Genomic DNA, 72089 nt, shown 5'->3' with positions numbered 1-72089 from the left:
ACAGAAATTGGCTATGCAGCTTAAAAGTGATGGGCCCCATACTAATTTTCCTTGGCTAAATGCAGAAACTGTCCTTGGGGCTGTTGGAGACAGTCAAGGTCATTAAACTTTGCTACAGATCAGACCCATCACAAGGATGTGACCTTTCCTTATCTCTGCCCCTCTTGGAGTCTTTCCATGACCTTCCTAGCGAGTTAATATTGCTAGAAGATTGTCCCGTTCCAAAAATCCTGACACTAGACCTCTGGAATCAGGCCTGGAAAGTTTGTGAACAACCAAAGGCCACACAGGACCACTCTGAGGCAGGGAAAAAGCTGTTCATTGGAGCTTGAGTTGCCAGGCTGTCTCACGGAAGAGAGCGAGAATATTTGGAGTGACTATGGATAGTCTGGGTTTTTACAGTCTCTTTCCTTTGGGGACTAGTAATGCAGGGGAGAGCAGGGACCAACGGAGAAACTAATTAGTCAAGAGATCAAATGGAGGTGTCATCAGGAGAGGAGAGGAGCCAGGGTGTCTCTAAGAAAAGATTGGCAGCAAACTATGGATAAGGGCGTTGTTAAGCCAAGGGAATTGGGGTTAGGCAATACAAACATCTAAAGTTGTGTCAGTCAGTCAGCTGTCCTTCTCTTCCTTCATTTTGACTTCATCTTGGGACTCTTGTTATACTTAACAAGGACTAAACTGGCTAAACTACACATGGGGCTCATAAAAGCCTATAAACCTGGTGTTCCTAATGTGGCCACACCCCATAGAACAGACAACAACAGCAACAAAACTAACCCAGACTTGTGGCTCAAGTGGGCTTCTTGAATACCCTTTGCTCCTCTGGGAAAGTGCTCTACCTTCTTTCATGGGTCTTCTCAAAACCACTCTTCCCTCCCTGAGCAAGAGAGCTCTTCCTCAATATTTTTATTATTTATTTTTATTATTTATTTGTGAGAGAGAGAGAAAATGGGTGTATCAGGGCCTTCAGCTACTGGAACAAACTCCAGTTGGTGCATCTGTAATGGGGATGTTGGTGTTCTGGGGTGCTTCCTGGAACCCTCAGCCCTGAGTTTATATCTGCAAACTAACCAAAGAATTGTCAATTCCAGATTCAAGAGAATGAATTTTGAAATACCACATTTTATTCAGATTTTACAAAGGAGTGCAGCAAGGGGCAGGCTGGTAGGTAAGGGGAGATAAAGTGGGAAGAAGAGAGGTACATCACTGTGGAGCCCAAAAGCCCATGTAGGCCACATGTAGCTCAGGAACCCATGTGATCAGATACTGATCTCAGAAAAAAGTGTGAGAGGGAATTTTAAAAATAAAGTGCACTTTCACGAAGGACCAAAAGTGAAAATGGTAACAAAAGAAAAAAGGTGTCTCTTCCTACCCTGGCAGCAAGAGCTCTTACCCCTCAGAAGATTGGAAAACTATTGCTGCCAGCTCCAGATTAAGAAAAATCTGGGACCCTCTCTCCCTAGATCCAGGAGGATATAGGATTTGTGCCATCCCAACTGGACACATCTATACCAGGTGTCCCAGCCAATCGGCCTGGCCTTAGAGGAGAAATCCACCCATACCTAGACAGGGTGCATACTTGAGAGGGAGTTAATTGGGTGGGATGGATAAACATCAAATCCCAGGACTGGTGTATTTGGGGCAAGCTGAGATAGTTCTGTCATTCTAAGGCCCCTTCCTTTATGGGCAGGGGCTTAGAATGGAAGTCCAGATTCTGCTTTACAAGCAAATGCCTTAACTTCTAAGCCATCTCTCCAGCCCCCATTAAATTTTTTTGAACTTGATCCATTCATCGGTTGATTTAATTTTTTAATTTCATAAGACAAGGATCTGGGAACCCTACGTTGTACACATCACTGTGTTGGTGTACAAAGAACCCACAAATTCCCGTATCATTATTTTTCCCTCAGTCTTAGTTTAGAAGCCTATTGTGACATTACTGGATCTTCAGCTGATGCTGAAATGAATGTGGAGACCAGAGAGATGGGAAAGTCACAGCCAGAGACATTTACAGAACCAAGTTCCCTAAGTTGCAAGACTCATAATTCTCCTCTTACTACTGATGTGGAATTTTTTAACTCCTGAGAGAGGGGAAGGTTAAATGTCCATAAAGACAGAGAAGATCCAAGTCCTGTGCACTCCAACTTTGGGTCCTTATGCATGTCAGCAAAGAATTATAAATGAGGACTCAGAGAAGGGCATATCATGAATTATGAGATTAATTTTAGGTAGAGTTAGGCTCCAGAGGGAAGGGTTAGGGAAACCCAAGCCAAAAGAAGTTCCCTCCATCATTTCTCTGGAAAGACACACACAGGCACACATGGAAAACAAAGCAGGAGAGTCCAAGCCAAAAGATCCTTGCCTATGTAGGTTCAGAGAAGATTGGAGAGAGTAGGGCACTCAGAGGTTGAAGAGAGATCACACGCATAGCAAAGGAAGAAAGCATCCAAAAACAAAACAGGAAAGTGGCAAGACAAAGAAAAATTCTCCTCCTTCTCAGTAACTGGGAAGTGGGAGGGGAAATAGGAGACATCCCTCACACTGGGAAAGAGACAGAGAATTTACCAAAAGAACTAAGAAGCTAGGCCAGGTCCATTATATGGATGAAACATCCAATAAGATGTGCCTCATCATCACTCAGGCATAGAAGGGAGACACCTGATTGGTTGGTGAGCTGAAGAAGCTGACTGGGGAAGGGATGGCCCACAGCTGTCCTAAGCTCAGGAAAACTTGAAGCAGCTGAGCAGTTATAGCAAGGAATCCCAACACTCCCATTACAAAGCTATACTAGTGTTCAAGTGTACAAGGTACTTTTTTTACATTAGAGTGGTGTGAATTCTCCTGATATTATGGAGCAGTTTTCTCAGAATTGAAGCATTGAATTGAAATATGGAAGCTCTGGAGGTAAACAAGTCTGAGAAAGCTAAAACTTATAAGGTCAGGAGACCCATTACAGGCTATGGAAGCAGTAATCAATTACTGGGCTTGAGCAGGAATCTCCAAATAGCCAAGCTGACTGCAAGTTATACAGTGAGCGCCAGAGGTACAACTTACCCCCGCTTGGACCAGGCTGCAGTGGAATTTTTGTTGATGCAGCTGCTTTGGAGTCATCTAGGCTCCTGTCGCTAGCCCCTTACCGTACTTTGTAATGCGAAATAAAATTCCCAGAAAAGTGCTGCATCTGCTGCACCTATTTTCTCCTGAATGAACTGATAAATCTCTTGTGATTACAGAAGGATGGAATGTTGCAAATCAGAGCCAAATTACCTTAGGCTGTGGTTATTCCCTTAACAGCCATTTATTGCCTTCCTTTTTGACTTGCCTAATATCCTGGTGACTATCAGTGGATCTGGTGTGACCTTTGTAGAATGTATCAACAGACTCTCAGTTTCCACCAAACCAAGGTCCAATATAATGTCATCAGCATCATCTGAAGCCTAGTAGAAATTTCTTGCTTCTTCATAACCCACCTGATATAACTGATGTTCAGCCAATGTAGTTGAAAAGTGTCTTGATTTATGAAGTTTGCTCTGTTCCTATAAAAAATTTATGAAATTGTTGACATATGGAAACATGGAATTTGTGTAACCTAATTCAGTGTTCACACATATTTGGCTCCAGAATAAACTCGCTTATCCCCCTTTGATTTGAGAGGTATGTCTTTTTGCCTTGACAGCAAGTAACTCCAATAAACTCATTTGTTCACCAAAACTGGTTTGGGCACAATCATTCTTGTTATGTTGTCTGTGCCCTATCTGGGGTAAACAGATGTGTTTTCACGTCTTGCCAGGCAAAATGTTTCTTGCAACACAGAATTTGGACCTTTACATTGTTACTAATAATGAGATTAGGAATGCTATCACAGATTTTTCATCAAATATTCAAGTAAATTCTTATTCTTTGGTTTTAAAATATTTAAAAGTTTGCCAACCTGCCCATAATTTTGCATCAGAAGAGGAAAATCACACAATAAAAGACAGGTTTAGGTATGCAACTCATTCTAATTGTTTTTGATTAGTCCAGAAGACTCCCAGTTATGAGTTTGAGCTCACATTTCACAGCAAGGTTTTCTTATACCATGTGTGCCTTCCCATACTCCTATGCCTGTAGCTTACTCAATAGCAGCAAACTAATGCAGATAAAGAGTTCTGTCTCCATTTATCATATTAAGTAGCAAGGATTTCTAAATAAGTCATACTTTGGGAGAAAGATAATCTTCTTTTAGGCTGTTTGGTTAGGGACAGAAGCCCAAAACTGGAACCAGACAGTGCCACCCCAAAGGCCACCCTGCCTTGGCAGGAATGGAACTCAGGAGTAGGACTTGTGTCTGATCTAGATTCACCCCAATAGCTGTAGTGCCCCCTACGGCTGACAGTCTACCACATGTGGTAGATTCAGAGGCCAGAGGAAAATCACACATGTTATTAAAGGGTGAAGTTTCCCCAAAGTATAAAGTGGAGGCAAACAGAAAATTACCTAGGCCAAGAACCAGTACTCTGATCTACCCCACCCCCATACCCAGGCATGTTTGGAGGGGGGAAGCCAGACTTATCTGTTTCCAGTAGAGGTCACAGGGCAGAAAAAGGAGGGGCAGAGAGGGCAAAAGGAGCTAGAAACAGCACAAACAAGCCTGTATAGCCTATTGAAACTGGAATCTGACATTGGTTTCTGCTGTGTAAGGCAAAGACCCACTTGATTTGTAGGTTTAAAGGTCAGACCCCAGAGGCCAGCCCACTCTAGCCCAGGCTGACCTGGAGTTTACCATGTAGTCTCAGAGTGGCCTTGAACTCACAGCAATCCTCCTACCTCTGCCTCCTGAGTGCTGGGATTTAAAGGCATGTGCCACCATGCCCAGGGACACTTCCATTTTTATCCAAGGTGAAAGCTACTCATGTGGAGGGTCCTGTTACTCTTAAACCCCCTCAGTGCTGCAACAGCAACAACAAAAACAAAAGTAAATAAAAACCAAAACCCGGTCCAGTAGCGGTCACCCCATAGTTGTGGTGGATAAGAAGACCTAATCACAAAGAACTCTCTTATTGCTGAATAATTTTACTGGGGGAAGTAGAAGATGTGCTTACTGACACTACCACATGTTCACTGAATGTTTCATAGAAGCACCACTTCCAACCAAGAGTAGTGCTATCTACCCGAGTAGATATTTTCCCTTTATCCTTGCCTTGGCTTGTGAACTCACCAAATCCAGCCCTCAAAACTTTTGTATATCAAGGAACCCTGTGACAGGCTGACAGCATCTCCAGCAGGTCATCTCAGCCAGCAAGACAGAGACAACAGTGTTTGCAGTGAAGTTGGAGAGAAGTTGTCAGCTTCTTCACTTTATAAGAAATAGTTTAGATATGTCCTTTGCAAAGATAGACAGCCACTGAACTGTAACCAGTCAAGAAAGTATTATTTTTGAATTATGACACTGTTAATCTACCAAAAAAAGAACCGTGGCATTTGAAGCAGAAAGGCATTGAATGAATTTATAGCCAAAATTAAAGCAAATTTAAAAAAGAAAAAAATTTAAAAAAAACAAAAGATTATTGTAAAATTCATGAGTGAATAAATGCACTTTAAAGGGATATTATTTGCATCATTTTTAAAAATTTTCTTCTTAAAAAAGGGTCATTTTCTTTTAGTTATCTCATGCCAATTAATGTATTTAGTAATTTTTCTTTCAAACTTAAGATCAGCTATGACCATGTAATCTAGAAAACAATGTTTTTGCTTTGGAAAAGATGGAATTTTCATACTTGCCTTGTTTCGTGTCTTGTTTTATTTCCAGGTTTCATTGTGTAGTGTGCATGTGCAACGAATGTCACATGGTGAAGAAGTCTATACACCAGACATTGCATATGCTGAATTAAATAACCTTTACAGAATTCAGCAAAAAGTCTTTGTTTCTTAAAGTATATCAAACTCAAAGAGAAATTCTTTACGTATGTGCAATAATTTCATAAATATTACATAAAATGTCATAAAAGTAGCTGTGATATTTCTCTGGAATTGTTTCATATTATGGATTTTTAAGAAAGTCCTCATCTTGGAAGTACCATGACTGTTAGAAGTAGGTAGACCTTACATTCTATGCAATACTAATTGCATTAGAGTTCCTCACATTCTCAGGCTTTCTTCTAATGTCATTCTGTATATTCTTAAATTAAAGCTATATTTCTAAATATCAAAGTCATGTGAATCTCAGCGAATGAAATATGTATTGGATTCACTTGGGTTCTTAGCATCAACTGGATCATTCTCTTGTTGCTGTTACCTTTACTAATTAATGTATGATTCAATTCAGGATTGTAAAAAGTATTTTTGCAGAGCTGTGCACCTGACTTTAGATAATTTTCCTCATTACCCTCCCAAAAGACCTGTGAAATTAGCAGTCAACTCCTCACCTGCCTGTTCTTCCAAATTCACAGATGTATATTCTAGCCCTAGGAGATATTGATAAGCTTTTATCTCCATAAATACGCCCAACCTGTTCACTCCATATAGATGAGTGAGATGGTTTGATTGTGAACTTGAAAGGACCTAGGTTCACCTGTGAGAGATTTTCTTGGGTTAAGGTGAGAAGACCATCTTTAACTAGCCATCAACATCCCATGGCCTGAATAAAGAAAACTGGCCTAACAGGAGGGTGAAACATTATTCTGCATCTTCCCTGTGGACTGAATGTGACCATCTTCGATATCTACACCCTCCTGGCCTTAATAGACTAGTTCCTAGAACTTTAAGCTGAAATAAAGGTTTCTTCCCTTCAATTGATTTTTCTTTCAAGTATTTTGTTTCTGCATTGGGAATGCAACTAATACAATGAATTAAATTCCATATGATATTGATTTCTTTTTTTTTTTTTTGCTTTTCACACTTTATTTCAACATAACTATGCATAAGAAATACACTCATATTGGTTAATAGAATGCAATTAAGTTTAACTTACCCTACATAATCTTGACCAGAAACTTGGTACATGGTTTACGATTAAAAAACAAAAACTGCAATCTGGTTTATTTATTTATTTATTTATTTTTATCTATTACAAGTGTATAAAAGATCCTCCTTTCTGATGTCTTTCATTTAGAATAATGATCTCAATGTCTATGTATTTCACCACTTTCATCACAATGGTGCTTATTTTGGATCCAAGTCTTATCCCATTCTATGGATAGAGCATACCTTGTTTATCATTCAGCAGTTGTTTCTCCTTTTATTATTATGAATAATGCTGTTACAAATATCGGTATCAACTTTGTCCATGGTGTATGTTAAACTTTTATTAGAAAGAGATTGTTTAGTCATGATGTAACTAGTTAAAAGTTTTAATGACCTACCAGCTGTTATCCTAAGTTGCCATACTACTTATTACTCCCACAAGCAGTGTAAGATATGTATACTTTCTCCATTTTCATCCCAATATTCACTATATTTTTCTAATATTTTATGAGTTGTAGCATCCATTGTGTGTTTTCAAGTGATCTATTTTTAACTTACACAAAATACTATATATTTGTATTTTATACAATATGATGGCAAGCAGTGTATTGTATTGTGGATCAGTTAACTATTCACTTTCTTCTCATGGTTATCATTTGGTCATAGCATGTAAAATACAATTCTATTAACATTTATTCAGAAAAATTGCATAACCAAACCAAAAGTTTTCATCTGGCAGAGCAGATTCCTTGGGCTGTGTTTCTCCTATCAAACTGTATACAAATGCCTCATTACATATCTGAGTGGTAAATATTTTATCCCACTCTGATTTGTCTTTTCAAATTTTCAAAATGACAAATCTGCTCTTTAGGATACTTAGAGAATAAAAGAGTTTTAAACTTTAATAGTATTAGAAATAGGTTTTTGCTTTCTTTATGTGTCTTATACTTTTGGTGCCATATCTAAAAAACTAGTGCAAAGTCTAAACTCTTCATTGTGTGTGCAGTTTTGTCTTTTCCTATCTGTCGCACAAAGTTTAGTTAAGGACACAGTGTATAGCATTGTCATATTGACTTCCTTCACTTAGTAATATGCGTGTGGTAGTCATATGTGTTTGTGTACCTTGGAAGCTCATTATTTTATAACCACAGAATCCTATCACTTTGTAAGAAAGTGCCACCATATTTTATGTATTTATATTTGGAAGACTATTTAGATTATTTTCAGTATTAACTAATATAATTCATTATACAATTTTGTGTGTATACAAGCATTTAAGTCATTTGGATACATAATTTGGAATGTAGTAGCTTGGTCATGTGGTGAAACAATGCTTAGATTTTTAAAAAAATTTTTTTGGTTTATTTTATTTATTTACTTGAAAGTGACAGAGAAAGAAAGAGGCAGATAGAGAGAGAGAGAGAGAGAAAGAATGGACGTGCCAGGGCTTCCAGCCACTGTAAATGAACTCCAGACACGTGCGCCCCCTTGTGCATCTGGCTAATGTGGGTCCTGGGGAATCGAGCCTCAAACCGGGGTCCTTAGGCTTCATAGGCAAGTGCTTAACTGCTAAGCCATCTCTCTAGCCCCAATGCTTAGATTTTTAAGGGAGTATCATGCTGTCCAAAATTTCCCTTGTACCATTTTTATAATGTAAAAAAAAAAGTTCTTTATGCTATTTACCAGAAATTGATATTATTCAGAGATATTCATGTTTTAAAAACTCTGTAGTGTCTTTATCTAGGATATTTACTTTATTTCATTTTTTTTTTTGACATAGGGTCTAGCTCTAGCCAGTCTCAGGGTGGCCTCAAACTTGCGGCAAACTTCCTACCTCTGTCTCTTGAGTGCTGGGATTAAAGGTATGTGCCACCATGCCAGGCTTTATTACTATTTTAATAGTGGCAAGGTTGTATTCTGTAGAAGGAAGAGTGCTCACCTTCTATTTAGAAAGTTTTCAAACTGTTCTGGGTTTGTAAATGGTCATATCAGTGTAGGAAACATCTTACCATGGTGTTTTTCTTTATCAAATAAAATGTTAACCATAATAAATGTTTTGAAGATATTAATATTATTTTGTTAAATACTTGCACACAGAGTGGACTCATGCTAATCTTCACATAGTCATTGGCTCCTTCACCTTGATTATGGGATCTGCTTTTCATCATGCTTTTATTTTCTATGCATACTATGTTCATCCTCTTCAGTACTATCATATATTGCCCACTAATGTTATCAAATGTTAATAAAACATCCTTTTTTTACTTCCATTATTTTGTTTATACTGAACTACAACTTTCCCTAAGCTCATGAATAAATTGTGTATTTTTGCCAGGCATGGTGGCGCATGCCTTTAATCCCAGCACTTGGGAGGCAGAGGTAGGAGGATCGCCGTGAGTTTGAGGCCACCCTGAGACTACATAGTGAATTCCAGGTCAGCCAGGGCTACAGTGAGACCCTATCTCAAAAAATCAAAAAAATCAAAAACAAAAAGAAAATAAATTATGTATTTTCAACTTCATGCTGAACTTTTACCTCTTACCTAGAGTCAACAATTTTCACTCATTCATTATTGAAATTGTTCTGTCATTGTGGTTGCTATTGTTTTCATTTTCTTATATTAATATGTGCTCCAAAGACTGAAAGCTCAGCCAAACTCCAAAAGTGTCTGGCTTAGTTTCTATGGTGACTGCCTATTTTGGATACTAAAGTGTACTGAATGCCTTTGTAACTTGCTTCATCACTTAAGTACTGACTTCTAATGTGCCTTAGCAAACTGTTCATTTGTTACAGGTCTCCTGCTTCCCTGTAAGTTTTCTTTAATATGACTGGCTTCCTCTTTCTCCATAAACTCCCAAATGTTCTATGAAATCATCATTGGTTTAATAATTTATATTAATTATGTATGTGGTTCAATTGTTTTCATCAATCAGAGCAGGTATAAAACAGCAATGGCAGAGATCCTTAGTACAGATTTTCTCCCTTTCCTGTTCCTACATATGCCACAGGTCATTGGCCTGCCAGTCATATTAGACAAGCCTTGGCTTTAATAGGACAAATTATGTTTAATAAATAAAGTTAAAATTACTTTGGGAAAGAGTTAAAAGTAACTTTACTCATATTGTTAAGAGGAGATAGTTCAGTGACTAAAGCACTTGTTGGGTTAGGGTGAGTTCTGGAGTTCAGATACACAGCACTCAAGTAAATGTCAAGAGTATTTGGTGGCCCACCTGGTAGCCCTTACTAGACAAAGTTAGGGAAACTGGCTATCTTGAGCTGAATCAGTGTACTCTGGCTTGAAGCAAGAGACTATGTCTCCATAAATAAAAGTGCCCAAAAGACACCAGATATCAACCTCTGGCCTCTGTATGCACCCACACACATAAAAACACATTCATACTGTATGAACATGCAAAAAAAATTAGGATAGGAGGATTATCTTATAGGCCTTTGGTCTGTGGTTTAGAAAATATACTGAATAGAGTTACTGTGTTGCTATTGTTTACCTAACAAATAGGATTTAGGGTTAGGGTTATAATTTTTGGGTGGAATATTGAGCATAATTACATCTAAACTCAATAGGGAATCTTTGACAAAAATCACCAACTAGAATACAACTCTATTCATTTTGTATCTTGAGCCAAATCAAACAAGTACATTGCCAAATTCTCATTCTAAAGAAAACGTTCCCATCTGCTGTAATTATATAGAGTGAGAAAGATAGTGAATGTATTCCCATTTACGGAGCACAAAGGAAACTCTTTTATTTTAAGACCAATTACCGGCATTGTTGGCTCTGTTAATGGATATTTCACTGGAGCAGAGTAATGTGTACATTTCCTCAGCGTTACGTGTTAGGGAGCTAGCTTTACTCACATTTACTAAAACCTTGCAAGGGTTCTCTGGCCAGATGGAAAGTGCAATGGGACATTATTCTCTCTCTAATCAAATTACAAATATACAAACTGACAGGTCATTCAGATGAGCATTTACTTGGGGTTGAAACACGTCTCCCCTGAGTAGAATCACTCAACTTAAAATTTATGCTAAAACAACTTATAGTTAAAAGAAATATTGATGTTTTCCCCATTTCTTAAATTCTTTAGTGACATCTGATGTTTATTTCACAAGTTTTCCTGATATTTGTTTGATACACCACATCTACCTATAAAAACAAGAAGTAAAATATTGATCAAATTAAAATATCACACATCCATGATTAAGAGTTATATTTTCTTAGAGATTTTGCTAACAAAAGTTTACAACCTCCTTAGAGATAGCCTTTTGTTTATAAATGGTCTGTATCAAAATGAAGAATTCATCTTAGTATGTCTGCTCTATGTTGCTCTTGTGCACAAAGCATTTTTTAAATTTAATGTATTTACTTGCCAAAAGAGAGCGAGAGCGAGAGAGAGAGAGAGAGAGAGAGAGAGAGAGAGGAGATAGACAGAGAGAGAATAGGCATGCCAGGGCCTCTAGGCACTTGAAATGAACTACAGATGCACGTGCCATCTTGTGCATCTCGCTTACATTGGTGTTGGGGAATTAAGCCTAGGTCCTTCAGTTTCACAGTTAAATGCCTTAACAGCGAAGCCATCTCTCCAGCCCCACAAAGCATTTTTTAACAATTCTATTTATTTATTTGCCAGCAGAGAAAGATAGAGGAAAGACAGAGAGTGGGTGTTCCAGGGTCTCCTACCACTGCAAACAAACTTCTGATGCATGCATCACTCCGTGCATCTTGCTTTATTTGGGATCTGGGGAATCAGACTTGGGTCTTTAGGCTCGGCAAGGAAGTAAGTGCCTTAACCACTAATCCATCTCTCCAGACTACAAAGCATTTTTATAGCAATCTCAGCCACCATTTGTAAATTGTCATTTATACAACACATGCTTCTCACTTTGGTACTTCAAATGCAGTATTTATGTGTATATTTAATTTGTATATTGCACACAAGTCAATCTTTAGAGTTACTGATTTTAGTTTGTCACATGTTGTTTTCTTTTGTCAATAAACAAAAAGAGACATGAAAGGCAGACAAGAAAATATTTCTAGGTTACTTAAATTTTTACTAGTTTCATAAACGTGAAGAAAATGAAGTATAATGGCATGACCAAACGTTCCTCCTTCCAGCATGCTACAGCCAGAAACCCAACCACCTCGATGTTAAAGGCCACATGTGTGTACTTCAGCTTGCATTGATTTTATATCCCTTTGTTACAATTATTACTATGTGTTATTTCTGCTATACGATAACTTAAATAGTTCGTGAATGTGCTGCTGTACACTTAAAGGAGAGTATGCTATTCATTATTTATCAAGAGGACATTTCCATTATATAGCAAGTGAGTAAATTGTTTCAGTGCCTTGCTTAAATTGGATTGACTGCTCTTTGGGGAACGGTTTGTGTAGGAGTTCTTCCAGTGGCCCTCAATGTGGAAGGATTAGGAAAGTCCACACAGGGCCACGTGTGCAAAAAGCATGAAAAACAGCATAGACAGATCTGATCTAGATTGAGTAATAGATGAGACTAGCTTAATATAAGTGCTCTCATTCACTAGGCACATGGCAAACAACTTTCAACCATTAGAATCAGTCCAATTTCTAGTAATACAACAAAATACTAAGGGTGGACCCCTCATAGGGAAAATAAACTTAGTTCATAGGATTTGAAGTTCAAAAACAAGGCATTGGCATGCTGTCAAGGACTATTGATGACTGTTACAACATGACGAAGAGATGAAAGAATAATCACTGAAGAAGGAACTAGGTGCATGAGCTAGCTTTCCCCTTGTTAAAACCAATTATCTCCTATACACCAGCCTTAAATCTTATCAATTATCAATTCTCCATAATTTATTATCATCCTTCTCAATGTTGAACCCTCTATCTTTACCTAACTTCTCATGGTGGACCCTCCACTATTACCTTCCTTCTCAATGGTGTACCCTCCATCCTTACCTTCCTTCAATGGTGGACCCTCCATCACTTATTACCTCCCTTCTCAATGGTGGGCTCTCCATCATTACCTTCCTTCAATGGTGAACCCTCAATCATTTATTACCTTCCTCCTTTATGTTAGACAATCCATCATTTATTTACCTGCCTTCTATAAGGTAGACCCTCTGTCATTTAATACCATCCTTCTCTGGGGTGAACCCTACTACTTTTTGCCTTCCCTCTTAATAGTGGATCCTCCATAATTACCTTACTTCTACATGGTGGTCCCTTCATCACTTTCTACCTTCCTTCTCTGTGTTGGACAATCCATCATTCATTCACTATTCTTCTATCTGGTTTACAATCCATTTGTTAACTTCCTTCTCTGTGTTGGACACTCCATCATTTTTACATTCTTTATCATGATGGATACTCCCACATTTATTACCTTCCCTTTCTATGGTAGATAATCAATAATTTATTTACCTTATTTCTCAATTGTGGACACTCCGTCATTTATTACCTTCCTTCTCAAAGGTGGAATTTCCATCATTAGCTTCCTCCACCTTCCATTATTTATTTCCCTCCCTTCATCAATGGTGGATCTTCCATTATTACCTTCCTTATCAATGGTGGATCCTGCATCATTACAAACCTTTTCAATGGTCAACCCTCCATCCTTCCTTTTCTTTTCAATTGTGTGCCAACCATCATTTGTTTACCTTCCTTCTCAAGTGCAATATATGTTGAGGACATTTTATCACTGATCTGTTTTTTTTTTTTTTACACTGTCATGAAGAAGTGAAAAATTTTAAAACATCTTTAAGACATATTATATTTTATTGTATACAGAGTGTGAGTTCTTAATTTCTGTTACACAAAATATTTAACTTAAAAATATTTTTTATTTATTAGAGAGAGAGAGCAAAAAAGAGGCAGATAGAGATAGTGAGAGAATGGGCACATCAGGGCCTCTAGCCACTGCAAATGAACTGCAGACATATGTGCCATCTTGTGCATATGGCTTACATGGGTCCTGGGGAATAGAACCTGGTTCATTTGGCCTCACAGGCAATCACCTTAACTGCTAAAACCATCTCTCCAGCCCATGATCTTTAGTTTTTATAAGTACCACAAACTATCCATTTGCAAAACTGTAGGTCTTTAATTTTCAGAGCGGACAGTAAGATCAATTCAGGGAAATGGTAGGGGCTGCAAACTTCAAAACAAAAAATAAATAAATAAATGAAACATAAACAAGCCCAAACTTCCCCAAAATCAATTCTGCAGCAAAATAAAAAATAGATACTTCTGAGACTGGGGAGATGACTCAGTGAGACCGAGCACTTGCTGGGCAAACCCAGGACCTGAGCTTGGACTCTAGCTCCAATGTATAAAGCTGGGCATTGCCATGAGTGCCTGCTACCAAAGCCCTGAGGAGAGCAGGGAATGGTTAGTCACGGGGGTCACTGATCAAACAGGATAGGGTGGACAGTACCCTCCAGGTTAAGTGAGGGGCCCTGTATCTTGGAGACAAGGCAACAGAGAAGGACTCCCAATGTTCTCTGTCCTCCCCATGACTGTGCACATGGCACACACATCTATACATAAACATACACACACACACGTACACACACATAAATAAATAAAATAAAACAGGAAGCCTGGCGTGGCAGCACACACCTTTAATCTCAGCACTTGGGAGGCAGAGGTAGTAGGATTGCCAGGAGTTTGAGGCCACCCTGAGACTCCATACATAGTGAATTACAGGGAACCCTGAGTTAGAGTGAAAGCCTACCTCGAAAAAAAAAAAAAAAAAAGAGAGAGAGAGAAACTTCTACTAACTAATACTAAGGGAGTCTTGATTGGGTGAGTTTAAGCAAAGGCAGCTTTTACCAAAAGTAAGACTGTAATCAAGATTAAAATTTTTACTTGTTTCTGAGAGTAAGACTAGCCGAGACATATAAGAATTAACAATGTTTTATTATCTGGAGCTGACAATGGAAGCAGGAGTCATCTCCAAAACAAGACTGTCTGCCCAAGTGAAGGAAGCAGGGTAACATTTTTAGCAGGCCTATATGTTTTCACAGGGGGGTGCATCAATGTTTAAATATACTCAACTGGTGTCGTAATTTCTTTTTTTAATTGTAGACACCTTTTTTGTAAGTGCTTGATTCAGTCATGTGACATGTATGGAAAGACTAAATTGATGGGTAAAAATGGCCTTGAAGACCCTGCATACAGCTTAGAGTCTGTTATTTATATACAGGTGAATATTGTCATACACATATTGGTCCTAGGAACATGAACTTAATGAGTGTGATAAAATTTATGAACTACTGGTGTCTTGAGTGTGAGCTGTTTAAGTGTAGGGATTAAAATGCACTGATGGTGTCTATTTATTTATTAATTATTTAACTAAACAGACTACATGAAGAATCATGTTATCTAATACTGTGAAAATCTGGATCCAATTAAGAGTGAAGAGACAACTTACAAAATAGAAAAAATACTATCTTTGCAAATTACAGACCTGTTATGGATTAATATACAGGATATAAAAAACACAAAACATTAAATATTAAAATCAAATAACTCAATTAATAAATTGACTAATAAAATGAATAAACACTCTCAAAGGAAGAAGTACAAATGCTGGAGAAGATGTGGGGAAAAAGGAACTTTTATAAACTGTTTGTAGGGCAGCAATTTAGTATAGCAACTATTTAAATGTAGAGGCACACACATGCACACACATACATATCAAATCCTCATATTTTCAATTTATCTACAATTTTATTTTTTGAATATATCTCAAAGATTAGAAAAAAAAGTAATTAAAATGAACTATATATAATTTTTGAAATTAAAGCTATTTCATAGTGATACATTTATTTAGTAATGTATAATGTTCATATATATATATATATATCTGTCACCTATAAATTTGGAGGGTAATATTTTATCAGTTTTAAAAAAAATGAATCCTTAACTCTACATAATTTATAATCTATGTGGCATGATATGAGTATTGTTTTAACATTTAATGGTAATAATTATGTAAATGTTCAAAATACACTAATCTTTTCTATGGATGGTAAACAATGATACACACACATATATAAATACATACACACACAAACATACACACACACATACACACACACATACACACACACACACATACACACACTGCTGCTGCTCCATTATGTTAAATGTGGCTTAACAATTTTGTCAAAAGTAATGAGTTATTTAGTTGGTAACTTCATCATGATATATTTTCCCTCCATATCCTCATTTCAAAATACAGATAAAATTCTGTAATTACACATTCTTATTAACGATAATAATAATATAATAATTTTTAGTAAGATCAATACACTCTATTTTAAAAGTTTAATACTTTGAGTTAATAAAGGGAAATTGCAACACCATTTTACTTAATTTTTTAGTAAATTATCAAAAATTAATATCACCCTGTATTAAATGTGATTTAAATTGAGCAGAATATATCAATGTGTGTAAAAAGTATCCAGGCAATATTTGAACATGTCATTATTGTTATAAAAATAAAGCTTCTAAATAAACCTAAACCAAATTCAGTAAATGAAACATTTAAGATTTTATTCAAGTCTGCTTCTGGAATCTACCCTCATGTTCTTAAGTACTATCAGTCTTTCAAAAATACTTAATGTGACAATTTAGGTGCCAAGATTTCAGACAAACACTGATTCAAATGATTGAGTAAGGATCCACTGATAGCTTCAATTAACTCCTTCATTCAAGAATGTGCATTCTGAGCAAGGCGTGGTGGCACATGCACTCAGGAGGCAGGGTAGGAGGATCACCATGAGTTCCAGGCCACCTGAGACTACCAAGCGAATTCCAGGTCAGCCTGGGCTAGAGAGAGACCTTACCTTGAAAAACCAACCAAACAAACAAACAAACAAAAAAAAGAATGTGCATGTTCTAGTACAAAGTAAAATTGGTACTATCTCTGTCCTCAGTTATCTATGAAAGCAATTAAAATAATTCACCTAAAGGAAATATTTCATATAACAATATATTGCACAGGTTGTAAACGATTTTTAAATATCCTAAATGTGTGTTGAGTCAAATTACAATAACAGTTATTTTTATGATGAAACAAATGGTCTTTTGTACATTTTAATTAATAATTTCAATATTCATCATTAAATACAAATGCATTATAATGAACAAATACACTTGCTATATCTATGTATCACAGATAATATAAGTTTAATACAAAGTTGAAGAATTTTTTTTATTTTTTGAAGAATAAATAGATCAAGGCTTGATATATCTGAATCTTTTAAATATCCTTTATATAAAGGCATTTCATTATTATGAACTATCTAATTGTGTTCTAGATATTTGAAAAGCAGTCACTACCTTCCTTAGGGACTCCATCATACAGTTCTTGTGGTGCATTTGAAAAGTGCAATTAATTGTTAATATTACCATTGTTAATGCATATGTTTTTATAAAATATATCAGAATTGAAGCCGGGAGTGGTGGCGCACACCTTTGATCCCAGCACTTGGGAGGCAGAGGTAGGAGGATTGCCATGAGTTCAAGGCCACCCTGAGATGACAGAGTTAATTCCAGGTCAGCCTGGACCAGAGTGAGACCCTACCACTAACCCCCGCCCAAAATATATATATATATCAGAATTGAGAAAAACCTCATGGTGAACAGGAACCTTTATTTGTGTATATTCTTTATTTTGGTTCTTGAAGCAATAAAAAGTCTCTAAAATATTCTCCCTAAGCTTGATTTCAATATCCAATTTTTGCCTCACTTATTATATATATATATATATATATATATATATATATATATATATATATATATATATATGTATGTATGTATATATATATATTTACCTTCTTGTACATTTTACTTACAGAGTTTGGTACAGGATTTGGCACCAGGTTTGCTGTATACAAATAACTAACATTATTCCATATGAACAGACAAATTACTACACATAAAGCATTCAGTTGTAAGATTTTTGGAATAGCAATCATTTCCTATTCCTATGTATCTTTATACGAATGCACCTAATCTGATCTAACATGTGTGTTAGCAAGTAGAAGAGCATGATTTCCATGAAAGAGGTTAAATTGATTAATTTCAGTTTTTTGGAAGAAAAGCTTCCCATAAAATATACAACCTAAGCTGGGCATGGCAGCACATACTTTTAATCCTATCCCTGGGGAGGTAGAGTAAGGAGAATCACTGTGGATTTGAGGCTAGTTTGAGACTACAAAGTGAATTCCACGTCAGTCTGGAGACGGTACCAAGAAAAAGTAAAACAACAACAAAGCCCAACCTAAAGCAAGAACTTTTCTATGTAATTAGGAATTGGATGGCTTTTAAACTGTATGTATCTGGGGCTAAGTGCATGGATCATTGTTCAGAGGTGTTTGCTTGTGAAGTCCGCCAGCCCAAGTTCAATTCTTCAATCTCGCACATAAAGTTGAAAGCTATAAGTGGCACAAGTGGCCAGATTTATTTTGCAGTTAAACACTCAGCATTAAATGAGACAGCTCTATCAAGCTGGCCAAAGTGCAGGGCACCTTGTACCGGAGGTAAGCGGGAAGAATGACAGAGGCAGAGGGTGGGGAGGAGCGCTTTGGAATGGTGGATACAACTAGTGGCTGCACTCGTGACCTCAGGGCAGCTGTCCTGTCATTACCCGAACAACATTAGGCCCATCAACACATTGTCACTTATGATGAAGGAACGGCTAAGAAAAGAAAGACATCACAATACAGAGTGTTTAGATGAAGCAATAGGCCAGTAGAAGGGGTCATGAGGATAGGGAAAGAGTGGTGGGAGGAGATTTTGATAAAGAAAATGCACATATAAAAATATTGTCAATAAAATGTTTAAAACAGGAATGAAGTGTTTAAGTAAATAAATATTTTTAACCTGGATAAAATCTTATGACTGAATAACATTCATGTGCACTTCGAGATATCTTTCCTTTATAAATTTCATTTACACCACTGGTCTTTTTGTTCTATTTTTTTTTTTTTTTTTACTCTTAGTTCTTTTCAAACTTCTAGCAGACATCAATGTTTTAGTATCCAAGAAATAGAGAATCTTTTCCTTCAACTCACTGAATCTTATCTTGTTATCCAAAACTCCTCAGTTCAATAACATGACAGCTTTCTTTAAGAGTGCTTCCAAGCACCATTGTGACAGAGTACTTTAGTGAATTTATATGTTACTTGCTTTGAAGCACATTGCAGAAGATATTTCTTCTATAGTTATATATTTATGAGGCCAAAAAAATATTTTGGGTGAAAGTTCTTAAAATCTTTCTAGGAAGAGTAGCAAATATTTGCTAGATGTAAGCTGTCAAGTGTAGCTGAATTGACTGAATAAAATATTTAAAGGATTAAGTATTAATTAATCCCTCTAGAAAGAAAAAAAATCTATCTATCTATCTATCTATCTATCTATCTATCTATCTATCTATTCTTATGTGATTGTGAAACAAATTACTTTGTGCTGTTATTAGCATTGCTTAAGCATTTTTTTGCCAAGAAAGTATCACATAGCCCTGAATACTGTATTACAGTATTGAGAAGTCAGCTAGAGTTTTCCCATAAACTGTAAATAAATGCTGGATGGAGGGCTCTAATTAAAATATGCATGGACAATTAAAGGCCATAACTCATTGAAGAACCTCATTTAATTGTGGGTTCTATAACTACAATTCAGTGAATACATTCTCTTCATTTTTCCCTCTCTTTGTTTTTTGTGGGTAGTGTGTGCTCACAGAGGCTCTTGTGTGTTTGGATGCAGGTGCACGTGTGCACGGGGAGGCCAGAGAAGCGCATCAGATATCATTGCTTAGGCACCATCCATCAGAAATGGTCTTTCAGTAGCTTAGAAAGTGCCACACAGGCTATGATAGCTAGCCAGTGAGCCCCAGAAATCCACTGTGTCTTCTTTTCCAGGACTGGAATCTTGCCATGCTTGGCATTTTATGTTTTTAATGTTGGCTCTGTGGCTTAAATTCAAGGCCTCATCCTTGAAAGGCAAGCACTTTTCCAGCTTAGCTATCTACCAACTTTATTGCATTTATTTATAATTTCTTACAGTGTTTCGCTATGGAGCCCCAGGATGGTCTACGATGCTTTATGAGAACCATGCTGCCCTGTGCCTCCCGCTTCTGTCTCTGAAATGTCTGGAATTATAGACATCCATCGCTATGTCTGAATACCCTTTCTTCTTTTTCCAAATTTATTTATTTAATATACAATAATTGAGTTTAATCCATATTCAAAAATACTTTCTGGAAATTATTTCCCGCAGTTATAACGAGTGGTAGCGATGAACAACTAAGGATATTGATTATCTAGTTTGCACTGCTCACTTAAAAATCTCTCAGATCCACCTAGCTCATGAGGTAGTTGCTATAGAGATCGTAAAGAGTATACAAACACTTGAATTCTGGTTAGCAAGGTGACTCAAGTTTTAGATTTTTCATCCTGCTCTTTCACTGTTGAGGAAGAGATTTCTGATGCACTCTAACATACTGAGGCTTTGAAATTTGGTCTTTATGGTCCTCATGCATGCCATAGACTCACATTGATAGATAAAGATTATCAAATGTCAGGTGGAAATTTGTGCCAAACAACAAGTCCCAAAGTGAAAACATGTGAATTGGGTGGGTGGTAATCAGTGAGTATAGAAATATGCAGAACTTGTCAGGAATCTTAGTGTACAAGTGACAGATTGCTCAAAATGGTTATAACTTGAAGGGAGGAGATCTGAAACAATGGTGCATAATGAGTTCATATGACTGAAAGTCAGAGTGCCTGTGAGTAGAGGCCCAAAACAAATAAATAAGATAATAAATATTTGGTTTAATACTAGTGTATAAGTTTTATGTCAAGAAACATGTCTAATAATGGTAGGAAAAAAGAAAACAAATTAACCAAGTCAAATATAAGGATCAAATTTAGTAATCCACTTTAATATCCAAATACAAAACAAAAAGTACATATTTTAATTCATCTTTTATTGAATTAAATTAGGGAAAGCCTAAAAATCCATTTAAATTTTGTAATTCTTAAACAACAAAGAAAAACAATTTTAACAGTGGAAAAATGTGATTTTCCCCTTCAGTTAGTATATATTAAAATATTTAAACCTGTGTCAAGAAGATTCCATTTCTGGGAGTTTATGTGGGAGAATCAATATTTAAAAATTTACATTTCTTACTTTTTCTATTAAATATTGCAGATCATAGCTTCTGTGCATTTAAGGAGAAAGGAATGAATTCTTCAATATGAGCTAGATCTTCCTGTGAGTGTTGCATGAGAAAAGAAAGAAGAATAGATATAAAAGAATCAACATTAAGAAAAACACATCTAAGGACAGAAAAAGAATGAGAAAAATAGAGGAAGAAACAAAATCATAGGGCCAAATATAAAAGGGCATTTTTAATAGAACACTTCTTTTTTGTGTTTATCTAAGTGTCTATACTTTTAAAGAAATCACAAAGGGTAAACAACAAGATGAAATGTAGGAAATTAATTGTGGCTTTAAAAAATGTCCACTGAAAGGAAATAAATGTTAAAAATTAATCTTGCCTTGTGACTTTCTTTGTTTCCATGAAAATGTAGTCTGTTTTCATGCTTTTATAGAGAATGTTTTAAGCATCCCACTAATTGCAAATTGAATTATTCAAGCAAAAAGGTTCAGGGAAGCTAAAATAACCCCATCTGTGTAAAGATCTTATTTAAATGAATCTTTTTTTTTTCTTTTTACTTAGTAACTCTTTGATAATAAATTTATACCAAAAAATATTTTTCATTAACTTGAGCCCAATAGGGGTGAGAAAGACTGGCTGAGACAGTTGGGAACACCTAAGTTTGTTTGCTTGTTTGTTTTAAGCAGTGGTGGTTCGTAGAGCACTGCATTTGACCGAGCTGGGACCAGAATGGCCGGTACACAACAGTTTCGTTTGTCTGGGTTTCTGATTCCTGAATTCTGCTTCCCGCTGGAGGATTTTCTAGTTATAGGCATCTTGGCCCAGACATGATTCCTAGATTTTCTCTGTACCTAGGGAAACCTTTATCTACTAACCATTGCTAAGACAGAAAAATGTTGTGAGTTTTTATTTAGTTCATTAGAGCATTTTGTGTTTGGTGGAATGAAATATTCTGTTTTTGTTTTAGATATAGACTTGTGAGGTGTCATGAAGTCAAGGCATCTGATTTTGATTTAATCCAGTGAGCATGAGGTCCTTGGGGCTGGGTTAATTTTTCTAGAAATGGATTTATAATACAGCTTACAACCACTTGAATATAACTTTGTGTTTTGGATTTAAGAATGACAGAAATATAGGGACATATATGAATATTAAGAGAGTTGGGAGGTCCAGACGGGATGGGCTCACAAGAACAGAGAGACTTGTTGACAGTCATAAATGTTACCTGTCTTTTCTATGAAAGAAATCATTCACTTTAGATATGTACTGTTTATTTTCACTTACACCTCAGAATGGCAGGATATATGCTTCCTTTCCTTTATTGTCCTGTTGCTTCTACCTGTGACCTCATGGAAGTTTCTGCTTTGCCAGGGTTAAGAAATGGATTTCAGCTAATTTTCAATTTCACTCCTCTCATTAGCAGTGACAGTCAGCATCCTATTTGATGATTATATTTTCGTGTTTCTTCATGTATCTATGCTTCAAGGAGAAGAAACATGGATACAAGGAAATACATACAAATCTATATTTAAATAAAGAATAACATTAAAAACAGCAAAAGGTTTAGTCACAAATTTGACTGATGATCAATTAAACAAAATGAAGAAGGAAAGAATGAGAAAGTCAGCCTTCATCTGTGGATAGCCCCAAAATAGATCCTCTCAGTTCCTTAACAATCAGTCTTGACATTTGACACAAGCATTTAGTTTATATATGAAAATATGAAAAAAAAAACTAAGGCCCATTTAGAACAGTGTGCATTAACCATAATCAGTTTTGTTAGACAATTTTCTAATTTTGGTAAAACTGTTAAAAATGTAGAGTGTTCATTTGGACAACTTGAATTAAAATGATTTTTCACTTAGATCTTGTAAATTGGCTAATATTTTGGATTCCATTAAAGTATATAAAAGAAGCTCCATGGGGCATGATGATAATATTTACAAAGTTCTGAATTATCAGTGTGCTTGTTAAAATTTTCTCTCTTTATAAATTTTGTCTGATCTAGCATAACAAATAAGCTACTAAATTGCACTGGAGAGTATACTTCATAAAATTACAATTGGATTTTCTTCAAATTAGAAAAAAATGTATTCATTGATAGTGATTTTACATATATAATCATAAAACAACTTTTTTTCTAACTTGACAGTATTTAATGAAAGTGTTAACACATAAATGTACACAGATGCCCCAAAGCTAGAGATTTTTGGGTTGAGTTTCTAAGTCTTAGGTCCTCAATAAATGAGAAAGATATAGGAGGAATTCAAGTTCTTCCCACTTCTCGAATGCCCAGTTTTCTTACATTTCAAGTTTCAGTGTGAGTTGAACCAAATTGAGTGGGTATGTCTTAGTTTGTTGCTTGAGACTTTCAACCTAGTTTCTGAGATCTATTAAGTACTTTTCAAGCTTTTGTGAATGTTTGTTTTAGATTCTGTAGATTTCAGTATTTTATTAGAGCTTTAATAGCTGGCTCCCAGTAAAACATAAATGATAATTTTAAAAAATAAATAGGCATAAAAATTCCCAGGGTTCAAAATATATTCTAAAAAGTATCAAAACCTAATTTTAAGAAAAAGTATTAAGTATAGCATGATACTTTCTGGTAAGAAGTTTTGATGTAGCAGAGGTAATAATAAGGTCAAAGGAATAATGTGGGGGAAGTTTGGAAAAATAGAGAAATAAAAAGACCTTGGAGTATTTGAGAATGGGGAAGTATACACTCAGCTCAGAGAAGAACAAAAAGTAATGATTTATTTATTTGTTTGCCCCATCAAATGATGGAAGCTACACTCTGAAAACAGTCTAAGATAAGGACTGGAAAGGCAAACTTGCACAATTGAAATTTACTTAAATGGATAGAATTGGTGCCAAAAATTAATTATGTGGTACTTTGGATGAATTTCTGGAAGCTGATTGTAGGCTAATGGAACAGAGAAAGTACTGGAAGCCAAAGTCTTAGAGTTCTTTCTTGCCTGGAGCATACAATTTCAGGAACCATCTTCCATGGTGAAAGAATCAAGGAACACTCTCATATACTCTGCAGGGCCTGGAACAGACGACACGTTACGAAATATGCCAGAGACATAATAATCAAGTACCAAATGCACAGAGAAGACACCCAGCACTCTAGCTGGGCCTTGTTCTTGCTGGAAGAGTGCCTCTCTCATTCCAGCCCCTTTGAGTTGAAAAGGAGCTGGGCCTCCAAGACATGAATTGGGATACTGGCTAAAGGGAATAGAGTAGGAACTAGGGAGAAAATGTTCCTTAAAATAAGATACTGTGTCTACTATAGCTCCTCATGTATTTTTGTCACTCTACCAACCAAGCTGCAGTTTTAAGTAGAACTGAAGCTAAGGTCAAGACACAGGTCAGTCGTAGTTACATGTAGTGATTAAATAGTGTTGAGCCTTATTCTGATTTGATACCTGTGATCCTTCAATTCTATTTCAACTAATGGTAAAATATAAGGTAAGCCAAAATGTGGAGAGAGAGAGAGGGGGGAACAATTTTAACTTTTAAGTTAAAATCTTGTGTTTAGAAAAAAATAACACACTTACTGGGTACTTTTTTTTTTTTTTTTTTTTTTTTTTTTAACTTAGCACCATTTAATACAAACATCAGCTCTTTCAGAAAACTCAAAACAGGGACTATCGTGCTCTCTGAGGAACAAGACATGTAATATATTAATGCGGCCCCGAATGAAACACATGGTACTTATGCTGTAGGTTTTCAATTTTCCTTGGACAACACAAAAATATATATCTAAACTGTGAGTTTTGATGAACACGAAATCTTACTTTGACACAAAAGATGTTTTTAAAAAAGTAAAACTAATATTGCAATACTGTCACACCTGCTGACTTGAGGCCTACAAGCTGTCATCTTCACTGGCACATGAAACTTTCTACCCCTGTGCTTCTGTGCCCCACCCAACATTTCAACAAAAAATTCAATAGTTACATGTGTGTCACTTCATTTGCTGAATACTGAAGAGACTAAAAAGTTAGGTGACACTTGAAGGGTATGTAGCGAACAGCACTTGTTTTCATCCTTGCACTGATGGCAGAGCTTCTGTACCCAGAGGAGGTAACACTGCCTGAAAATACCCTAAACATTAGTTAGAAAAGCATGAGCATGCTGGTATTTATGCAATGTTCATGATAACATAGGAAGATATTTAAGATATAAGGTTAAATTTAAAAAAGTAGGATACAACACTGTATATACTACATGATCTCCAACTATGTCAAACTGGCTCAAGCAATCCAAATATACCCTAGAAAAGAAAACAGTTCAGCAGGTCAGCAGTGGCTGTATACAGCACTGAGTACACAGCGGTCCCTCTTCCTCTTACTGTCTTTTTAAGGTGTGAATCACCACACTTTGCCTTTTTCTAAATTTTGCTCTACTGAGCGATTAAAAAAAAAAAATTACTACTTACAAGAGTGTGAAAGCCAGGCATGGAGGTGCACACCTTTAATCCCAGCACTTGGGAGGCTGAGGTAGGAGAATCACCATGAGTTGGAGGCCACCCTGAGGCTGCATAGTGCACTCCGGGTCAGCCTGGGCTAGAGTGAGACCCTTACCTTGAAAAAAACAAACAAACAAAAAATGTGATTGAAGTAATAAATTTGAGATAATGACTTCAAGTCCAATCTGTAATACAGAACACCAACATTCTTGAAAACTATGAGACATTCCAAGGTTCTCTGTGAACCCACTGTTCAGAATAATGATCTGAAAAAGACCTGTGACCAATCCTATTCATGAAAAATGCTTAACCCAATGGCAATACCGGGGACTTACAGTAAGGAACAAAAATAATCCATTCCTGCCTATAGCTTACTTAATGTACAGCTGCTCTTCAACACGAGAATTAAACAGGAGCACAGCTCTTTTCTGCTTTTTTTCTGTGTGGAATGATATCCTGACAGCAACTATGGAAAAATCTATTCTGGTTTAGAAACAGGAGTGCTGCTACAAGAGTGGACCAAGATAGTTCACACTTGCATTTGCAACACTTAGGAGGCTGTGAAGCAGGACTGTCTTGAGTTCAAAACTACTCTTGGCTACAGTAAGAAAATTGGTCTTAAAAAGAAAAGAAGAGCCGGGCATGGTGGCACATGCCTTTAATCCCAGCACTCGGGAGGTAGAGGTAAGAGGTTCGCTGTGAGTTCAAGGCCACCCTGAGATTACATGTCAGCCTAAGCTAGAGTGGGACCCTACCTCAAAAAAGCAAAAAAAAAAAAAAAAAAAAAAAAAAAAAAAAAAAAAAAAAAAAAAAGAAGAGGAGGAGGAGGAAGAGGAGGAGGAGGAGGAGGAGGACGAGGAGGAGGAAGAGATGATTCAGCAGTTAAGGTACTTGTTTGCAATGCCTGATGACCTGAGTTTGATGCCCAGTACCCACATAAAGCCAGATGAACAAAGTGGTGCATGCATCTGGAGTTTGTTTGCACCAACAAGAAGCCCTGGCATACCCATTCCTTTCTCTTTCTCTCTGTGTTTTCAAATAAATATTTTTTAAAAAAGAAGAAAAGCTGGGCATGGTCACACGCACCTTTAATCCTAGCACTCAGGCAACAGAGGTAGGAGGATTGCTGTGAGTTCAAGGCAAGGCTGAGACTACATAGTGAATTCCAGGTCACCCTGGGCCAGAACGAGATCCTGCCTTAAAAAAAAAAAAAAAAAAAATGAAGAAGAAGAAAGGCAGGCACCGGTGGTACTTTAATCCCAGCACTCAGGAGGCTGAAGTAGGATTACCATGAGATTGAGGTCAACTGGGGCTACAGAGTGAGTTCCAGGTCAGCCAAGGCTACAGTGAAATACTATCTAGTAAAGAAAGAAAGAGAGAAAGGGAAGTGTGGTGGTTTGACTCAGATGTCCCCCATAAACTTAGGTGTTCTGAATGCTAGGTTCCCAGCGGATGGATATTTGGGAATTAATGTCTCCTGGAGGGAGTGTATTGTTGGGGGCGGGATTATGGGCTTTATAGCCAGTTTCCCCATGCCAGTGTTTGGCACACCCTCCTGTTGCTGTGGTCCACCTTATGTTGGCCAGGGGGTGATGTCCACCCTCTGCTCATGCCATCGTTTTCCCCTGCCATTGTGGAGCTTCCCCTCCAGCCTGTAAGCCAAAATAAATCTCTTTTTCCCAGAAGTTGCTCTTGGTTAGGTGATTTCTACCAGCAATGCGACCGGACTGCAACAGGAAGGATGAAGGGAGGGAGGGAGAGAGAAAGAAGAAAAATAAAGAGAAAGAAAAGAGTACTTTGGAAAGGAAGGAGAAGAATCAGGAGTTCAAGGTTAGCCTCAGCTACATAATGATTTCAAGACTAGCCTGGGCTATAAAAATCACTATAAGGTGTTGCTTTACTTGTACTTTAAGGCCACCCCTCCAAGAACTTTCCATGGAAAAATCCAATACTTTGTTCATCTGACATAAATAGATCCAAGACTCATAATGTGCTAGGCACTGGGGCCTCTAAGAGGCCTGACCCTGCTCACAGCCTTCCCAAGGTGGAGGCGAACACACACCTTTAAGCATAGGCATTGCTGCTTTCTTTCACTAAATTAAACAAACATGCTTACATTAAAACTTTTCTGGCTTACTAGGAAGCAAAAATGCAACCACTTTCTTCTGATGAGTGCTTCTAGAAAGGCAGATTCAGACCCTTCAGATGGTCTGCCCCCTAGCCACCCACAAAGCCCGTTGATGTCAGTTAACTTTCTTGCAAGCAATGGAGTACACTTTACTCCAAGAATGAAACACTTTGAAAAATGGAAGTGCCCTGGCTTATATCTAGATCAAAATTCATCAGAATTACCAAAAACTGAGACACAGGAATGCTAATTTCAGTTAAATTCTTCAGTTATCTCTTCCAACTGCTGGTTTTCAATGTGCTCCTGGGTCAGCCGCTGTATGTCTTTGAGCAAATCTGGGTAGTCTTCCAGATCTTCATAGAGTGACCTGACAATGTCCAGCCTCCTGTAATTCTCAGGCTTGACCAGGCTTCGCACAACCTGAAGGCAGCGCTCTTTCAGGGTATACACCGGCAGTGTGATATTTGCAAAAATAGGCTGCCCATCAACACTGAGAGAGATGGCACAAATAACTCGGTTTGGTTAACGAGAAGTCCGTGGGACGTCCCTGCATCCCTGAAGAGCCAGAGGTGACCTCGGTAGCTGTGCATACGGTGGCCCGTGCCCGGCCGCAGTTAAGCCGAAGTTAAGCCACACGGGCAGCGCGACGCGCGGGCTGCGGTTGCAGAAGATGACCTGAGAGCGCCCGTGCGAGGTCGCCGAGCGCAGCACGCCGCGGCCGCCCGGCCGCCACGCTGTCCTCGGCGCCCCTACTTTTTTCGTTGAATGGAAAGACACAAATTACGAGGAAGTTAGGTAAATTATTAAAACAATGTCTTTGAAAACTTTTATGATTCCCTAGGCTGCTTTGAAGCTTTAAATTCAGAGTTCATTATGCTACATTGATACTCTGAAGTATTCAGTGAGGATTTTAAAAATGTAACTATAGTTAAGTTTTTAATTTTGGATATGATTGTAAATTATAGTTATACATTGTGTCAGTTCATTTCTTGTTAATTTAGGGAGCCCAATATTATGAAAATGACTCAATCTTTGGTACAATCTATTTTCCCTAATTCTACTTTCACCCTACTTCTGTTTTTCTTTATATCATTTTAATATTCTTGATTTTTAGTTTCTCTTCTTCTTTTCTTATTTAATCAAAATTGCGTTTGTTGCTATAGACCCTTTTAACCACTGAGCTATGCTGCCTACCCTGGGCCAGTTTTAAATGCATTATTTTCTTCCTCTCCAGAGTTTAATCAACTCACTTTTATTTCTCTCACTCTTTTACTTTTCTTGGTCTTAAATTTCTTTTTAAACAATGGTAACTATTCCTGTTTCAAATGCCTATTTCATGTAATTATATTTGGAATATTTGGTTATAGTATGGTATTTATGCTAGTTGGATTTTCTTGCATTGATATGTATGGCTTTTGGTCTCTGATGTTTCTTGCTCCAGAATTTTATTAAGTTGGCCTTTTTGTTTTATGTTGTTTATGTATTAAAAATTATGGGTTTTGGCACCATCTTTGTCAGTAATGTTCAAATATTCTATAACAATTTCATTTTGTTTGTTTTCTTATGAGTTTGTTGTGAAGCTAGGGGATTAATAACATCTCTAACTTGTACCTCTTTCACATTATAAGAAAACAAAACTTTCTTGTTACCTTTTCATTTAAACACTAATTTTTCAAAAGGATTTCACTCAGTTGCTTAACTGCAAGAAAAGTTGTGAATTTCAAAAATTTACTTTTTTTGTCCTTTGTGAGTTTTGCATTCTTTGCAGTTCATTTTCCTTTAGTCAGTGTCTCACGTGCCAAAATTGTTTTTAGGGCTTTTAATCTTAGGATTTCCTTTTAAGTCAACATTAATTTCATCTGTTAGTGATCTATCTTTAATTCTTTTGCCTTTCTGCATTCTTTCTTGTCTGTTTTTCTCACTTTTAATCTTGTATGGGGACAAAGTATATGAAAAATTGAGAGATCGTGCACTGGGCTTCAATGTTTTCCTCTTTCACTCATAGCCACTTTGAAATTCTGCATTTTTAGTTATCACAGCTGTTCTAAGAATATGGTTTTCATGTTTTTCATAATTTTTCTTGCTCACTTTACATGACTTAGGAATGGTGAATTTGAAGATACCAAAAGTTAACAACCATTATGCTTAGTAAGCCAACATATAGAATCTTTTTCAATGATTGCAAAGCAATTTATGTCCTAAATCGTTATTTACCACTACCAACTTCATCACCTTTTCTTTTAAACATTTTTAATTAATTAATTTATTTATTTATTTATTTGAGAGTGACAGACACAGAGAGAAAGACAGAGGGAGAGAGAGCGGATGGGCGCGTCAGGGCTTCCAGCCTCTGCAAACGAACTCCAGAGGCGTGCGCCCCCTTGTGCATCTGGCTAACGTGGGACCTGGGGAACCGAGCCTCGAAGCGGGGTCCTTAGGCTTCACAGGCAAGCGCTTAACCGCTAAGCCATCTCTCCAGCCCATCACCTTTTCTTGAAATGACAGTAGCACTAAGATGCTTCATAAACCTAGCTTGTCTGCCAAAGACATATGAATATTAACAAACTCTCTTGTCTAAATAATCCTACTGAAAACTACATTAATAACCCAGGTGTGATTACACAGATAGTAACATGAAATGAGAAGGAAATTAAGAAAACATTAAATTGTTATTATGTAATAAATTCCCTCTATGCTGATTTTTTAATAATCAAAATAGTTCTATGTCATTTGTACTTCATTTTACATATGTAGAAACAATCAGAATGGAATTCAATATACTGTGACTTAATTCTATTAAATTTCTATGTGATGCTCAACTCTATTTTAAATTCATAGAAAAGTTGAGATAGTAGAGAAAGTTCTTGTACTACACCTCCCTGCATACTCAGCGTTACAGATTTTTGCTTCAATTAATGAACCGACATTGTCATATTACTGAAAACTCGATTCATATCACATGCTTTATCCATGATACCACATTGCATTGCATCTTATTGCCACATGTCATTAGCCTTCTCTTGGTAGGACCCTTTTCCAGATTTTTTTTTTTTTTTTGATAACTGTGGTCATTTCGAATGCTACTAACTCAGATATACTGCAGGACAGCTGTCTACAAAGCTAGTCCGCTTTCTTGCCTAAGGTTGTATTTTTATTAGTGCTGGCAGAGGAAAATCATCAAAAGAGGAGTTCATCACATCTTCTCAGTCACATATGCCATCAATATGATGGCGACTCTGTTCCCCTGGATGATGTGGTTGTCCCATTGTCACACTATAGGCAACACTTTTGCACCCCAGTTCCATGTTTCTCTCCCAAGGGAAAAACAAAAGTCACTTTACCCAGCTCACACTTCTTATGGAATGTGTTAACGGCCTCCCATCTTGAAATTTGTCTCTATCTCTTTGTTTATTTAATCCTCTTAAGCAAAGACTCATGAGAATGTATTTTATATTTTATCTTTGTAATAAAGTGCTCTTTTATTCCTTGTGGCAGCCTTTGCCATTAAAAACTCATGCATTTCTCTGTTATGGCCTTCAACAAATATCTATCACTGTGTGTACATATGTGTGTGTGTTAACCACTAAATACACTATTTGCTGGCATCAGAAACTGCTCCCTATTATCTAGTATACTTCCTGCAACAGTCCTAAAATCGACATTCCTCCAATAAATACTCACTACTTTGGAGATTAAGATTGAAAATCAAGTGCTCTTGCTGGCTGTAGTGGTGTATCCAGAATTTGGGAGTCAGAGGTAGAAGGATCACTGTGAGTTCATGGCCAACCTGACATTTCATAGTGAATTTCAAGTTAGCCTGGGTTGGAATCAGTCTCTACCATGATAAACAAACAAACAAAAAGCACTGGGCACTGGGCTATAGAGATGGGTTGTTGGGGTAAGCATTTGCTACATATACATGAAGATCTGAGTCTGATACACACAGCCCACCTAAAGCCATATATGTTAGCGTGAACACCTCTAATCCCAGTAGCCTTACAGTAGTAAGATTGGGGTTGGAGACAGGAGAATACCTAGAATCTGGTGGTCCACTTAGACTTGTATATATAGCACTAAACAAAATAAGACTCCATCTCAAGCAAAATGTAAGGCAAGGATAGACACCTGAGGTTGTCCTCTGGCATCCACATGTGTGACATTGTACATGCTTGCCAACACACACATAATCATGGAAGTACACACACACACACACACACACACACACACACACACACACATACAAATAAAATTATAAAATTTCAGGTGTGCTGGTACATACTTGTAACCCAAATTCTTGTGACATGGAAATAGCAGAATCAATAGTTCAAGGTCAGCTGCAAATATTCAGGAAGTATGAGTCAGCCTGGGCTACATGATACCCTGTGTGAACACAAAATGAACATGCAAAATAATAACAAAAAAACCTCAGTGAAACATTTGCTTATTTTAGCTAATACATTTTTTTTCTTTCAAGTCCACTAGCAAATAAAAATATGGTTACAAAGCAACCCATATAAATGGACATAACTTTACATAACTTGACTGTTTATATTAAGGTGAATATAACCTGTCACTGATGTCTTAAACTCAATCCATTAATAATGTATCATTCAGGACTTTGGCTGCTTGTATAGAAGAAAGGAGAGAAAATTGCAGTCTATCATCCACTTTCATTTATTCAGGTCTAACATGAATTCATAAACATTAAACTGTAGCCTGGTAGGGCACAATGTAATAAACTAGATAGAATAAGGTATGACTTTGCAATTCCACTTTCCTTAATCATATAGACTGCTTATTTCCAAAGTTACTGTGTTAGCATCTTTTCACCCTGTTCTCTTTTGTGAGGTTCTTCCATTCATCTGTAATATAAGATACATTGTCACAATCATATTTTTCCAGGAATATTTTTAAAACATTCTTTTAAAAATGTTTCATGCACTATTAAGATTTACTCTTCATTCTGGGGTTGGAGAGATGGCACAACAGTTAAAGGCTCTTGCTTGCAAAGCCTGAGAGCCCAGGATTCAATTCCCCAGTTCCCACATAAAGCGAGATGCTCAAAGGGCACATGCATATGTTTTTATTTTATTTTTTACAGTTATAGGAAGCCCTGACATGCCCATACCCTCCCTTTCTTTCTGTCTGTCCCTTTTTTTCTGCCTCTTTCAAATAAATAAACAAATAATAAATAAATATGTTACTTTTCATTCTGAAAAGTTTCATAATAAAATTATGCTGTTATGTATCTAGAATTAAAATGTTATGAAGAAACATTTCACTACTCTAAAAATCTACTGTACTTCACTTATTCATGTCTACTGCAGTCCGTCACTCTGTAGTTCGCCCAACTTCTCGTTGTATTATTTCTACAGGTTTGATTCCTCTAGAATACACTGAATTAGTAATGAGATAGATATCTCTACTGGCTTATTTTACTCAAAATTAAGTAGTTAAAGTCTCTTTACCTTTACTCATAAGATGGTTGCTAAAGAATATATCTTATAATGTATATATTTCTTTATCAAGAACTTCATTGCCTCTTGTTCATGGTGATTTGATTCACTTCAGACTCCCATGGAGATACACATTTTCAAAATAATTGTTGAGTGGTTTCTAGGATTGTTATTTCTGGGTCATACAGCAATGCATTTTTCTGTAACAGAAAGTACTGAACTCCCATGGTTACCAACCATTTTTTTTTCCTCCAGCAGAGTGAGTTCTATACACTTATGAGCCCGTGATTGTGCTGTGTTTCTGCAGCTTTAGCCATTCTAGTAAGACTATGCCATGTCACTGGTACTCCAAATGGCAATATGATTTGACTGAGCTTTCACTATTAGTTTTTGGCACTGATATTTTTGGGATAAATTATTTATTCAAAACTTATTCTGATTTTAATTTGACTGCTATGGTTTATTAATTTTAATAATTAATTTTATATTTTGGATACTCTTCATTTATTGGCTTCTCATTTTCAGTTTCCTCAACTGTTCTGTATCACAAGAATGTGTGATGACTTCTTAACTTTACTTTGCTGACCTGAAACTAAAGATTCCTACTCCTATTTCTACTGGGCACTTGAGGCAGAGGTCATTGCAATTCAAGAATGTTGGAGCCGGGTACTTTGGTGCACACCTTTAATCCCAGCACTTGGAAGGCAGATATAGGGGGATGGCCATGAGTTTGAATCCACCCTGAGACTACATAGTGAATTCCAGGTCAGCCTGAGCTAGAGTGAGACCCTACCTCAAAGAAACAAACAAAAAAAAAATGGAATTCATTAAGGATATTTTAGATACTGGCTCATGGAGAATTTTGATTAGTAGTCTATTATGGACTCTCTAAATTGTTATAGATCCTGAAAAGTTACTGTATATTATGAAAGAGTTAAAAAGGCATAAGCCATAACCAATAATCCACCACTCATTCTGAGTAACAAGTTGAGACAAGGTTGAATATGCTTCCTTAGTTTATTTTTTTATTTTGTAAAACTGTCAAAGCTGATTTACAGTCAATGGAATATAATGGATGTTTACTTAAATTCCACAAGGATGTTTGAATATTGCTGCATATTGTCCCAACTGGAATTGAATAGACCTATAATTTTAGACCCTTCAACAGGTTTAGAGTAACAAGATTAATCATAAAATCTTACACCTGCATAATTAACTCTTCACTTAATTTTCAATCAGGTTTTGACATAATTGACTTATCAATTTTGAAGAATTCCTCAATCCCTAGCGAGTCCTTAAATATCTAGTTGAAATTAAAAGTGAGTTAGAATGGCCTGAGGAGATAGTTCAGTGGTTAATAGCACTGGAAATACAGGCATGAGTTTTGAGTGTCTGAGACCTCCCAAGTTTGATTCCCCAGGACCCACATAAACAGCTGGTTATGGCCCCATCTGTCTACAATGGCAGTCCTAGACTAAACAGTCACTGGGGCTTACTGACATAGAAAATGGCAAAAACAACAACAACAAAAACAGTTCTGAGCAGAGTGGCAGATTCTGTCTCAGGGAAACAGGTGGTTTGGCAGAAGGAGATGGAGATCCATCTTCTTCAGGACTCCACACACATGAGCACAGGGCACGTGCATTCTCAACACATACACATGTGCACATATAAAACACATCACATCACATGCCACACCACACTACATAAACATGTGCACACATACGGGGAGGGGGAGAGAGGGAGGGAGAAATGAGTTGCTAATACATGGTCACTTTCATTTTCATAATCAGGACTCATCAGCTAGTGTGTGTCTCTAGTCATCAGGAATAGGTATGGCCAAATTTGAGGAATTTCCATGCCCTTGTGCATAGAGGGATTTTCTTTTGTGGCATAATTTTTCCAGGGAAATAAATGATGCTTTATTTTGTGTGAATATGACATCTTGCTCAACATTTAGCAATTAAGAAGATAGGATGGCAATTAAAGATGTATGTTTATAGACCAAGCTATTTCACTAGGGCAGCTTTTGACTAGCTTCAGATGCATTTTTTCCTTTTGACTCTATTTGGATCACATCTCTAGGAAGGCAACACCTTTGTGGTGACTAATAGGAAATCATTTACCAGTCTTTGCTCATCACTATGGGGAAAATCATATATTCTGATTGTCCCTGTAAAGACATTGGCTTCTAATTCTTAAAACCATCTCTGAAATTACTGCTTAAAAACCCATGCCCATTTTTCTTTCTCTTCAGTTTCAGTTATGATTTAATTCCTTTAATCAACTAGGTCAACTACTAATTGTCTCTGTATATTTTAAGTTTTAAAAACTTTAAGTTTTAAGAAATGGAGCCCTCTCATGTCATGGTATCACACTTATTTTTCATTTTATAACTTTAACTTTTTGCAAATTAAAAAAAAAAAAACAACTCATGAACCTATTAAGTTTTAGCCAGCTTTAGCAAATAACATACTCTTGTATGAATTGCCTACCCACTTTTATATCCAGCCAGGTTTTCATCTTTCACTCCATCCATTTTTTATTAATTTTACTTTCATTCTGCTCACTTTTACCCTAAACAAAACCATGTCATACTTTTCTTTTCTTTTTTCCTTGTTTTTCTTTTTTTTCTTTTTTTTTTTTTTTGGTTTTTCGAGGTAGGGTCTCACTCTGGTCCAGGCTGACCTGGAATTAACTCTGTACTCTCAGGGTGGCCTTGAACTCATGGCGATCCTCCTACCTCTGCCTCCCGAGTGCTGGGATTAAAGGCGTGCGCCACCACGCCCGCTCATGTCATACTTTTCAATAAAAACTTTCTGCATGTGACAACTAATTCTACTAATGACATTCATTCACATAGGTGTATTATTTACTACTGTCTGACTGTTTGTGTCTCCTTAAAGGTATATTTTGAATTCTTAACCCCTAAAGAGAAGAAGTTAGAAGAGGCATATTTGAAAGGGTACCTATTTGTTGAGACAGAGCTATTATGAATAAGTCCCTTACAATAAAGACCTCAAAGCCAGGTGTGGTGGCTCAAGCCTTTAATCACAGCACTCGGGAGGCAGAGGTAGGAGGATCACTGTGAGTTCAAGGCCACCCTGAGGCTACATAGTGGATTCCAGGCCAGCCTGAGCTAGAGTGAGACCTCACATCGAAAAAACAAAATAATAAATAAATAAATAAATGACCTCAGACAGTTTGCTCAGTCCCTCTGTCATGTAAGCACATACTAAGACGATGCCTTTTGTGAAGGAAGAAAGAGGCTCTCACCAGGCATCAAATTTGATGTCATATTTATCTTGAAACTTGCAGCATCCAAATTGTGATAAATAGATATTTATTCTTCCTAAGGTTACAAAAATAAAAATTCATCTGAAGAAGCCGAATGAACATACCATTCAACCTAACTAACTCTTTAAAAATAAATTTAGAAGATGCATTTTAGAATAACTTTCATACACCAACAGTTTCAATATGCTGGAAAGACTCATAAATGCACAGCCCAGAATACTCTGAAGCCAGACATATCATTTATAGTGCAGAGTGTTAAAGTAATAATATTTAACACGTGTTTAATAGGCTCAAGGACATAGTCTTTCTTACCATAAAATAAAGTCCAAATTACATTAACATTTTCTGCCTAAAATTTAAATAGCAGTAAAATTGTTTCTTTGCTAAGCAATGGATTTATATACTTCTGGTGTTTGATTCTGGGATGCACAATATAATTTGGGGGAGCTATTAAAATTTAGTGATGTTTGTCTTTTTAAACTATATAAATGTATTAATTCGATGACAAACAAACTGAAATTTAATTTTAAAATACGTAAATCATGAAATAATTACAAATAATTTAGGAATTCAAATTCATTATTTTGTGTATTTGTTTCTACACCTTGTATAGTAACAATTTGCTTTGAAATTAACAAGGAACCAATTTTTCACAAGTTGTACTGCGTGGGCAAAATTAATGCTATTCTTTAGGTTGGTCCATGATTAGAAGCCAATTTGAATTTTTTCCCATTTTTTAATCAGTGCCTTCATTTACATTTTATTCAAATTTAGCAAGAATGTATCAGCAAATAAAAAAAATATATATTTGTTTGAAATTAGAGAAAGAGAAAAAAAATGGGCACTGCAAGGCCTCTTGACACTGCAAATGGATTGCAGAAGTCTGCTCTACTTGGCTCAACTGACTTTCCTTGGGTACTTGGGAATTAAAATCAGGCTGTCAGGCTTTGAACCAGCTCCTTCAACCACTTAGCTATCTCTCCAGCCCCCAACTTTGGTATTCTTAAATTATAGGTGTGTTCCAGTCTAATATTTCATATGAAACAAGAATAGCAGTGTATTTTAAATACGCAGTCACCCAGCAAATTTTAATGTCTATTTATTTTTAATTTTTTTGTTATTATTTATTTATTTGACAGAGAAAGAGGGAAAGAGAGTAAAAGAATGATCAGGCCAGGGCCTCCAGCCACTGCAAACCAACTCCAGATACGTGTACCCCTTTGTGCATCTGGCTAATGTGGGTCCTGGGGAATCGAAACTTTGGCCTTGCAGGCAAATGCCTTAATGGATAAGTCATCCCTCCAGCCCTCATTTCTTCATTTCTTTTTTAATTAACCAGCTTTTATTGTTTTTTGGAAAAACTAGAAATAGAATAATTTTACATACAAATTATCAGTGTACATTTTTGATTGTTTTAGTAATGAATATTAAAAAATACCCTCCACAAATTCACATGCATTAAATTATTCTAATTGTCAAAATTTTTATTTGAATATATCACTAAATCCATTTTTAAAGGCACTATTAACACTGTTTTAATTGTATTTTAGGGAATACTTTTGCATTTGTGTATAGGTGTCTGTGTACCTACAGGGAGAAAGGGAAGGAAATCTGTCCATGGAGGCAAGCATACATGGACCCACACAGAGATGGGCTTAATGCTTTCTGACAACTATTTTATACTAGCCTGAGACTTGAACATATTGTTTATCTAATGATAAAATGAAATTTTAGAGCCTTAAAGAAGTTTGATTAGAGAAAAAATTTATTAAGGAGTTCCTAACCTGAATAAATGCAACTTTTTGAAAATAAATTCAAGTTTGAAAAATTGCACTTAAGTGTTTTCTTTTAAAACCCTAATAATTTGAGATATTTCTCTATTTCAAAGAATCAGTTATAAGCAGAAGCTTTATAACACAATCTCTTCAAAATACATTTGTTCAGTACAGAAATGGTACATTTTAGAAATAGCTAAGTATATAATTTTAAAATTGTTTTAACACTCATCACTTACCTTTTAAGTAAGTAATTTAAAAATATATTATATTCTTTTAGAATTCCTTTAAAAACTACTTTGGCTGGAAAAATAACCATATTTCCACCAATGAAAGTGCATACAACAAACTTTAAGAGTCCCCTTTATTTCAAAAACTGTCAATTTGGGTGTTTAAAGAAATAAGAAAAAGGTATATATTCATTTTATTTTACATTTATGTTGCTATTATAGTTACCTTCTCATTGCTTGGACAAACACTCAACCAGAAGTATCTTTTTTTTTAAATTTAATTTATTAGTTTTCTTTTCAGTAAATACAGGCAGTTTGGTACCATTATTTACGCTCATCTGTGATCTACCCCCTCCCATTAGACCCTCCTTGTTAATGAAAATGGGTCGTGCATTGTGGAGTTAGCCCCTAGTTATTAGTATGATAAATGTCTCTGCAAATCATGACCCAACATGTAACTCTGACATTCCTTCCGTACCCTCTTCCGCAAGATTTCCCTGAGCCATGTTGGGTTCATTTTTGGTCTGCTTCAGTGCTGAGGTGTTGGGGGCCTCTGAGGCTTTGGCTCTCTGATTGGGTAGGAGTTGATTTTTCTCTGCGTTGATCTCCTTCCCCTTTGGGCTGGTATCCGGTTCACAGGAAAACATCACCCTTGCTTATTTCGCCAGTTGTCCTTAGTTTCAGTTGGGCCCCTTTTGAGGTATGTTGGGGCAGCTCTCTTCTTAGGATCTGCATCTATCTGGAAAAGAGAAGCAGATTCTCCAACGGAGAGTAAGTTAGCACCCGGAAAATTGAGATAACACTTACTTTTTTGATAGACAGTTTGATAGGTGTAGGCCCTCGTGTACCCCATGATTGATGGTAGCTTGATATTGTAGAGTGGGCTTGTGTTTGAGTATGGTTCTGACTTGTTTCCCAGCTCCAGCTAAGGGTCTAGTACCACTGAGTGGATCAGTTAGCCAAATCAAGAGCAATTGATTCCTCACCATGGCTGTGTACCACTATTGCACTTGTGTGGGCATCACATCCGGTTATTTGTTGCTAATTAGGTTAAACAATGTGTTGCTTGGACAGATCTTGGTCATTTCCCCCAGTCACCTATGTAGTGCCTTCTGGCACTAGACACGCTGACTGTCTGGGGACTGACTCTCTCCTGGCTTCCAGCCATGTCATTCCATTTTACACGTCAGCTGCATATGGAGTCTTCAGCAATAGGGTCTTAGCACTGGCCTTTGGTGGGTCATCAAGTACTCTGACAAAAGTCTGTCATTGTTTTGGGAAACCTTGTAGGTTTCTCTGATCAAAAGCTCATTGTGGATGGTAGGCCCAAGCTGGAAGTGGGGTTACAGGTCAGTGTCCACTAAGAAATTGAGGAAAAAGTTAACTAATATACAAGAGTTAGAGAGGAGAGAGATAGAGGGGAGAGGGGGAGAGGGAGGGAGGGAAGATGTAGGAGATTTAGGTCAGTCTTGATCCTACCCTCTCCAGTGTCTTGTGGTTCAGGTGTTTCCTGTAAGGGTCTAGTGAAGGTTCAGCCATTTGGTCTGTCTTTTAGGAAGTAGAATTTTATGGTACCATTGCCGTTTGGGTCCGGATTACTGTTTTCCACCCTTTGATTCCCTCCCCGCCCTCCCATCCATCTTATTGTCTAGTCCATGAGGTACTTGCTGGGTATGTAAGGCATCTTGGGCCGATTCAGGTTAGGTGTTGCAGATGAGTGAGACTATGTGTCGATTTTTTTTCTGTGATTGGGTAAGTTCACTGAGAATGATCTGTTCCAGGTTCAACCATTTTTCCTCAAATTTCTTTATGTCGTTTTTTCTTACTGCTGTATAGAACTCCATTGTGTAGATATACCACATCTTTGTTATCCGTTCTTCTAATGATGGACATCTGGGTTGATTCCAGCTTTTAGCTATTATGAATTGAGCTGCTACAAACATGGTTGAGCAAATCTCTCTGGCTTTTGGTTTGAAGGTTTTAGGGTACATGCCCAGTAATGGTATAACTGGGTCTGTTGGTATTTCTATACTCAGCTTTCTCAGGGTCTCCATATTGCTTTCCAAAGTGGTTGTACCATCCTGCATTCCCACCAACAGTGAATGAGTGTCCCTTCTTCTCCACATCCTCGCCAGCATTTATTTTCATTTGACCTTTTGATGTTGGCTATCCTTATTGGGGTAAGGTGGAATGTCATAGTTGTTTTAATTTGCATTTCTCTGATGATTAGGGATGATGAACATTTTCTTAGGTGTGTGTTTGCCATTTGTATCTCTTCCTCTGTGAATTGCCTGTTTAACTCTCTGCCCCATTTTGTGAGTGGGGTATTTGTCTTCTTATTGTTTAGACTTTTGAGTTCTTTGTAAATTCTAGAGATAAGACCTCTATCAGTTGGATAACCTGCAAATATTTTCTCCCATTCTGTGGGTATTCTATTTGCTTTGCTTATTATATGCTTGTCTGTAAAGAAACTCTTCAGCTTCATATGATCCCAATGGTTGAGTGACTGTTTAAGAACTTGAGCCACTGGGGTTTTATTCAGGAAGTCTTTTTCCATTCCTATATCATGGAAAGTACTTCCTAAATTTTCTTCCAGTAGTTTTCGAGTTTCTGGTCTTATGTTGAGGTCTTTGATCCATTTGGATTTGAGTGTTGTGCATGGTGAAATGTGTGGATCAAGTTTTAGTTTCCTGCATGTGGTTATCCAGTTTGTCCAGCACCATTTGTTGAAGATGCTATCTTTTTTCCAGTCTATATTGTTTGGGCCTTTGTCGAATATCAAGTAGCTATAGTTGCTTGGCCCAAAATCTGGGTCCTCAAGTCTATTCCATTGGTCTATACTCCTGTTATTATGCCAGTACCATGCTGTTTTTATTACTATGGCTTTGTAGTATAACTTTATATCGGGTATGGTGATGCCACCAGAGGTATTTCTTTTGCTGAGGATATGTTTGGATATGCGAGGCCTTCTGCTTTCCATATGAAATTTGAGATCATTTTTTCTATGTCTGTGAAGAACACTGTAGGGATTTTAATTGGAATTGCATTAAATCTATATATTGCCTTTGGTAGGATTGTCATCTTCACAATTTTAATTCTGCCTATCCAGGAGCATGGGAGGTCTTTCCATCGTTTCAAGTCCTCCTCAATTTCTTTTTTGAGAGTTTTAATATTTTCATTGTATAGATCTTTTACTTCCCTGGTTAACGTTATTCCAAGGTATTTTATTTTTTTTGTTGCTATTGAAAATGGGACTATGTCCTTTGTTTCTTTTTCTGTGTCTTTGCCATTTGCATACAGAAATGCTTCCGATTTTTGTGCATTGATTTTGTATCCTGCTACTTTGCTATAGGAGTTAATCACCTTCAGGAGTTTTGAGATGGAGTCTCTTGGGTCTCTTACATATACAATCATGTCATCAGCGAATAGAGCTAACTTAACTTCTTCCTTTCCAAATTGTATCCCTTTTATTTCCTTCTCCTGCCTTATTGCTTGGGCTAGGACTTCCAGAACTATATTGAAAAGAAGAGGTGAGAGAGGACATCCCTGTCTTGTTCCTGATCTCAATGGGAATTCCTCCAGTCTCTCTCCATTAAGTATTATTTGGGCCTTTGGAGCTTTGTATATTGCCTTTATTATATTAAGATGTAAACTGGCCATGCCGATTCTCTCCAATGTTTTGATCATGAAGTGATGTTGTATCTTGTCAAAGGCCTTTTCTGCATCTATCGAAATGATCATGTGATTTTTATGTTTAAGCTTGTTTATGTGGTGTATTACATTGACAGATCTTCATATGTTGAACCACCCTTGTGTTCCTGGGATAAATCCCACTTGGTCAATGTGGATAATGCTTTTGATGTGTTGTTGGATTCAGTTTGTGAGAATTTTGTTGAGGATCTTTGCGTCTATGTTCATTAGGGAAATAGGCCGATAGTTTTCTTTTCTTGTGGCATCTCTGCCTGGTTTTGGGATTAGGGTGATACTAGCTTCATAGAAGGAGTTGGGTAGTTTTCCCTGTTCTTCAATTGTGTGGCACAGTTTTAGGAAGATTGGTTTGAGTTCTTCCATGAAGGTTTGATAAAATTCGGCTGGGAATCCATCTGGTCCTGGACTCTTCTTTTTTGGGAGGTTTTTTATTACTTTTTCAATCTCCATGAGCGTGATGAGGTGGTTGATCTGCTCAGAGTTTAGCTTTGGTAGATTATATACATCCAGGAATTTATCCATCTCCTCCACATTTTCCAGTTTTGTGGAGTAGAGGTTTTTGAAATAAGTCCTGATGATTCTGCCGATTTCACTGATGTCTGTTGTGATCTCTCCTTTTTCATTTTGAATTTTGTTAATTTGGAGTCTCTCCTTTTTTTGCTTGAACAAATTGGCCAGAGGTTTGTCAATCTTGTTTATTTTTTCAAAGAACCAGCTCTTTGTTTTGTCAATTGCCTTAATTGTTTCCTTGGTTTCCAATTCATTAATTTCTGCTCTGATTTTAATTATTTCTTTCCTTCTGGAGCTCTTTGGGTTGGATTTTTCTTGTTTTTCCAATGCCTTTAGGTGGATGGTTAGGCTATTGATTTGGGATCTGTCTTTTTTATGAAGGCATTGAGTGCTATGAATTTTCCCTGAGGACTGCCTTCATTGTGTCCCACAAGTTTTGGTATGATGTGTTCTCATTGTCATTCAATTCCAGGAATTTTGCAATTTCATTTTTTATTTCATCCACTATCCATTTATTGTTTAAGAGTGTGCTATTCAGTTTCCAGTTGCTGTTGGGGCTCTTGTTGGTTTTTTTGTTGTTGATTTCTAGGAATATAGCATTATGATCTGATATCATGCAGGGAATTATGTCGATTTTTCTAAATATGTGGAGGCTATCTTTGTGACTCAGTATATGGTCTATTTTAGAGAATGTTCCATGGGCTGCTGAGAAGAATGTGTAGTCTGTGTATTTGGGATGGAAAGTTCTGTAGATGTCTGTTAGGTCTAAGCGCTCTATGGTTTTATTGAGCTCTCTTACTTCCCTGTTGAGCTTCTGTTTGGATGATCTGTCTATTACTGATAATGGTGTGTTAAAGTCCCCAGCTATGATGGTGTTGGTGGTTATTTCTGTTTTATTGTCAAGTAGGTTTTGTTTTATGAACTGCGGTGCCCTGTGTTTGGTGCATACAGATTTATGATTGTAATGTCCTCTTGATGGATTGTTCCCTTTACAAGTAGGAAGTAGCCTTCTTTGTCTTTTTTGATTGTTTTTGGTTTGAAGTCAACTTTATCTGATATTAATATAGCTACACATGCTTGTTTCTTATTCCCATTTTCTTGGAATATTGTTTTCCACCCTTTCACCCTGAGGAGGTTTCTGTCTTTAGTGGTAAGGTGGGTTTCTTGAAGGCAGCAGATTGAGGGGTCTAATTTTTTGATCCACCCTGTTAGCCTGTGTCTCTTGATGGGTGAATTAAGGCCATTAATGTTTAGGGTGATGACTGTGAGATTTGATTTGATCCCTGTCATGTTGTGGTGGTAGAGGTGTGTTGGCATTTCCATGGAATTTAATTTTTTTTTTTTTCTATCTACTCTGGGTTTGGTTGCTGTGATCTGCTTCTTGTAGGCATTTGTGTTTGGTTATTTGTTTCTTCTCTGTGGAGAATTTCCTGGAGTACTTTCTGTAGGTTTGGTTTTGTGTTCATATAATTGTAAAGCTGAGTTTTGTCATGGAAAGTTTTCCTTTCACCATCTATTATAAGGGAGACTTTTGCCGGGTAGAGTAGTTTGGGTTGGAAGCCATAGTTTCTTAGAGTTTGGAGAGTATCATTCCAGGCTCTTCTAGATTTCAGGGTTTCCATTGAGAAGTCTGAAGTAATTCTGATGGGGTTTCCTTTGAAAGTGGTGTGCTGTTTTTCTCTAGCTGCTTTTAGGATTTTTTCCTTGGTGTCAATGTTTACAGTCTTAATGATAATATGCCTTGGGGAGTTTCTCCTTTGGTCTAGTCGGTTAGGAGTTCTGTTTGCTTCTTGAATCTTGATGGGCCTTTCTTTTAAGAGACAGGGGAAGTTTTCTTCAATTATTGTGTTAAATAAGTTCTCCATGCCTTTGGTCTGAAATTCTTCTCCTTCTGTGATTCCAGTGATTCTGATATTAGGACGTTTAAGTGTATCCCACAATTCTCTCATGTTCTGTTCACAGGAACTTTTGAACTTACTGAAATTTTTGGACTCTCGAACTGTTTCTTCCATCCTGTCTTCCAGATCAGAATTTCTATCTTCTACTTTGCTGACTCTATTCTTGAGAACCTCTAGTGAGTTTTGGACTTGTTCAATTAAGTTTGCATTTTCTACTACTTTCCTATGTATCACTTCCATGGCTTTGTCCAGCTCCCTTTTTGTCTCATTTTCTGATTTTCTTGATGATTCTTGGAAATCATCCTTGCATTTCTTTATGTTTTCATTTAGTGTGGCCAGCTGATTTTTAAGGTCCTCTTTTTTTTTCACTCTCCCTCAACTCTCTTAGCTCTCTTTGAATTCTTTCCAGTGTCTTATCATATTGCTCTAGCTTAGTGATGGTAGCATCCATACGATTATCTATCCTTTGTAGCTTTCCTGTCAGTTCTAGCAGTAGTTTGGTCAGGGTTGCATTGGTCATTGCTTCCACTTGATATTCTGATCCTAAACACTCTTCTATGTTTTGGTTAGTTGTGATCCTTGTTGGACTGGGTGATCTGTCTGCATTTTCTTCCATTTTATTTTTCGTGTTATTTCTTTTGCACTGTGTTCTACCCATGTCAGTGTAGGGGCAGGTAGGTGGGTGGAGCAGCCTGGGATTTAGCTTAATGCGAATCCAAGGCAGCCTGGGGCAGTTGTAAGCAGCCTGGGTTTTTGCTCACTCTTGCCAAAGCCGCCTATCTATAGCCTGACAGGGGCACCAAAGTTGCCTGAATTCTCACCCAGTAATGCACCTAAGCTGCCTGCCTTTGAGCTTGAAAGGGGACTGAGGTAGCAAGCCCTGAAGGTGCCTAGATTCTGGCTGGGTACACTGGGGTCTGTAAACAGTCTGTGCTCTTCCGCCTCAGGGGAGTGGGGGATGGGTGGCGATGTACAGGTAGTGGATGGCACCTGCGCTGGCGCTAGTGACTCAGTGTGGACTTATGTGGCTCTTGCTGTGGGACTGGGCCTGCTGCACGTGCAAATGTAGTGCAGAGGCAGATGATGTGGGTACGGAATCAGGATACAGCAGAAGCTGACCGGCGGCAAGTGATGTGAGCACAGCAGCAGGGGATCTGGCAGCCACCTGTTCACGGCAGGGGTGGCCCCCACAGGCCTGCGAACTGAGCACCACATGGCTGATCTACTCACAGGATCAGAGAACAAGGGCGAGGTAGGAGGTCTCAGCTTCAGTGCAGCAGGCTGGCAGGCATGAATGGTGGGTGCCCGATCAGAGCACAGCCATGTGGGATGTGCGGAGGGTGCGTGGGCGGGTGGGCAGAAGGGGGCGCAGGGTGCGATGGTGTGTATGGAGCGAGTGGGGCTGGTGGCGGGGGGGGGGGTCGGGGTGCTCTGGGGCACCGGGCAATCAGGGTGGGGTGTGCGGGAGGCGGCAGGGCTCAGGGGGCGTGCGGTGGGGTGCCCTGGAGTGGCGGTGGCTGTGGGGCGCTCTGATCAGTCAGGGGCGAGGGGTGTGCTGTTGGTGCGGGGGGGTTGCGCATGCAGGGGGGGTGTGCGGGACACGGGGGGTGCGGGGCACCCAGGGCGCGTGGGGGTCACGGGGTGCGCAGGGGTGCGCGGGGGAGCATGCAGGAGGTGCGGGGTCTAGGGGCGCAGGGCACGTGGGGGGTGCACGGGGTGCGCGGGGGGGCGCAAGGCGCGCGTGGAGGGGGGGGCGCAGGGCACACCGGTGTGCGGGATGCCAAGGGACGTCGCGGGGTGCTCTGGACGTGCCGGGGGCGTGGGGCATGGAGGAGGGCGGGGTACGCTGAGGCATTCCGGGATTCAGGACGCGTGGGGGTGGGGCACAGGGGGTGCGGGGCATGCCTGGGCACACAGCGGCAGGGTGACGAGGGCCGTGCGGGGTGGCGGTGCTGGGGGGGGCAGGGAGTGCTTCAGGGCACACAGGGCTCAGGGCGCGGATGCTCCGGGGCGCGTGGGGGTGGGGGCGCAGGGTTCGCGGGGAGGGGGGGGCGGCTAGGAGCGTGGGGCGCTCAGGTAGGCGTGGGGGGTGCAGGACGCTGCGGGACGCCGCGGGGTACTCTGGACTCGCGGGGGGGGGGGGAGGGAGTGTGTCACGCGTGGGAGGGGTTCAAGGGGGTCACGGGTCACGCAGGGGGCATGGAGCACGCTGAGATAAGATGGAGCGCGGGATGCTGCGGGACGCCGCAGGGCACTCTGGACACGCGGCGGGGGTGGGGCGCATGGGGGGGGGCTCAAGGAGTACGGGAGTGGGGCGCGGGGGTGTGGGGGTGCGGGGCAGGCCTGGGCGCCCAGGGCGCGGGAAGCCTTGGTTCTCTGGGGCCGCGCCTGCCGCGTGTGGATAGGGAGCGTGGGGCGCGCTGGGGGTGTGCGCGGGCATGGGGCACAGGGGTTGTGGGGCAAGCGGGGCCGCCGGGGCGCGTGGGGCTTGGTGCGCACAGGGTGCCGGGCCGCTGGGGTGCCAGGCCGTCCCCGATGCGGCGATTCACGGCGGGCGGGGTGGCGGGGCATGGGTCGCGGGGGTGTGTGTTTCCCTCTTTTACCCCAATCTGAGCCCTCCCTCTTCAAAAAGTTCCTAATTTCCCTTGAATACTTGCCTTTTTTTCCCCTTGTTGTTTTTAGTGCAGCTAGGCGGTGGCCATCTTGACCGGAAGTCCCCCAGAAGTATCTTTTGAGAGGAAAGGTTCTACTCCAGTGACACACCTCCTCCAGCATGGGCTCCGCCTCCCAAATGCTCCAAGCTGAGGTCTAAGTAGAAAGGATAATCAAAAACACCTAAGGCTATGCAAACATTTTACATTCAAACCACCACAGTTGCTGAGGGGAAAACAAAAACAAAAACTTATATGTAAAATTAAGTAGGCTTGGAAAGTAATTGTATTTTGTTTCTCTGTAACATCATTTGTTAAAAAAAAAAAAGAGAAAGCAGGAGTGAAAGGAAGTAAGGAAGGAAAGAAGGATGGAAGGAAAAGGAAACCAATGTCCATTTTATGACTAAAGAATTCTAAGAGAATAGAGGACAGTATTGACATCCTGCTGACCACAGAACCAGCCATAGAAAAAAAGCCAAACTCTTATTCCTTTGGGATTAGTACTAAATTTCATAATTGGGATTTAGTAGGCAAGATTACAGCATTCTCTGATTTAAGCAAGTAATCTCCCATATATATGATCATAAAGGCTTGACCTTGAATTGACCTTGAATTGCACAATGTCTAGTCTGAGAACTCAGGTAAATGTTCCAAACTTTGTGGGAGAACATGAATGATATGAACCATGTATAAGTTTATAAAATACTTACAGAACAAATATCCCATTTAAATAATCTACTTTCTTCTTTTGAAATGTCAGCAGGTCACAAATCAAGAGTTTTAAAATCATGCGCAGTTGCAAAAGAGGAAAAGCATTTGTGCTACCAACTGCTTACAGACAGGACATTACTATTCTAGAGTACATAAAAGAACCTTAACTTGCAGCTACTAATGAGGATGGAAGGGAAGCATGCCATGGTAGAGTATCTTGGGCAAAAGGAAAAGACATCAGCCCCTAACCTGTGTGCTGATCTTCTACACTGCCCTGAGGGTACTTTCGCTTCAATAATTGTTGTTCTCCCATTCTGTGCATCTTGGTGAATTTTTCTGACAAGGGCACATGAGGCAAGAGAACCCTCATAACACATGCAAGGCTTTCATCCTCGTGACTCCAATATATGTCAATAGTACTTACCAAGTTATTTTGAACATTTTCAAGTTTCCTAATACCCCTGACTGTGGCCCTTTCGTTGTGCTTTTTTCATTGAAATATCTGCTAGAACTGTCCTCATATTTTTAGTTTAAGCCCTTCTAGTACAGATGTGACAACATCGGGATCTGTTATCTTTACAATTATATTTCAGTTGTAGCCTAAATCCACTTAAAGCTTTCTGTTATTTAGAAGAACAAAGCAATGTGATATTTAGCTGCACAAATCATATCTGTACATAGCTGTGGTCAGAAAACAAGAATGAACCAAACAGTATCTTACCTGAGGCTCTTACTGGTGGAAAATATAAGTAGGTATCTTCAGGTGTGATTAAAACATGACAAGGTAATTGGAAATGTTTAAAGATACAAGGTGTGGGAAAAATCACATCATTAAAGAAGAATTTATTTTTTTGATTTTGTAATACACATGTGCATATGGAATAAATCACAGTGTCTGCTTTACGCTATTTAGATGACATTATATGCTTATCAAGTTATGATATTCCAGTTGATTTAAAATTATCTTAATAGAAGGTTAAAGGATAGATATAACAGTGAATGATTTTAGCATTTTATATATACTGCAATTAATAAATAGTTTGCTGTAAGACAAAATTTTATACTACTATAACCTCAAAGTTTAGATCTGTTGTGTCCATCTTCATTAAACCTAATTGGCTGTGAACATTTCTCATCCTGAACTTATTTCCTATCACTGTGTGGAATTTAACAGGCTTATCCAGTCAGAAAGTGTGTATAGAGTAACATTGATTGTACGACCATAACTACTCCTCTCCCAAAACATTGTCACATTTGAGTTAATGTTTGTACTAATGTATTTGTTATTTTATTGGCTATCCCAACAAATGTTATTCTGTCATTTTTTTGTTTTTCTTTGCTATCTTAAATTTTACGGTAATCTCAGATAATCTTCTTTTCATCACCCATTGCAATCAGCATACTGTATGAAATTTGAACAGAGCCAAGAGGTACTGAAATACCTCATGAGTGTAGCAGAGAATGCCATGAAACTCAAGGGAGTAACAACTGAAAAGCAAGCCATTGACCATGAGAAGACAATGAGGAGAGATTGTTGCATCTTTTCCCTGGCAATCAAAATGCACAATTGGGGGCTGGCGAATCAGCCAAGGGGCGGTGAATGGCGTGGCTGAGGAACTCACACACTAACTAGAAAGAAAGAGAGATAGCAGAGCATGAAAAAGAATACGCACATCAGCGAATTCCTGATGCTACTTTAGAGATCATTTTTATTGGATAGTTGATGATTGAACATTTTTTTTTTGCATTTCCTTCTGAAAGCAGGTTCTAAGAAGGCATAAACTATGTCTGTTGTCAATAAACTTGTTTTAAAATATTACTGGGTTATTTTATACCATCAGTCAGTCACTATCAAGTTTTTTTTTTTTTTCAATTTCCATCTTTTCATATAAGTTCCTTCTAGTTTCTCTTCTGTATTGTTTCAAAAGTAATGTTACCAGCTCTTGTCTGGTGTGTATCCATCTTTCTCACTGTCAGCAACATCGGACATACACAACAGGAACCTACCCAAGCATGCTGCTCTGGCTCTGGCGTTGCCTCAGCTACTGAACAACAGTGCTTAAACCCTTGTTGACATGTGAGGGAAGAGCGGCTGTGCTCTTGCTGAGCTGTGCCAAAGGGAGTTCCTGCTCAGAGGGCAGTAGAACATTACTGTCCAGGGCCCCATGAGGCAACCACAGGCTGGTAGAGGAATGCGTGTAATGGGCTATGTTAAATAAGATTCAGAGATACAGTACAGGAGGAAGCATCAGAAAAGCAAGAAGGCATCCACTGACTTGGATGGGAGCCCCAGAAAGTGGGGAACTCAAATGAGGGCTGGATTAGGAAAATCAAGTATGTTGGGGCTCTCTCTGAGTATAATTGCAACTGCCCTAGGCTGATTGATTGTCTATTGAGAGTTTCTCAACAACCAAGAACTCCATTGCATTAGGGAACAAGGTGACCTCCCTTGTCAGCTATTGCACAGTCTTCTCTGTAACTGCCTCCAGCCGGCCTAAAAGTTTTTGTCTGATCTCCCAGAGTCCTGGACTCTCAGAACCACCAGCCATCAGGTCGTTTCTCAGTCTCTACATCCATGCACGCAGTTCCCAAAAGTGGGGGATTTCTCCCTCTCTGTGTGTGGAGATTAAAGTTCCTGAATATTCCACCCAATGCATATTTCCAACTTATTTCATTCTCACTTATCTTCTCAACCCTAGTAATGATAAACTTTTGACTATGCTCTCAGTCCATGCCATGAAATTTTAGGGCTCTGATTTCCACACTTATTTTCTCTACTTAATAGCTTCTCTCCTTCATCTATCTTTCCTTTTACTTATATATTGACAACTTTATAGATGTACAAAGTATATATGGATCATATTCCCCTTCTGTCACTTTCTCTTGCCTTCACTCTTACAATGTCTTCCAGTGAGCCCTCCCTCCCTCCAATAATTGTCTCTATTATTTTGTTGTCTGTATTTTAATTTTCCATTCCTTTAAAATCCATGATGACAATATTTTGCAGATAGCTATAGCTGCTGTGAGATCATGAAACTACTATATGTCTAGAATACAACATTCCAAAATACTCCTACCTATTCTTTCGCTCTTACATTCTTTCTGCCACCTCTTCTGCAACATATTATTTACATGTAATCATTTTAACTCCTGTTTAAATATTGCTTTTCCAGTAATTTCTGTAGCTGTTCAAGACAGCACAGTGTATGGGGTACTCATCTCCCGTTTCCACACATTTTCCTCTCTCTACACACTACCCTACTGATTTTCTTTTTTACATACCAAACTAAAATACATATGCATTATAGAACTATGTAAAATGTTTGCAGATTATTTAAAATTTAACATCATTTTATAAATACCATGGAAACTTACCTGTGCTTATTTTTTTTTTCTTACCACAGAACATAGAGAAGAATGCATTCAAGTCCTTAGCTTTACACAACTGTGAATTGATTATGAGTAATTAAATCCTTGTGTAATTTACTTCATGTATTGAAGAGTTCATTCACAGAAAATTTGTGGAGTTTACAAGAATTTATAGCACTTACATTTTGTCACCAATGCAACTACCAAGTTTGTCATATTTTCCTCATTATATGTAAATTTCTTAAAATTATATATAAATCATATAATTTAGTATATATTTTTATATGTATGGTTAAATCATACCTAGTTTTATATGTGTAAATGTACTAGCTGTTAGAGTAGTAGGCATATAGTAATTAATGAAAATGCCCTGATTTTAGTTGGATTAATTGCCCTTTGAAAATGCTAAATTGCAGGTAACAAAACGTAATTGAACATTCTCTCCTTCAAATGTTTGATTGGGAACATTTTCTGCCTTCTAATGCAGGTACATTTTTTTTTTTGAAGCTTTTAGGCTTAAGAGTATGTTTCTGACACTATAATCAAAGTCAAAATTTAAAAAAAAAAATTAGGTTCACTTTCCAGAAAAAAAAAAAAAAATTCTCTTTGAAAACTTTTCAGAAATCATTATTCTTGACAAAAGTCTAATTTTATAAAGTTTGGGGTATATCTCAGTGGGCATAGTGTCTTCCTTGCATACAGGAAGCTTTGTTTTTTGATTCTTTGTAATTCATTAACTAGGTGTGGTACTGCATATCCATAATCCCAACACTTGGGGGTAAGGGGCGGCTACACTACACAGAAAGTTTGAAAGCAGCCCAAGATATATGTGATCCAGTACCTTGTAAATAAAATAAAGTAAATAAAATTAAAAAGAGCAATTTTGTTATCATCAAATTATCTTCTTTTTATGCATTAATATCTTACATTATATTAATATTAAAGTAGTATATTCTTAACAAAATATGCAAAATATAGTCATCTCTGTCATATATCTTTTAAATTTTTGTTTCTTTGGTACTGTCTTGAAGAAGTCTATATTTGGTATTCAGCAAATTCTCAACACTCTTTCTTTCATGATTATAATTGTCATTACATAAGATGAGAAAATTAAGGACTAGAAAGGCAATTTTGAATTAAACTTTCATATGCCAATATCTAGTGTTTACTGTTTCCTTCCATTCCCCCCTCTCCTTTATTCTCTTCTTTTCTCCTCAAATAATTCCCTCTCTCCCCTTGATCATGCAGGTCTTTCTAAATTTCTACATCTCCCATAGAAAATTATTTTCTTTTCCCTCATAAATTTGCATGTAAATGAGTTTGGTAATATACTTGTTTTATTTTTAATTCCTAGCTGGTAAAATGTTATATGTTCCTCGTAATTCATCTGAAATATTACTTCTTTCTGGAATATTCTTTCCCTCAAGATGGTAAAGTAATGTATCACCTTTACTTGCCACAAAATTGCAATCCATTTCTCCCATCCAAGTGCTAACCAGGCCTGACCTGCTTAGCTTCTGAGATTAGACAAGATAAGGTGTGTTCAGAGTAGTATGTCTGTAGACTGTAATCTTAGCTCTAAGAAATATTTCATGTTTTTAGTATAATTTTGTGCTTGCAATATACCTTCTCCATTAGAAACTAAAATTCTCAAAGTTGATGCTGCATTGTATATTTTTTCTTTGACTTTAGCATTTTGGCAAGTATTCTAGGCCTACAGTTCAAGTAAGATTCTAGTATGAAAATGGGATTTTAAGCTTTTCTTTGTCTTTTGAGTAATTAGCAATGTCTTTTTGATTTTCATTTTGAATGTGTACTGAAATTACTTAGGAGTTATTTTAAGAATAAAGTTCTTTTCTTTGTCCCCTACAACAACCACCATCTACTGTTCAATGGTCATATTGTATAGGACTGTTTCACTATAGCAAGTACCATGACACTGGCTAGCTTTTAGATGTCCTCAATGGTCACACAGCAAGCCTTGGTCCATTCTTCTGTGATCATAATATGTTTATTGATCCACTAACATTTGTGTATGAAGGTCTTTGTACGAAGCTTGTCAGTCTGGCCTTCTGTAAAATGACTAACATAATAAACATTTTGCTTCTCCTAGAATCAGAATCTGGAAAGTCCAGGATCAAGTTGCCAATAAATCTCTTGTTTAGTGTGGTCATTTGTTCTGGTTTGCCGATAATCTTATTGTGTCCACAAATAGGGACTCAATACATTGAATAAGCTCTGGCTTCTTTTCTTCAGAGAATATTCTATGAGGATCCCTGACCTAGTCACTGAAACCCTCCTCCCATTCTGATTGTCAGAAATAATTTCGATGTATGCATTTGGGATGTTTACACATGTCATTCCAGAAGCTACAAAGCAGTCAGATCCCAGTTATAATTTGTTTACCTAGTACGTCATAACACATGAATTGTTTTATTCTTTTAAATATTCATGGTACTTTTCTTGGGAAATATGTCACAACGGATTCTGAAAAACCAAAGCTGATGGGAAAAATCATAGCAGATGGTACTTTTATTATTTCCTCCTTGTTTTAAAATACACATACATGAGTGTGAGCTTCAGTTTTCAGCAGGTTTTCTTCGCCTTATTTTCAGTCCATCCTAGAAGTCTTTTTAAGCCTCGAGGGCTCAAGGGCTGACTTTACCTAATCTTTGAAACTTGTTTACTGCTGTTGATAATGGCATTGGGATTTATATGTGTTTTTGGACAGTGGATGGGATTCACAAATCACCTTAGGTTCCCTCAGTAACAGGCAAACCTTTATTGCATTTTCTCTCTTGACATCAACAATTGGCCGATGCCAATATTCTATCACCTTCCTTTAAATTACACTGTGTATTATGTGCTACCACGTGGAACCACTTTGCAGAGAAGCACAGAGGCCGGGTCAGGAGCTTCTTGGGAGGATTTGATGAAAAAGTTTGTTGGTGATTTGAATATGGATGAAATGAATTGTTTGCCGTGGTACAGTTTCTTATCAAGTTTTTAAGTTGTATAGAACAACTTAAAAATAGGAAGAAAAATCATGATAATACTTTTATTTCAATTTCCCAGATCAAGGAAATACTGGCTATCCCAGCAATACTTTAATGTGGTTTCAAAAGCTGCATTTTATGACAAATCTAATATTTCAAAGACTGCAATAATTTAAAATTATAACCAGGTTTTCAGAGACCATTTCCATAGGATTTTAGTCCAACAAAAACACAAATTCCATGGAACATGCTAAGAAATAAAAAGTGGATATTCTGTGGAATTTTCTTCTTTCCTACTTTCAAAGTAGAATTTCTAAAATGACTCACAATTCTGGAGAGAACGATGGTGACTGAACTTCCTAGTTAGAAATTAAAAAAGGAAAATAAGTCAATTTTGTTTAATGCCTGATAAAACATGTTAACCTCTGTGTAATCTCATGTAAGAATGGATTATTCTCATTCTACTTAATAGACATTGTGCTTAAATTATTGTTTTTAAAATATGTGGGGTTTTATAAATGGCAGACATAAAATTCACTATGTGAGAGGTCATATCTGGGTCTGGGCTTCATTTATCTATGTGGAACCCAGACTGGAACTGCATACATGCAAGTCAATGCTGGGGGTGGTGGTCAAAATGCTACAGAGATGACAGTATAAGAAGCTCATCCGATATGTGGAGCGCTACGCCGACCATGCAAACTGGTGAAGAAGAGGAGAATGTCTCAGGAAGCAGGCAGGGAGGAAATGACAAAGAAGTTCTTTGGAAAGCAAAGATTTTTCATGCTGTAGATATTTGGGGAAAACTTCTAGAACAAATTCATACGCACCCTAATAATGAACACACATGTCAAGGGAAAGGCCAATAATTATCCTGGCATAAAAGAGAATCTACGGGGCTCTGTAAGTGACCCCTGTGGGACAGGCAGGGAAAGCAAAGAAACAGAGGCTTTGAGAAGTTAATTCCAACCAGCAACACAGTAACCAAAGAATATGGTGTTTTACTGTATTCTACGATGTCCAGGATGGAGACAGGGAACCAAGTGCATTATTAACTCTGCGATCACTCAGACTGAAGACTGAAACTTAGCAATTGTCTCAAAAAGCTTAGCTTTCTAGTGGAAGGGGAGAAACAATGAAGCAAATAGATGATCTTCCATGTGTGGTCAGATGGAATTCTAGGTGTGTCTCTGTAGGTATAATTTAATTTATTTATTTACTTGAATTATTTTTTTTTTATGAGATAGAGAGAGAGAGAGAATTGGCACACCAAGGTCTCCAGGCACTGCAGTCAATGCCAGACACGAGCTCCTCCTTGTGTGCACGTGTCACATTGTGTGCTTGCGTCACTGTGCATCTGACCTATGTAGGACCTGGAGAGTCAAACGTAAATCCTTAAGATTCACAGGCAAGCTCCTTAACCTCTAAACCATCTTTGCAGGCCTAATATTGATGGGATACAATATGATTATATATACATAATGATCAATTGATCATTGTAGGGTGTGGTGGTTTGATTCAGGTGACCCCATAAACTTAGGTGTTTTGAATGCTAGGTTCCCAGCTGATGGAGATTTGGGAATTAATGTCTCCTGGAGGGAGTGTATTGTTGGGGGCGGGCATATGGGTATTAAAGCCAGTTTTCCCTTGCCAGTGTTTGGCACACCCTCCTGTTGCTGTGGTCCATCTTATGTTGGCCAGGGGGTGATGTCCACCCTCTGCTCATGCCATCGTTTTCCCCTGCCATCGTGGAGCTTCCCCTCGAGCTTGTAAGCCAAAATAAATCTCTTTTTCCCAGAAGCTGCTCTTGGTTGGGTGATTTCTACCAGCAATGTGAACCGGACTGCAACATAGGGTAATTACTATACCATATCACCTTAATATTTTATTATTTACTGAAAGTCAATGCATGCAAAATCATGTCTTCTACTATTAGATATACATTATTATGAACTAAATCCATTGACCAGCCCTGATTCCTTCTGATGATAACTTTGTACTCATTCACCACCCTTTTCCTCTCACCATCTCAGAGTCTAGAAGCCACTATTTTATTCTGAATATCAGATGAAAATGAACAAATACTAATTTTTGTAAGCATATCTTTAAATGAGTAAGAAATTTAATTTTTATATTCTGTCGTCTGGTCAAATCCATTTTCTGTTCTCTTTCTCACATCAGCAAGTTTAAAAAAATGCTGACATTGATGAAAAATTACTAACTGCCATTTAAACAAGGTATTAGTTAGTTTTCAAATTGTAGTTAACAATATTCCCTACAAGAAGTAGCTTATGGGTGGAACTGTTAATTTTGGCTAAATATTCAACGGGAAACAGTGCATCACACAATCCATCGTGGTGGGGAATGGAAGGAGCAGGAACATGAAGCACGTTCTGCAGTGAGGAAGTAGAGAGCATCAAGGCTGGTGCTCAGCCCACCTTCTCCTCTTGGTGGAGTCTGGGGCAACCGCCACAGCGGGTTGGGTCTTCCCATCTCTATTAACCTAGTATAGAAATTTATTTTCCCAAAACATACACCGAGCAACTGTCACATAGGTGATCATAAATGACCTTCAAGCTTAGCATACATGAGAAAGTTCTAATTTCATTAGTGTAGCTAATGACTCTTAACTTCTAGCCATCCATCTCCTGAAAGCTCCTTTATCTCTTCTATGCTAAGACAAGACTGGGATTGTAGCCATGCTCTGACAAGAGTAGATATTTTGGATCATATTTCATTGGATTAACAGCATTATCTTTGAGAAAAAAATTATGATAATTTTATCAGCAAACTTGTTACGCAAAGTATCTGATTTTCAAACATGAGTGCCTTTGTGTCTGCCTGCAGCTTGGTTGCCTTTGAAAATAGGAGATTAGGTAGAGAAAGAACCAGTTGGTTTATTTTTATTAACTAGAGACACATACTTTATGTGCTGTGGCCTTGTTTTCTTACAGTTTATTAAGAAAATTGATTTATCTGGAGATATTTGAAATTACTTTAAATCCTTCTCATAGTTTATGTTAGCAGCAGGATTGCTGAAACCTAATAGCTTGTACAAAGAATTAACATGAGCTCTAACCTTCTCAAACATTTTAAGCTCATAATAATTTTTGTTAAAATAATTTTAAGTGCATGAAATTGTTTTATTAACTCTTGACACTACATTTATGAGGTGTCTTTGGATCTTATAAATTTAAATAAATATATTGAGCCACACGTTCTATCATCCTCCCTCCATTCTGATAATCTCCATTTTATGTTCCATTTTTATGTATTTAACTATTGAAAACATATCATATAAGAGAATTCATATAATTTAACCATTTATAAAGGCAATTTACTTTTCTATTAAATTAACAAAGTTGTATATTTAATGAAAATATTATATCAAACATTTTATAATTTTCATCAAATATTAATTAATTTTATTGTAAATATTCTTATGTGTTACTTCATGGATGTAAACTGAATTAACATGACATTAAGCATTATTTTTCAATGCACCTTAATTATTTAGGGAGAGATTTAGTTTTTTATAATGTTCAGCTATCATAATTTAAATTTTATGCCTTTGAGGTTTCATTCCTACTCTAATATTTTCATTTAATTTTCATATATCATCCTTTGAATTATCTGCAGACTCAAATATATAAATATATTTCAAATATACAGACCATAGTTTTTCCTACAAGTTAAAAAATTAATTTCTAGGTCAATGAACTGGTGAAACTTGTATTCATTGGCAAATCTAAAATTTTATATGTATACATAATTTTTAGTTTTAAAAATGAGAAAAAATTAAGAAAACATTCTATATCCACATAGATTATTAAATAATCAGCAATGGTATCTACATAAGTATATGATGGAGAGGTTTGGCTTTTGGCCAACTGTTTAACATCTTAATATAATTTCATTATGTTCCCCCTTACATACAGATTAATTTCAATGGACATGTTGCTTAACAATGAATGTAATAAATGCATCATAAGGTTGTTATAAGCATTGTGTAGACAACAACTGTACTAGACCATATGTTAAATGAGATGTTAAATAAATATTTACCTAGCAGCTGTTATTACTTTACCTATTCCTGTTGGTATTTATCCATGTGTGTAGTATATCCTAAGAAACTTTACAAACCAAAAGAAGGTTTTTAAGAAGAAAACCTTAGGTCATAGGTATGGCTAACGGGGTCTGAGACCACCCAGTTTGATTCTCCAGAATCTACATAAACAATTGGGCATGGATATACACACTTGTGAAATGATTCTGTGGAAGCAGAGACCTGAGAATCATCATAGTTTGCTCAGAGATCAGTGAGGGACTCCTGTGCAAACAAGAACGAGTAGCAGACCTGGGCATACCAACTACTCCAGCATCTGTAGGTGAGTGCACTGGCCACGGGGGTCACAAAATACCCCCCATGGGTACACAGGGCCCTGTGGACACATGCACATGACTATACCACACGTACACACCATACCCACCCACACCACACCATACACACAAGCCAAAAGAAAAAAAAAATAGGAACTAATTTTAGCCTTAGAATTGTTCATGTCTTTAATTCAAATTGTTATTTAAAATTCAGACTTGTCTTCTTATTTGATTTTAAAATTTTAGTTGATACATAAATAAAATTAAACATACTCATGCAACAACATGATATGTTTCCTAACAAGGATACATTACCTAATATTAGTTCATACCGGGATAAACTAATCCATCTCTTTAAGCATCTACTTTTTTATAGTGCATACATTCAAAGTCCTTTCTCGTGTTTTAACTTGGAATAAACCAATTACTTTCATTTTCTCTGCATCTCTGAGTTTCTATCTGTCCAAATCCTTTGTTTGCCTTAAGGAATGAACCTGATTCCATAAACGTCAACAAAGTGGTATCCACACCAGTGCTTCTGTCAATGTGAGTGCTGCAATGAACATTTTCTGGGGAGATGTAAAGAAATCTTTATTCATCCTCCCGGAGGACAGTGATGAAATCCCAAAGTAATGAATATACCAAAGTCCAACTGTGTGAACCAATGACTTCATTTCTTTGTGTGTTTGTCTTGTAGGCTTATGAGTGAGGATTTACTTACAGGAACATGGTGACTCAAAGACACTTGCAGCACAGAATAGCCTACCACAACCTAGGTGATGACTCACGGAAGTGACATAGTGTGGCAGTCTCTCAAACATTTCTAAATCTTAATGGCACCTAGGGAGGCCCCTTGTGAATCTTGCTAGTTTCAGGAACGTTTGAGGTCTTCAGTAATATTTACTTCCTGAGACTTGATGAGTTTCCCCGGTCTTATCAAGCTTCCAGTTTCTTACTAGTATCTCTCCAGGATGAAAAGTTTCAATTCCAAGGAAAATGCTATACAACAATGACAGCACTGGTGTGTTTTTGGCTGATTTAATTTCTTTCAAATCCATACTCAGGAGTGAGATTGCTGGATCACATGGTAAGTTCTTGTTTTATTTTTCTAGGAAGCCACTATACTGTTTCAACAGCAGATGTACTGTACTAATTTATCTTCATGCCAATAGCATACAAAGATCCCATTTTATTTATTTATTTATTTATTTATTTATTTATTTATTTATTTATTTATTTATTTATTTATTGTACTCAGTGAGTACAGTCAAGTTGGTACCATTGTTAGCCTCCTTTCCGTCCTCCCTGCTCCACAGGGACCCTCCTTTTTGGGGTACGTGGGTCGTGCATTGTAGGGTTAACCATCAGTTTGGGGTAGGTGGAAATATCTCTGTATCATGGCCCAATGTATGGCTCTGACACTCTTTCTTCCCCCTCTTCCGCAAATTTCCCTGAGCCATGTTGGGTTCATTTTGGGCCTGTTCAGTGTTGAGGTCTTGGGAGCCTCTGTGTCTCTAGATATCTGGTTTGGTAGAGGTTGATTGTTCTCTTGAAGGGGTGGTTCTCTCCATAGGATCTGTATCTATCTGAAAAAGAGAAGCAGATTCTCTGATGGAGAGTAATGTTAGCACCAGTAAATGTGATAACCATTATTTTTTAGAGAGAGTTTAATAGGCGTAGGCCCTCTTATAGCCCACAAACGTATCCAAAATTGAGCCCCTTTTTTCCATATCCTGGGCAACAAATATTCTCTCTGATCTTTTGTCATTAGATATAAGTGGAGCTAAGTGCTCTCTAATCATAGTTAAGAATTGCAAGTCCTTGTTGATTAGTGATGTTGATAACTTTAATATATCTTATGTTCCTTTATATGTCTTCCTTTGGGAAAATATTAATTGCCCCTTTTATGTGGCTTTTTGAAACAGGGTCTCCCTATATAGTCCAGGCTGAAATGAAACTAATTACATAGTACAGATTGGCCTTGAGCTTATGCTGATAACCCTGGCTTTTACTTCTATGTTTTGGAATTATAGACAGGAATCCACACACAGTTCTTAATTTAGGCGAGTTTCTTAATTTTTCTGCTATTGGGTTGTTTTAATTCTGTATGTAGTCTGCTTATTAGCTTCTTGTCATATATATATAGCTTGGAAATTATTCTTTCAGTATGAATGTTATATTTTCATTTTATTGATGGTTTCTTTGCTCTGCAAATGGTTTTTAGTTTGATGTAATCACATTTTTTTCTACATTAACTTTTATTTTCTGGGTCCTTTGGGCTCTTATAAAATAATTTATCATGATTGCAATCCCCAGAAATATTTCCCTTGTTCTGATCCATTAATATACTTGTCCAGTTTCTTACAAATATTTATATAAGTGTGACACCTACTTCACTGCTCTCTGAGTTTATTGCAAATCTACTTTAATAAATGAATCTGTACCCTGTTCCTGAAAAGACAATACTGAATCTTTTCATGTTCTGTGTTTACATAAATATATAATTTGAGAAATAAGTTTTATAGTGTAGAACAAAAAAAACAAAACTATATTATGTACATTACAACACAGTTCCAATAAACTTATTCAAAACCATGGTCACTCATCCATTTAATATGAGAACATTCTTGAAACAGCTTAATGCCTTAAATACACTCTTCAGGCTCATCTAAAATGTTCTTTCCTTTCTTTCTTTTTTTATTTTTCATTTTTAGAGAGAGAGAGAAACAGACAGAGAGACAGACAGAGAATGGTCATGCCAGAGCCTCAGCCACTGCAATCAAACTCCAGACTCTTTTGTCACTTAATGGATATGTACAGCCTTGTGCTTGCCTCTCCTTTCTGCATCTGGCTAACATGGGATCTGGATAGTAGAACATGGGTCCGTAGGCTTCACAGGCAAGCACCATAACTATGAAACCATCTCTTCGGCACATCATTTCTTTCTTAACTGTTCATTCCTTGAGTAAACTGGTCATTCCTTTGGAGAACTGTTATCTACTATATATATATATATATATATATATATATATATATATATATATATGTGTGTGTGTGTGTGTGTGTGTGTGTGTGTGTGTGTGTGTGTGTCAGGTTGGAAGGTTTAATATTAAGAAACAGTACAGGACTTTGCAGGAAAGTAATGTAATCATGTCTCCTCTCTGACAACCATTTTCTCACTGATCAAAATGCTTCCTAAGGACTGGAGAGATGGCTTAGCAGTTAAGAGCTTGCCTGAGAAGCCTAAAGACCCCAGTTTGAGGCTCAATTCTCCAGGACACACATTGGCCAGATGCACAAGGGGGCGCACACATCTGGAGTTCTCTCTCTCTTTCTCTCTGTCGCTGTCAAATAAATAAATAAAAATAAACAAAAAAATTTAAAAAATGCTTCCTAACAGAGAAAATTAAGTCCTAATGGATCCTCAATAATGGGTTTTCTTATGAAGCACAAGGCACTCTAAAGCATCATATTCAATTTAAATCCAAAAGATGGCAAGATTCTTAGTCGAGGACATCATGTGGGTCCTTATCAACTACTAAATGTAAGTCTATCATATCAAGTTATTCATATACTAATTACAATGAATCAAAATGACACAAATTGATGTGATTTGAGTAGGAAATTTTCTGAATTGAATAAAATGTAAGATGTGTAAGTGTGAACTTGATCTAATTTCCTTAATTTTGGAGTATACAAACTCACTTTCAAATAGTGTTTTTTTTTTTTTTAATATAGAACACATTCTTGTGATTTATCCTAATATGGCTTCTCCCTCCTTCGATTTTCCTCTAGTCATCCTTACCTTTATTCATTGATCTCATCATACTTCCTTTCTTTAAACTTATTTCTGAATATACAGATATTATGTTTCAATGGAGTTTCCTGTCAGCCACAGGTAAGGGCCCCAGGCCACTGAGGTTTAAAATGGGCCTGAACTCTCTGGCTCAGCTAAGGGCCCCAGGGCCATAGGAGGCCACTCCCTCCTCCCCAGCCCTGGACACCTTGATGTCCTGATAAGACTTATGCTTTCCTCACATCTCTGTGACTTTTGGCCAGTTGCCTCCTTTTATGGTATCAGCCAGTCAGCCAATAGCCTTCACATAGCCCATCCTCCTGTGACTCATAACCTATACCTTCCCACTCACTCCATAGATCACCTGACTCTCTCCCTATGTGCTGGAAGGAACAGAATGTCCTTAGGCAAGTAACCTTTGAACCCACCAATCTCCTTACGACCCTCTTCCCACTCTCTCTCAACTGCTTATAAAAACTCAACCCCCTGTCAAATAAAGGAGCTGTTCTCTGAAGCAGTTTCCTGGGTGTTGCTTCCTGGCACACTCATGGTCACTCAAGACCCTGTTCTGCAAGTTGTCTGAACATCTCCAGGGAATTGCAGACCTGGGGACCTCAGGAACCACATTTTCCAATTTTATTTTATCTCTTATTATTTATAATGTACTTGCTGAATATTAATAATTTTGAATTCTTTTTTTTTTTTTGTTTTTTTGAGGTAGGATCTCACTCTAACCCAGGCTGATCTAGAATTCACTTGGCAGTCTCAGGGTGGCCTCAAACTCATGGCAATTCTCCTGCCTCTGCCTCCCAAGTACTGGGATAAAAAGCATGTGCCACCATGCCTAGCTCTAGAATTTTTATATATGCATGTATTTCAGTTTATCCCTAGACAGGACATTACACTAAAATTCTCAAAGACTAAGTTTTTATAAGATAATTTCAAATATTAAACCTCTTGAGTTCATGTCTATACTATAGATAAATGATCATATCATTTTACTCAATATGTATTTTTATGATTGCCATTTTAACTCTTTCATCTATTATTTTTAACTGTTCATCATCTGTTCACCTAACATATTGATAAATGTATATATAATGAGAAAAGCTGTCCTGTTCTTTTCTTTTTTAAAGACAGACAGACACACACACACACACACACACACACACACACACACACACACAAAGAGAGAGAGAGAGAGAGAGAGAGAGAGAGAGAGAGAGAGAGAGAGAGAGAGAGAGAGAATTGGCATTCCAGCTCTCAGTCACTGCAAGCAAACTACAGATGTTTGCATCTCCTAGTGGGCATGTGCAAACTTGCACTTGCCTCACTTTTGTGCATCTAGGTTATGTAGGATCTGAAGAGATCAAACATGGGTCTTTAGGCTTCTCAGTGAAGTACATTAATCACTATGCCATCTCTCTATCCACTGTTTCTGAAATTAAATGTATTTCTCTTAATAAAACCAAATTTTTCAAGAAATTTTATTAAATTGAATAAAACTATTTTACTCTTATATGATATCAATTTAATTAAAATATTGAGTTATATATACTTTATTAGTATGTATGTTGACTTAATTTGCTATTTTATGTATTTATTAAAATTAATGAATAGGCTTATTATTTTCCCTAATACTTTATAATCCATTGTTCGTAAAGGCCATATTTCTTAAGCATAAGTAGTTTAAAATGGATGACATTTGTTGGGCCTTGAGAGGCTCAGATGTGAGGCCTAGTGGAACTTCCTGAGCCTAGCTAAAGTTTGGCAATCTGCCTCTGGCCAGCTAGAACTCAGCAAGAAGCCTAATGGCCTCTGGTCTGTTACTTTCACATAGGAGTTGGAATTCCCACATGTACACACGCTTAGAACCAATCATTTCAAAAGTCACAGTATACTATTGGCCCTTACCTCTTCCCCCATCCTAGAATCCCCACCCTCGTTCTCAACGCTGTATAGGCAACCACCTGTAACAACAAAGTGAGTTCCTGCTTTGACGAGACTCTCGGCTTGGTGGTATGTTCCTGGCCATTGACACTCCTCCTCCTCCTCAACCACTTGGGAGGATCTAGTGGGCTTGGTCATTCCTCAGCACTACCCGCTGGGGGAGCCCAGCAGACATTAGGAATATATGAAGAAAATTTGCATACAAAGAGAGAGCTATGCATGTATCATTAAAATAGTATTTGAATCTGGTGAGATTGCTTAGTGGTTAAGGTGCTTGCCTGAAATGGCTAAGTACCTAGGTTAGATTACCTATAACCCATATAAGAGAGATGCACATGGTCACACATGCACCTGGAGTTCATTTGCAGTGGCTGGAAGCTTTGGCATAACCATTCTCTCTCTCTATCACAAATAAATTAAATTAAATTAATAGTATTGATGCAGATAAAATTATATTACACACATATGACTTGGAATAAAAATGTGTCTTTTAAGAGTAGCCCCTTTATGAAAAAATGCATTGCCACTTAACACATTCATTCTCTTTCCATGTTTCAACATTATACATTTCTTCCCTAATAATTTTGGTGTAAGCTTGCTGTTTGTTTTGGCTAAAGGAATGGAAGCAGAAATGAACTTTGCTATCCTAAATTTTAAAAGGCATCACGTGGTCATACAATCTCTTGTTACCCTTTGCTATAAGGTCAGAGATGGTTCACACCCAGGCGTGGATCTGAATCTCAAGGTGAGTAGGAAGTAGAACAGAGCTTCAGATTGGCTAACACCACCTCTCATGCTGTTTTAAGCCTTAAGTTTTGATGACTTTTTTCGGAACCAACACATATGTCTTAACTGACTGCACTAGTTTTCAGTGCTACGGATGTAGACATATCAAGACACCACTGGTAGACACATAAATAAGTTATATTAATAAAAATATCTCATTAGAGAGTTTGTTGAACCTCACTCATCAGGACTAAAGCTAGGGTAAAGTGATAAGGTTATTTCACATACAACTTAAAGGAGTTCCCCCAAAATCCTGCAGTAGAGGCAAATGATATATTGACACACTATTTAAAATTCTAAAACTGATAGAAAAATATCTATGCTGAACAAAACATTCAAATTGTACACAACGAGATCACTCACATGTCATGACAATCCATGCAGAGGAGGCCTGAGGCAAAAGGAAAAACAAGTTATACTGATTTCAAGTTTCTAAAATTTCATTTAAATATTATTTATTATGAGTAATGAGTTTTTGTTCATCTACTCAATTTGGTGCCTGAAGTTATATATTGAAACCATGCTATTCAATTCATAAAATTAGATAAAATTAATAGTTCTATGAAAGATCCAAAAATATATTGGTTAAAGATGAAATAATAGATCAGAAACATACAATATCTAGTAAAGAAAGAGCACATATAGATACATCACATAGAAAATACACACGTAGAAGCCAGGCATGGTGGCTCATGTACTAGAAAGTCAGAAAGTTTGATTGTTTCATCCCAAGGCTAATTTTGGGTAGATAGTAAGTTCCAGGCTAGCCTTTGGTATGTATGAGACCCTGTTTGAAAAAATTAGCCACCCCCCCAAATAACTAACAACAGTGAAATTCCAAATGAAATTTAATCATAATTTAATGTATTTAAAATAAATTCATTAAAATCTAAAATATTTACTCAAAAACTATTAAAGAAACATAAATGACAAATACTTAATCTGTTAATCTTATTTTTTAAATTATTTATTTATTTATTTGAGAGCGAAAGACACAGAGAGAAAGGCAGATAAAGGGAGAGAGAGAGAATGGGCGCGCCAGGGCTTCCAGCCTCTGCAAACGAACTCCAGACGCGTGCGCCCCCTTGTGCATCTGGCTAACGTGGGACCTGGGGAACAGAGCCTCGAACCGGGGTCCTTAGGCCTCACAGGCAAGCGCTTAACCACTAAGCCATCTCTCCAGCCCTCTGTTTATCTTTTAATGTCTAATTAAAACAAATGTATAAGTAAAAGAAAATTTTCAAATACAAGTCTTTTTAAATTTAATTTCCTAAAATTTCTGATAATTATTGTGATTTACACAATATTAAAATGTAAAAATTATTTTTTAATCTATGAAATTACTTTAACGAGAAATGTGTAGCCATGTCTAAATTAGAATTATTAAACAATTCAATAAAAATTAAAAGATCAAATTGTAAATTCAAAATTTTAATATGAATATATATATCAAAATTGTTGACAAATTGAATCATGGCATGCTTTGAGAAAATATTAGTCACCAAACAATAGTTGACTGTTTCTTTGTGATCAAATCAAAAACAATTTGAACAATCTACAAAATTAATTTAAAAATGTGTTTGATATAATGGGAAAGCTATCGCACTTCACATGTTTGAGAAGAATAAAATAGGAGGGAACAAACTAGCCACAAGAGATTAAGTAGACAAGGGTGCTTTTATTTATAGGTAATTACTGATGCTAAGTATTATAGGAATTGCAGAAAGATCTTTCAGAGTGATCGGGAAACACATCTGAGAAACCAGAGCCCAGCAGAAATGGACAAAGTCAGAAGACAGTTGTGCCTACTTGTCATTACAGTGCTACGTGAATAGAATAGCCATTCAAAAATAAACTGAGATTTGAGCTGTTAATTTGATGAAGGACCTATTATGCTAAGCTTTCTCCTATGAACAGTCATAAAGCTACAAAACATATGTGAATAAATATTTCTATGCATTGGACATGAAGTATAATAACGGTTTCTAGGTAATTCAAAGTCTCGTGAAATTAGCACCACAGTTCCAAGAGTTACCTGCTGCATAGGAATGATTCTCCAACCACAATGTGGGGATTTGAGTGTCAAGGGCTAAGGGTGGTCCTTTGTGATTAGAAAACACAATAGCTTTTGAGAAAGGAAATTGTTGTCAGCTATACTGCATGATGTTAACTAGGGAGTAACTGCCATGGGGCTAGGAATATAACAGAAGTTTTGCAGTATAGGCAATGCTGTGATATGTTAAGAATTATATGCTTAATATGAACATAAGACCTTACAAGCATTCTTCTAAGATTAATATCATAAGCTAACATTAGTGAGTTTGTAGATACAAACTTCAAATTGTCTACTACAGAATTTACAGGAACATGTGTTCAAAATCTTAATGAAAAGATACAGCTATAATAAAGTAGCAGATAAAAGTTAATATTAGTGGAAATACACATGAAGTAAATGAAAACCTGCTGTTTAAAAGTAAACTATCTGGACCTGGAGAGATGGATTAGTGGTTAAGGTGCTTGCCTGCAAAGCCTAAGGATTCATGTTGAACTCTCTAGGTCCCACATAAGCCCGACACAAGCATGCAAGGTCCACATACACACAAGATGACAGCTGCACCTGGCATTTTATTTCAGTATGCAGAGGCCCTGATGTACCAACACCAATGCTCTCTGTCTCTCTCTCTCACTCGCTTTCTCTCTCATAAAAAAATATTCAAAAAAGTGAGCTCTCTAATATTGAAACTTATCCTTTTCTTTTCTTTATTCTGTGAGATTAGAGTCTCACTCAGTTAAGTAGCCCAAGCAGGCCTCACATTCACCTTGCTTTCATGACTATCTCCCAAGTCCTAGGTTTGAACCACATGGTATCACATCTGTCAAACTTGATAACAATGACAGATAAAATGAAGGTCTGCTTAAAGATGCAAATAGGACAATACAAGATACACAGAAGAGAGAGAAGCTAACAGAGAATTCCAGGGATAAATGGAGTGATACAAATAGTAAAACAGTGAATCTCAAGGGAGGGGGGGATAATGTTACATTAAAAGTAATGAAACTTACCAAATTTTGTGTTTGAAAAAAGAAACATATCTAAATATCTCAGAAAACTCTAGGCAAGAAAAATACAAGAAACAAACTTCCCTTTCTTCAAATTACACCTACAATACTGAAATAGAAATATCTCAAAATTTTGCACAAGGCATGATAATCAAGGTAGAAAAGAGTGCTGAGTTATTAGAAAAAGTAGACATTACAACACAATAGATCATTTTCCAAATGCTTGTAGCATAAAAGCACTGAGAACTAACAAGGAAAATAATTCTCTGTAAGATTGGGTTGGGGCTGGAGAGATGGTTCAGCAGTTAAGGTGCTTGCCACCTCCTTTCCTAAAACACATTTTATATTTTCTCTCAATAAATTTCTAACTGCAGACTTTCTTTAGCCTTTTCCTTTCTTATATATTGCTATAGGTTTTGATTAGGCCTCTCTATGCTTCTTTGTACACTTTATTATTTTTAACAATGCATGTAGACAGAGTTCTTTAACAACATACATTACCTGGAACCAGTAGGTGCAATCAATTCTTCAGCGCTCTTCCCCATGCTTGTAATAAAATTAACAATAATTAATTAGGGCTTCAATATCCACATACCTTTTCTCATCATGGTTTAATTGTATTCTTTAAGCTGAAATGGTACTGTCCAATGTGTGAAGAGAGAAATTTTAATGTAATTCTCTCAAAGACCTCAATTTGTATTTATACACTTTAATCTTCTTATCTATTTGATAAAATGTGACAGACTGGTTTTTCTCTGATGTCACTTCAACAGCATGTCTCTTACTTTAAAATGAAGCCTTGTTTCTACCTCTTGATGAAAGCATTTGCTCAGAGAATTGACAATATTTCCAAGTACTGACTGAACAGACTTCTATGAAAAGTTATTTGCCAAGAAGTTGGGATAAGCTTTTGCCCTTCCTTGGCACATGAACATGCACGCTTGTGTGTGTGTACAAACGTGTGGGTGCACACACACACATACACACACACACACACACACACACACTATTGTAGCCTCAACACTTAGGAGGCCAATACTGTCACCAAAAGTTCCATCTCAATTAAAGAAAAGAAACAAAGGAAAGAACTTAAGATGCACACAAGTATACCAGAGAAGAGAGAAGGCTGTGGAAGACAGTTACTATTGCCAAGTATTTTTCTTACCTAGGAAATGAATAGCTTAGAAAGTAACAGGAGATCAAAGGCCAGTTATGAAATTTTAAAGCCCTTTTTGCCTAATGAGGCCACCATTTTAGATACTGGGATAGTGGAGAAAATGGGCACCAAACTCTGGATGTAGGTGATATACTGTGTGAACTTTAGCAAAAGCAATGCAGCACCCAATTTGAATGGATATAATATGCAAAACTGCAGAATTGTTTGGGAACATACTTATTTTGATATACACATTGCACTGAAGTTTTTGAATCTTGAAAGCTACCATTCTGAAGGAATGAAATGACAAGGATTAGTACCTCTACTATTGATCTAAAAATTGCTGAAATGGGTGGGTCTAACCATGTTTCTCTTTGACTTGCTGTGGGGCTTTGGATGTGGAGTATGCCCCTGTAGTTTAGTGCATTTGTGTTTAAGCCTCATGCTTGACCCCAGCTGTCAGACCTTTTGGGAGATGGACTGTTGCTGAGGGAGGTATGTCACTGTGGAAGGGCCTTGGGGTGTGGTGGCTCAGCACTACTGGCAGCTCTTAGCTCACTCACTCTGCTTCCTACGCTTTGCTAAGGAAATGTGACACAACTGTCTTCCCTGCCATGATGAAAGCTCTCTTAGACACACTAAGTGGGAAATAAACCCTTCCCTTCCATACTGCTTGTGGTTAAGTATTTTGTCCTGCAACAAGAAGGCAACAGCTGCACTCACCACTATGAGCCTTAAACAACAAAGCTGATGCTGGCAGATAAGCGTACACTACCTCATACTGGACAAGAACCTGCCTTTCTGAGCATAGTTCTATTTTCTTGGTAACAAATTTTATTAGTATACATTACTGCTATGATATGCATATACTTTTTATTTTTTTACATGATGTGGTTGCCTTTTTATTAGCTCCTCAGTATTGATGGCAATGTGACCTGCCCAAGCTCTAGGTTTGAGGCCACTATGACTTTGTCAGCAGATTTTTTTTTTTTTTCATTAGTTTTGTACTCAATGAATGCACTCAATTTGGTACCATTGTTAGCCTCCTCCCTGGCCTCCCCCTGGTCCCTCCTTGTTGAGGCATATGTGTCACACATTGTGGAGTTAGCCCACAGTTATTGGTAGGAGGAAATGCCTCTGTGTATTATGACCCAACATGGGGCTCTGACATTCTTTCTGCCCCCTCTTCAGCAAAATTTCTTTGAGCCACATTGGATTCATTTTAGTTCTGCTTCAGTATTGAGGTGTTGTGACATGGCTAGAAACTGGAAGAAAGTCAGTCGCCAGACAGTCAATGTGTCTAATGCGGGCTGGAGAGATGGCTTAGCGGTTAAGCGCTTGCCTGTGAAGCCTAAGGACCCCAGTTCGAGGCTCGGTTCCCCAGGTCCCACGTTAGCCAGATGCACAAGGGGGTGCACGCGTCTGGAGTTCGTTTGCAGTGGCTGGAAGCTCTGGCGTACCCATTCTCTCTCTCTCCCTCTACCTGTCTTTCTTTCTGTGTCTGTCGCTCTCAAATAACTAACTAACTAACTAACTAACTAAATAAATAAAAATGTGTCTGAAGGTGCTACATGGGTGAGAGGGGGTGGGGGGGGAATGACCAATATCTGTCCAAGCAACTCATGGTCCAACCTACTTAACAGCAAATAAACTGTTGTGATGCTCACACAAGTACAATAGTGGCACACAGCCATGGTGGGAAACCAACTGTTCTTGATTTGGCTAACTGATCTGCTCAGTGGAACAGGACCCATAGCTGGAGCTGGGAAACAAGTCAGAACCATATCCCAACATGAGCCTGCTCTTCATTATCAAGCTACCACCAATCGTGGGCTACAAGAGGGCCTACATCTATTAAATTCTCTATTAAAAAAATAAGGGTTATTCCACTTATTTAGTGCTAACTTTACTCACTGTTGGAGAATCTGCTTCTCTGTTTCACATATGCTTATTTTTCATAAAGATCTGTGGTTTTTCATTATTATTTAAAAAATTCTAAACAATTTGTGCTTTTGTGTAATTTGAAATATGCATTTATAGATTTACCAATGGCTATGTTAATTTTCTTGCCCTTTCTAAAAGCACACACTGATGAAATTCAAAACATCACAATATCTCATAGAACATTTTCATGATCCATTAATATGATTACTTTCATAGAACTTGATGAGAAAGATATAGAAAATAGTGAGGTCCTTTATGACACATGTGCCTCAGATGATGACAGATAAAACGAACAAAGAATTAATGGATAGCTACATTTATTCAGTTTTTTAACATTAGTTTTCAGAGGCATTCCAAAGCAACCTCACTAAAGTAAAATGATTTTAACTGCAAATTCCCTCTGTAAGGAAAGAAGAAAAAAATGCCTGATAGGCATCTTTTGGTCCAGTAAACATTATATCCCCCCCTAAGCTTATTGTTCAACATTATATACTGGATGGTTCAAATGACTTCTAGATTTGAATATGACATAGATTAGGAATAGGCCCTTCAGCAATTTCATGCCTGTGACCCTTACTGCTTGGGGTCTTGAAGCTTCTACAATGTCACCTCTGTTTGTGGTGTGAAAATATGTCATGCATAGTAAGTATAAAGAATTAGTCAAATGAGTA

At 37.6% G+C, this 72089-nt stretch overlaps 1 pseudogene; it reads right to left on the bottom strand.

The window, feature by feature from the left end:
- Nucleotides 1-27765: 27765 nt before the first annotated feature.
- LOC101603217 lies at nucleotides 27766-47190 on the bottom strand (annotated as a pseudogene).
- Between the last annotated feature and the right edge of the window lie 24899 nt (nucleotides 47191-72089).

Source organism: Jaculus jaculus, chromosome 2 (assembly GCF_020740685.1).
Source record: "Jaculus jaculus isolate mJacJac1 chromosome 2, mJacJac1.mat.Y.cur, whole genome shotgun sequence".
Lineage (NCBI taxonomy): Eukaryota > Metazoa > Chordata > Mammalia > Rodentia > Dipodidae > Jaculus > Jaculus jaculus.
This window is presented reverse-complemented; position numbering and strand designations above follow the sequence as displayed.